A 72,089-nucleotide genomic window follows, 5' to 3' on the forward strand; every position below is an offset into this window, starting at 1 on the left:
ACAGTGGCAACAGGGGACTACTACACCTGCTGACAGTGGCAACAGGGGACTACTACACCTGCTGACAGTGGCAACAGGGGACTACTACACCTGCTGACAGTGGCAACAGGGGACTACTACACCTGCTGACAGTGGCAACAGGGGACTACTACACCTGCTGACAGTGGCAACAGGGGACTACTACACCTGCTGACAGTGGCAACAGGGGACTACTACACCTGCTGACAGTGGCAACAGGGGACTACTACACCTGCTGACAGTGGCAACAGGGGACTACTACACCTGCTGACAGTGGCAACAGGGGACTACTACACCTGCTGACAGTGGCAACAGGGGACTACTACACCTGCTGACAGTGGCAACAGGGGACTACTACACCTGCTGACAGTGGCAACAGGGGACTACTACACCTGCTGACAGTGGCAACAGGGGACTACTACACCTGCTGACAGTGGCAACAGGGGACTACTACACCTGCTGACAGTGGCAACAGGGACTACTACACCTGCTGACAGTGGCAACAGGGACTACTACACCTGCTGACAGTGGCAACAGGGGACTACTACACCTGCTGACAGTGGCAACAGGGGACTACTACACCAGGTGACAGTGGCAACAGGGGACTACTACACCTGCTGACAGTGGCAACAGGGGACTACTACACCAGGTGACAGTGGCAACAGGGGACTACTACACCTGCTGACAGTGGCAACAGGGGACTACTACACCAGGTGACAGTGGCAACAGGGGACTACTACACCTGCTGACAGTGGCAACAGGGGACTACTACACCAGGTGACAGTGGCAACAGGGGACTACTACACCTGGTGACAGTGGCAACAGGGGACTACTACACCTGCTGACAGTGGCAACAGGGGACTACTACACCTGCTGACAGTGGCAACAGGGGGACTACTACACCAGGTGACAGCGGCAACAGGGGACTACTACACCTGCTGACAGTGGCAACAGGGGACTACTACACCTGCTGACAGTGGCAACAGGGGACTACTACACCTGGTGACAGTGGCAACAGGGGGACTACTACACCAGGTAACAGCGGCATCAGGGGACTACTACACCTGCTGACAGTGGCAACAGGGGACTACTACACCAGGTGACAGCGGCAACAGGGGACTACTACACCAGGTGACAGCGGCAACAGGGGACTACTACACCTGGTGACAGCGGCAACAGGGGACTACTACACCAGGTGACAGTGGCAACAGGGGACTACTACACCTGGTGACAGTGGCAACAGGGGACTACTACACCTGGTGACAGTGGCAACAGGGGGCTACTACACCTGGTGACAGTGGCAACAGGGGGACTACTACACCAGGTGACAGCGGCAACAGGGGACTACTACACCTGCTGACAGTGGCAACAGGGGACTACTACACCAGGTGACAGTGGCAACAGGGGACTACTACACCTGGTGACAGTGGCAACAGGGGGCTACTACACCTGCTGACAGTGGCAACAGGGGACTACTACACCTGCTGACAGTGGCAACAGGGGACTACTACACCAGGTGACAGCGGCAACAGGGGACTACTACACCAGGTGACAGCGGCAACAGGGGACTACTACACCTGGTGACGGCGGCAACAGGGGACTACTACACCAGGTGACAGTGGCAACAGGGGACTACTACACCTGGTGACAGTGGCAACAGGGGGCTAGGTTTAGCAATAACAAAGGGCTGCACTTAACTGTAATAAGTGAAGACACAAAAACACAAACAAGGGCGCGCGCGCACGCACACACACACACACACACACACACACACACACACACACACACACACACACACACACACACACACACACACTTGGAGCCCGTACCTTGTAAAGCAAAAGACGAAGCTGGAAAAAGTTCAGAGGGATGCCACTAGGCTAGTCCCAGAACTAAGAGGCATGAGGTACGAGGAAAGGCTGCGTGAAATGCACCTCACGTCGCTGGAAGACAGAAGACCTCGGGGAGACATGATCACCACATACAAGATTCTCAGGGGAATTGACAGGGGTGGACAAGGATGAATTATTTAACACGGTTAAATTTAAATTTTGCCCCGAGGGACGAGTTTATTGGGCAGCGCCACTCATCTTGTGAGTGGACACACCGCCATAGCAGCATGTACAACACTCCCCAATAGAAAGAAAACCCACTGTTTAATACACACACAAGGGGACACAGGTGGAGACTGAGTACCCAAATGAGCCACAGAGAAGTTAGAAGGAACTTTTTCAGTGTCAGAGTAGTTAACAGATGGAATGCACTAGGCAGTGATGTGGTGGAGGCTGACTCCATACACAGTTTCAAATGTAGATATGATAGAGCCCAGTAGGCTCAGGAACCTGTACACCTGTTGATTGACGGGGTTGAGAGGAGGGACCAAAGAGCCAGAGCTCAACCCCCGCAAACACAACTAGGTGAGTACACAGCGCCGGGTCACTGAAACCCCTCCTCCTCCTTCCCTTCCATCCCCCCCTCCATAGAAGAAACCATCCTTCCCCTCCCCCCCTCCCCCTTAAAGGAAACCATCTTCTCTTCCTCCCCCTCTTAAAGGAAACCGTCCTCCTCCTCCTCCCTCTCCCTCTCCAGAGAGGAAACCCCACCTCCCTCTAGAGGGGAAAACAGTGACAAATACCCGTTCTCCGCCCCCTCACCCATCCCCCCTCACCCCTATCAACCCCTAGAGACCACCACCAAGTCCCCGACGCCTTGGAGACATCGTCCCCTCCCCCCCGCGCCCAGAACACTTTTCATGGAAATGGCGGTGGTCGACGACTGGTGATCAGATCATTCACTTGCCAGACTGACCAAAACAAACCTATCAGGAGCCTCGTATTTCCTCCCTCCCCCCGAAGATAAACACACACAAGCGCGCGCGAACGCGCCACGAATGTCGCGAAAAGAAACTATTCACGACATTCCTGAGACCGAGCTATGGGAAGAGACTTGACGGCCTGAAATGTGCCAAAACTGACACATTTCAGGAGTATGGCAGTTTTGTCACACGTCTGGAGAACACTGGCAGCAGGCGCCACATGTGACGTCCGAGACATTTATGAAACTGATTTATTTCCCCCTACGAGGAAAAACGGCGTGGATATAACTCTGTGAACCATGGCGAGGAAAAAATATACAAAGGTTCTCTGCTGCGAAGAGAACTGTCATTCATGTACCAGCAACCCGCCCTCTTAAAAATAACGCCACTTTTCGCTTGTATGCGCGCTATGGCCAAATTTGGACGTAATTTGAAATGAAATCGACTCACAAAAGTGACGTACTGTTCCGTTTTCTGTTTGAGTCGTCCGACCTACTCGGTAAGGTTAGAATAGATGACTTTCAATTAACGTTTTTCATAACGTTTTGAAACTTTATAAGAATTTCCTGCCCACCTAACCTATCAGAGGACCCTTAACTTACTGTTGTTGAAGAAAAAAATCCCAAATTTATTTTCATTTTCAAATTACGTCCACTTTCGGCCATACGGGCAAACGGCCAATAGCGACGTTATTTTTAAGAGGACAGGTTGTGCCATGACAATAACTGTCAGGTGTGTACACACATGACAGTAACTACCTACCACTAACGGCAGGGAAGTAAAGTCTAGCTCTCTCTGCCCCTCTCTCTCTTACTAGCCGCCTTGTACCTGTTTGCTATTTATTGGCATCTTCTCGAGTTCTCGTCTCCCCAACGGAGGGTAATCGCGCTTTTTCAGTTCCAGTGACAGTTCTCGGTGATGCTGAGCTCTCGGCAGTCGAGGGCTGGCTGGATGACGGAATAGTTATTATTATTAACATCTTTATTGACAAAATCAATTACAATTTTGCCTAATCTGAGGATTTTGTTTAAGTCTTATTAAAGTGAGGATAATGCTGGTATTCACTGTCACGCAGGACAGAGGGTCATACATAAGACAATAGGTCTAAACTGTAGGCTGAAGCACATATATATCATGGTTACAATCAATGTTTTAATGTGTGGATATGTGAAAACAACTTTCTACTGTGCACTGCCACACAAGGGCAGGGATGGGTTCATAAGTGATGCAGCTTAGAAGTAATATAAATAAAAATTGTTCTTCATTCTTTAAAATGGTCAAGCAAATTTTGGGTAAATTGTTAGGATGTCGTCCAGAACACCTGAGTCAATAAAATAGTTACACAGTTGGTGGTACAAGAGGCCAGGAGGTCTAAAGTCCTTTACGGTTTCACATTCAACAATATAGTGTTTTAGTGAATGCATTAAAGGTTTATCACAGAGTTTACAATCTGAGTATTCTGGTAGTGGCTCAGCCTCACTAACCTGCCAGATGTGTCTATAGCCAAGGCGAATTACCGCAATGACTACATCACATTGCCTGGTCCAGTTACTGTGCTGACCATACAAATACCTATTATGACAAAATTTGTCATAACTTTTAATACTGCAGCTTTCAGGTCTCTGGGCATTGCTTAGTTCTTCTAAATCTGAATTAATTTCTTGAATTTGTATGTTTCTAACCTCATTGGCCAATCGATCTACAAAGTCATGTTTTCCAACTCCAACATGGTATGGGATCCACACAAATTTTATACAAGAGTTATTATCATTGGCAAAAATTACATTCCATTTAATATTACAAGCTACTTCAGACATTACTTGTGATGGGTTATTTAAGGACTGCAGAGCACTTTTAGAGTCACAGAAAATAAGACGTAATAGTGGGCTGACGAAGGGGGTGAGTAGTGGGCTGACGAAGGGGGTGAGTAGTGGGCTGAGGGAGGGGGTGAGTAGTGGGCTGAGGGAGGGGGTGAGGAGTGGGCTGAGGGAGGGGTGAGGGGGCAGGGTGAGCTGGGAATGAGGGGGGGGGGATGGGGGGAGTTCACATAACACTGGGAAGCGTGCCTTGGGGACGAGGGGTCAACAGGTCACACAAGCAGTAGTCCCTTCCCCCAACACCAACAGGTACGCATGTTGAAAAACCAGACAGCACAAATTATCAGGAACAATAGCGCCATTGATTAATATTAGCGTAGATCAATATTACTCCCCCAGCAGCCCCCGCCCTTAAGCATGAGCAAACTTCTCCTAACGTCATCAATGACGACAACACCATCAATGATCTGGATATTTATGTTTGTAAGTTAGATTAGCATTTTAAAAGCACTATAATCAACCACAGATTGTTTTAATAAATCACTAAACAATATGTTTAACAGATCTCAATATAACCCTGTCCATGGAGGATGTGTATATGCTGTTAGCATTGTAAATGTATGGCCACGTCTGTGGTAGAAATCAAAGCAGCAAAGCACGACACAATTTAATTCTAAAAACTCACGGCTCGATGGCCATACAAGGAGAGACGTCACTGGCATCTGAGACATCATCATTGATGATTTAAGACGTCATCAATCAACAGTGACACAAATTAATTAGCCAGAGCTGACAACCAATCACTACACACCGAGAAGTGTATGAACTCCACACACTTCACGGTGTGTATATATATATACACACAATGAGTTTACTTCAGTCCTTGACAATGTTCAGCATTAAAGTATACTTTCTGGTTGGTCAGTATAAGCTACTGAAGTGACCAAAATATCCCTCCAGAGGTTGAGTGGCCTCAAGCCCAACCTTAAGCTGAGAACCTGGCAAGTTTGGCAGCTCAAGCAAGCAACACCCTCCCACCCCCTCCCACAGGAAACGAACACACTTCTGTTCACACTTCTGTGTGAACAGAAGTGTTCTCCCAAATCAGAACACAAGAAAGAACACATAAATTAACAGAGGAGGTGTAATACAAGTAATCCCCAGGAGACAACACCCAGTACAAGCACCAGGAGACAACACCCAGTACAAGCACCAGGAGACAACACCCAGTACAAGCCCCCAGGAGACAACACCCAGTACAAGCCCTGGGAGACAACACCCAGTACAGGCACCAGGAGACAACACCCAGTACAAGCACCAGGAGACAACACCCAGTACAAGCCCCCAGGAGACAACACCCAGTACAAGCCCTGGGAGACAACACCCAGTACAGGCACCAGGAGACAACACCCAGTACAAGCCCTGGGAGACAACACCCAGTACAGGCACCAGGAGACAACACCCAGTACAAGCCCTGGGAGACAACACCCAGTACAAGCACCAGGAGACAACACCCAGTACAAGCCCCAGGAGACAACACCCAGTACAAGCACCAGGAGACAACACCCAGTACAAGCACCAGGAGACAACACCCAGTACAAGCCCCAGGAGACAACACCCAGTACAAGCCCCAGGAGACAACACCCAGTACAAGCACCAGGAGACAACACCCAGTACAGGCACCAGGAGACAACACCCAGTACAGGCACCAGGAGACAACACCCAGTACAAGCACCAGGAGACAACACCCAGTACAGGCACCAGGAGACAACACCCAGTACAAGCCCCCAGGAGACAACACCCAGTACAAGCCCCCAGGAGACAACACCCAGTACAAGCCCCCAGGAGACAACACCCAGTACAAGCCCCCAGGAGACAACACCCAGTACAAGCCCCAGGAGACAACACCCAGTACAAGCCCCAGGAGACAACACCCAGTACAGGCACCAGGAGACAACACCCAGTACAGGTACCAGGAGACAACACCCAGTACAAGCCCCAGGAGACAACACCCAGTACAAGCACCAGGAGACAACACCCAGTACAAGCCCCAGGAGACAACACCCAGTACAGGCACCAGGAGACAACACCCAGTACAAGCACCGGGAGACAACACCCAGTACAAGCACCGGGAGACAACACCCAGTACAAGCACTAGGAGACAACACCCAGTACAAGCACCAGGAGACAACACCCAGTACAAGCACCGGGAGACAACACCCAGTACAAGCACCAGGAGACAACACCCAGTACAAGCACCTGGAGACAACACCCAGTACAAGCACCGGGAGACAACACCCAGTACAAGCACCGGGAGACAACACCCAGTACAAGCACCGGGAGACAACACCCAGTACAAGCACCAGGAGACAACACCCAGTACAAGCCCTAGGAGACAACACCCAGTACAAGCACCGGGAGACAACACCCAGTACAAGCACCGGGAGACAATACCCAGTACAAGCACCGGGAGACAACACCCAGTACAAGCCCTGGGAGACAACACCCAGTACAAGCCCTGGGAGACAACACCCAGTACAAGCACCGGGAGACAACACCCAGTACAAGCACCAGGAGACAACACCCAGTACAAGCACCGGGAGACAACACCCAGTACAGGCACCAGGAGACAACACCCAGTACAAGCCCCATTAGACAACACCCAGTACAGGCACCAGGAGACAACACCCAGTACAAGCACCGGGAGACAACACCCAGTACAGGCACCGGGAGACAACACCCAGTACAGGCACCGGGAGACAACACCCAGTACAGGCACCAGGAGACAACACCCAGTACAAGCCCCAGGAGACAACACCCAGTACAGGCACCAGGAGACAACACCCAGTACAAGCACCGGGAGACAACACCCAGTACAAGCCCCAGGAGACAACACCCAGTACAAGCACCAGGAGACAACACCCAGTACAGGCACCGGGAGACAACACCCAGTACAAGCCCTGGGAGACAACACCCAGTACAAGCACCAGGAGACAACACCCAGTACAAGCCCCAGGAGACAACACCCAGTACAGGCACCAGGAGACAACACCCAGTACAAGCACCAGGAGACAACACCCAGTACAGGCACCAGGAGACAACACCCAGTACAAGCACCAGGAGACAACACCCAGTACAGGCACCAGGAGACAACACCCAGTACAAGCACCAGGAGACAACACCCAGTACAAGCACCAGGAGACAACACCCAGTACAAGCACCAGGAGACAACACCCACCCATCAGAGGCCAAGAGCCATCAACCATTTACACAACCACTGACGAAACCTGTACATCTTTCCTCAATTATAGCAGCTTTGTTTACACTCTTATTAAACCGCCTACCCGCCAAACACACACCGAAACTCCGACGTTGGTACAACGTTCGAACAAGTTTTAACACCTAACCAGTTATAACAACCAATATAGCAAGTTGTAACAACGTTCTAATACGTCATAAACACGTTAAGCCAAGATGTAACAACTTTATTACAAGTTGTAACAAGCGGAAAATAGAGACAGTTTCGGTTTGTGTTTCCAGGGTATAAGCATCAGGAAGGTAGTTTATAACAGTAATAACCTTTAGGTTGTGACGTTTCCAAGCCCCCAAACAGTTTAATATTTAACTGAAAGGTAAATAGGAACATAAATTGTCGTTAGTTGACCTTAACGCTAAGGCAAACAGCTACAGTTAACAGCAGTTGGGAGGGTTCGCTAACTATACATGAGCAGACGCTGCTAACTTGCCTACACTGTTGCTAAAGTAAGCGGGTGACGCTAACGTGAACAAACGTGGATAACTTGAGCACAAAGTTGCTAAGGCAAACTGCTGACGCCAGCTGCCACATGTCTGCCACAGATACCAAGTACCTGCCTGCTGGCTGTGTTGCTGGCGGGAAGTACCGCTATATGTACATGCGTGTACCCGCCACCAGTACCACCAGTACCACCACCATCAGTACCACCACCATCAGTACCACCACCATCAGTACCACAAGTACCATCCCACCATCAGTACCACCACCATCAGTACCACAAGTACCATCCCACCATCAGTACCACCACCATCAGTACCACTACCACCAGTACCACAAGTACCATCCCACCACCAGTACCACCACCATCAGTACCACTACCATCAGTACCACAAGTACCATCCCACCACCAGTACCACCACCATCAGTACCACTACCACCAGTACCACAAGTACCATCCCACCACCAGTACCACCACCATCAGTACCACTACCATCAGTACCACAAGTACCATCCCACCACCAGTACCACCACCACCAAAAGTACCACCACCACCACCAGTATCACCACCACCACCACCAGTACCACCGCCACCAGTACTACCAGTACCACCACCACCAGTACCACCATCACTACCAGTACCACCACCACCAGTACAATGAAGCGCGTCAATGACTGGGCAAGTACAACTCAAACCGAACTTGCAGGCATATACCTTGCCACTGAATTTTTAAAAGACAAAGGCAGTGGACTTATATACTGTGACTCGCAGAGTGCACTCCTGGCACTGAACGCACATAGTAGTGACACCCAGAAAATAGTCAGTGATATTCGAATGAATGTTTTAGCTGCTAAAGAAAACAGATTTGAAATTAAATTCCTATGGATACCATCACATGTTGGCATCTCAAGGCATGACACTGTTGATATGCTAGCAAAGACAGCCTGTAGAAAACCAGTGGTAGAAATTGATATGGGTGTTTCATTAGCAGTGACAAAGAGAATACTTAAACAAATATCTAATGAAGATCTCACCGACCTAACAAATTCACAAAGACCTGAAAGTTGTAGCATTAAATATTATGATAGATATCGTGAGGAGACATTCACATATGGGACTAATAGAACAAGAACCCGGCAATGTGATGTTATAGTGGCCAGAATACGCCTGGGATATAGACGTATCTGGCAGCTTTCTCAAAACCCAAATGTCGAGTACACAATGTGTCAACTTTGTGAAAGAGAAAACATGCACTCTCTTGAACATTATATTGTAGAATGTCCCATATTGACTGACTTTCGCCCTCCTGGGCTAAGGTATGCTGAACTCTGTAATTACTATATGAATACTGGAACACTTGATGATATATTGGACTTGTACCCAAGATTGACCATGTAATGTATCAATTATACAATGTATGTGATGTAACTATATAACCTGAGCTTGTAAAAGCACCTTCATCACCTTCAGTGATTAAGTGCTTAATTGCACACTAGTTTCTCTATCAGCTATCTCACCCTGTCAGAGTAAAAGAGACAAATGTATGTGAATGCATGTGTGTGTGTGTGTATGTATATGTGTATAAAGTATATATGGAAGCTGATCAGAATTACATTTCACCTTTGTAAATGCACATTAATGACACTATGTAAAAGACACATCAAACACTTTATGTAGGACATACGTAAATCTGTGTATCTATGTATTTACGTATGTAGGTTAGCTTAGCATTTTAAAAGCACCGAATCACCTTCTGTGGTTGATTGTTCAATAAACCCTTGAACTATATGTTTAACACATCTCTAACCCTGTCCATGGAGGACAGAAGAAAATGTATATATGTTGGTTAGCATTGTAACTGTGTGGCCACGTCTGTGGTAGAAAATAATAACAAAAAAATCAATAAAAAAAATAAAAAAAGTACCACCACCAGTACCACCATCACCACCAGTACCACTACCACCAGTATCACCACCACCACCACTCTGCACCACCACCACCACCACCAATTGCCTCGTCACTGCCGTGAAAGCCCCAAATTAACTGATATAGTGAGGGCAAACAGGCATAGTTGGAGTAGGTGGAATTATATCACACACACACACACACACGGTGTGTGTACTAACCTAATTGTATTCACCTAATTGTGCTTGCGGGGGTTGAGCTTGTCTCTGTGGTCCCGCCTCTCAACTGTCAATCAACTGGTGTACAGATTCCTGAGCCTACTGGGCTCTATCATATCTACACTTGAAACTGTGTATGGAGTCAGCCTCCACCACATCACTGGCTGATGCATTCCATTTATTAACTACTCTGACACTGAAAAAGTTCTTTCTAACGTCTCTGTGGCTCATCTGGGTACTAAGTTTCCACCTGTGTCTCCTTGTTCGTGTCCCACCCGTGCTGAAGAGTTTGTCTTTGTCCACCCTGTCAATTCCCCTGAGAATTTTGTAGGTGGTTATCATGTCTCCCCTTACTCTTCTGTTTTCCAGGGACGTGAGGTTCAGCTCTTTTAGCCTTTCCTCGTAGCTCATTCCTCTCAGTTCCGGGACGAGCCTGGTGGCATACCGCTGAATCTTCTCTAACTTCGTCTTGTGTTTAACTAGGTATGGACTCCAGGCTGGAGCTGCATATTCCAAGATTGGTCTGACATAAATGGTATACAGGGTCCTGAACGATTCCTTACACAAGTTTCTAAAGGCAGTTCTTATGTTGGCCAAACTAGCATATGCCGCTGATGATATCCTTTTGATGTGGGTCTCTGGGGACAGGTTGGGTCTGATATCAACCCCCAGACAGCCTCCCTTAGGTAACCTCCCTTCGCCTAATTTCATTACATTACACTTTCCTGAGTTGAACTTTAGCAGCCATTTTCTAGACCATTCCTCCAGTTTGTCCAGGTCATCCTGTAGTCTCTATCTTCATCTGTCTTGATTCTTCTCATAATTTTTGCATCATCAGCAAACATTGAGAGGAATGAGTCTATACCCTCCGGAAGATCGTTTACATATATTAGAAACAGGATGGGTCCAAGTACTGAGCTCTGTGGGACTCCGCTGGTGACATCTCGCCACTCTGATGTCTCCCCCCTCACCGTTACTCGCTGTTTCCTGTTGCTTAAGTACTCCCTTATCCACTGGAGCACCTTCCCTTTTACTCCTGCCTGTTGCTCCAACTTTTTTGACAGCCTTTTATGGGGTACTGTGTCAAAGGCTTTCTGGCAGTCCAGGAAACTGCAGTCTGCCCACCCTTCTCTCTCCTGCCTAATTTTTGTTGCCCGGTCATAGAATTCTATTAAACCTGTGAGGCACGATTTACCATCCCTGAACCCATGTTGGTGGTGCGTTACAAAGCTGTCTGATGTGGGCCAACATAATTACTGCCTTTAGAACCTTGTGTAAGGAAGCATCCAGAACCTTGTATACCACTTAAGTCAGACTAATCCTGGAGTATACAGCTCCAGCCTGGCGTCCATACTTAGTTAAACACATGACAAAGTTGGAAAAGATTCAGAGGTTTGCCACCAGACTAGTCCCAGAACTGAGAGATACGAATTACGAGGAACGGCTGCGGGAGCTAAACCTCACGTCCCTGGAAGACAGAAGAGTAAGGAAAGACATGATCACCACCTACAAAGTTCTCAGCGGAACTGACAGGGTGGATAAAGACAAACTATTTAGCACGGATAGAACACGAACAAGGGGACACAGGTGAAACTTAGTACCCACATGAGCCACAGAGACTTTAGAAATAATTTTTTCAGTGTCAGAGTAGTTAATAAATGGAATGCCCTAGGAAGTGATGTGGTGGAGGCTGACTCCATACACAGTTTTAAATGTAGATATGATAAGAGCCCAGTAGGCTCAGGAATCTGTACACCAGTTGATTGACAGTTGAGAGGTGGGACCAAAGAGGCAGAGCTCAACCCCCGCAAGCACAACACGGCGAGTACGGTACACAGGGCCGGGTAAAAGGGTGGAAGTTCACCTGTTAACCACAGAGGGTCACTGACCTTCTGTTTCCTGCCTACCTTCTTGGAAGGGAGGGAGGGAGGGAGAATGGGAAGGTTGATAGAAGGGGGAAGAGGGAGGGAAGGAGAGCCGGAGGGAGAGGAGAGGGGGGCTGAATAAGTTGGAGAAAGGAAGACAGGGGGAATGGTTGGGAGTTTCACAGGTACACCTGAAGTGGGTGTAGATCTACACCCGGAGTGGATGGAGTTGGAGGAGGGATAAGAAAGGAGGATGAGAGGATAGGAAGTTACCAGAGACGGGTGGATAGAGTTATAAGGGACGAAATTGCCATGGGAAACGAGGTATATTAGCAGAAAGAAAGTGGGGTGGAATTCAATAGGGGTGGAGGTCCCCTCCAGTGGTAGAGGGGGAGGGGGGTGGAGGTCCCCCCAGTGGTAGAGGGGAGGGGGGTGGAGGTCCCCCCAGTGGTAGAGGGGGAGGGGTTGGAGGACCCCCCAGTGGTACAGGGGGAGGGAAGAAGAGTGGCATAGTGTATGCGGCTGCGGGGGGGGGGGGGGGGGTCAAATGGAGTGGATGGAATAGAGGGGGGAGTGGAAAAGGGATATGTGTGAAGGAAGAGTCGGCGAAGCCGAGATTGGAGGAAGCGGAGGAGGAGGGAAAAGGAGGAGACGGGGGGAAAAAAGGAAAGGTGGAAGGAAAACGGGGGGAGGGGGGAGATGAGAGGGGGGAGGGGGGGGAGATGAGAGGGGGGAGGGGGGAGATGAGAGGGGGGAGGGGGGGAGATGAGAGGGGGAGGGGAAGCAGGAAGGGGAAGGAGGGTAGAGGAGGAGGAAGGAACGGGGAGAAAAGGGAGGGTTAGAGAGAGAGAGAGAGAGAGAGAGAGAGAGAGAGAGAGAGAGAGAGAGAGAGAGAGAGAGAGAGAGAGAGAGAGAGAGAGCGAGCGCTGAAGGAACGGGTGCATTACACACCACACACACACATCATACACATTCATCAGCATACATTAACCCCCCCCCCCCCTCCACACTCCCCCCAATCAAATGACTTTGCACAATTCACATATACCCCCCCCCCTCCCACTCTCGTACACCCTTAACCCCTCTCCCGTTAAAATAAAAAAGGTCCTCCCTGCTAGCTATCAGTGAGCGGAAGAGGAAAAGAATGAACAGGTGGAAAAACTGGACGAAAATAGTAGGCACACCCAGGTGGGGGGGGGGAAGGAACGGGGGAAGGGAGGGGGTGATGGTGGAAGAGGGAGGCGTCAAGGAAAGGGGAGACAATGGGTGGGGAGATGCATTTGTGTGAATTAAACTTTTCCTCGGTGTTAAAAGAAAAAAAAAGAGACATGATCACCACATGCATGATACTCAGGGTAAAATAGAGAAAAAAAATGACACCATTTATAATCAAATAACACAAGAACAAGAATGGAACTTAGTACGCAAACAAGCGAACATGATATTACATGTTCATGAGAGAGAGAGACAGACAGACAGACAGAGAGAGACTACAAGACATTATCTTCATCACTTACTGATCCTTACATTCAAAAAGTAACGAAGAGGCACAGGCAGAAACCCTACACAAATACGACACAATCGAACCTGCACACCTGTCACTGAATACTGAAGCCCCCATTATACTGTACGATACAAGGCCAACTCCACTCGTCCCGGACTTTGTCACCCGTGTCCTAGAATTTAATGTCTGATTCAAATCCTGGAGTCGAGGGTCACACCCACACGCTGACTGGCTTCCAGCGTCACACCGTATTAATAATAACTACGAGTATACCTACATCATCTACACCTACATTAACGACATCAGTAGTTAGTGTAATAGTTAATTATAGTAGCATTATATAATAGTATATTATATAGAAAAGAGTATTTCAGGAAAAGACCAGGCTATTCCTACTGATGCATATAACAGGCTCATGATATAAATGGTCTCTACGAGTAGGCTTCAACTTAGATTCACTTGGTTCCTCGTATGATAGTTCCCTACGTGTTAGTTTCAAAGTATATTCTCTTGAAATAAATGCGTTTCTAGGTGCAGGCTTCAGATAAGCTGAGGTAGGATAACAGCTCTTGCTTGCAGTTTCACTAGGTTCGTCACTAGACGTCCCTAATGAATCCTAGTCTTAGTTTAAAAAAAAGGATGGGAGAGAGAGAGAGAGAGAGAGAGAGAGAGAGAGAGAGAGAGAGAGAGAGAGAGAGAGAGAGAGAGAGAGAGAGAGAGAGAGAGAGAGAGAGAGAGAGAGAGAGAGAGAGAGAGAGAGAGAGACACACACACACACACACACACACACACACACACACACACACACACACACACACACACACACACACACACACACACACACACTGGCCCATTGTTGTAATGCGGTGTGGGAAAGTGGCTAAAAGCGAGATATAGACGCGGGGGAGGAGTCACCTTACATAGTCGTCTTCGCACTCAACAGACGCAATAGTTAGTGCACTCATCATAGCGTGGGGTGGAGAGGGCGTAGGGGGGGGTCCAGCCCCCCCCCCCTGCCACACATTTAAAAGCTAGTTTACGGTTTGTGGGAGGAAGAGGGTCCAGGATTCATCATGCATTCACGCCACCACTTACGAAAGCCGTATATCTTTCCTCAAACATGAGGGCTTTGTTTACAGTCAACAACTTATGAGCTCCGAAACACTACGAGGTTGTTGTTGTTTGTTGGTTTTTAACTCAAATAACCTTGTGCTGTGAAGTTTCCAAGCTCGTAAACTCTTTAATAAATGTAAACAATGTCACAATTATTAAGCAAAGATGCACAGGTTTCGCAAGTGGCTGCGTAAATGCTTGATGAATCCTGGAGAAGGAAGGTCCGGATGAGACGGTAACCGGGCCCCCATGGGTGAGTGGGTCTAGAGCACACAGGAGAACCGGGCGAGGACACAGCTGGTGACGGCGGCCAAGCGGGCCAAGCGCCCTCTTCCTGGATTACCCGTGATCCCTACACCACCAAACTTTGCACCACCTTAACAACTGTTGGTGGTGAGGACCAGGTCAAAGTTCCCTCCTCTTTAACCACCCTCCCCCTCTTTAATCTGACCTGCAACCCAACCCCTCTTACCTCCCTCCCTCTTACCCTCCCTCCCTCTCGTCCTCTTACCCTCCCTCCCTCTCGTCCTCTTACCCTCCCTCCCTCTTACCTTACCCGAGGTAAGCTTCTTGGTAACTCTTCACGTCCCCTGCCCTCTATCCCTCCCTCTCGTATCACCTTCCATTTCTCTCTTCCCATTCCCTCTGTCTCATCCACCTCCACCTTCCTTCCTGCCTTCTCTCGGCCTAATAATATGGAGGTGAAGGAGGGCGTGGTCTCTCTATCCTCCCTCAATCTCCCTCCCCCCCCCCTACCTTCCTTCTGCCTCCATCCTCCAACCTCTCCCTTCCCCCTTCCTTCTCTCTCTCAATCCTCCACCCCTCTCCTTCCCTCTTCTTCCCTTCTGTAACTACCATAACATCACTCTCTCCTCCTCTCCTTCATAACATCATAACATACCAATGTTTGCAGGTGATGGGCTGTTGCCGAGGAGAATGGTGCATACAACATAACTAAAATAAGACCAGAGGGTTCAAACAAGCCACAAGCAAGGCCAAACAAGTGGCCACTGAATTTCAACCCTTGCAAATGCAATGTAATGAGGGTATGAAATGGAGGAAGAAGTTCAAAGGGAACAGTATTCTAAAGCCAGAAGGAATTGGGGGAGTAAGGTGAAAGGCGTGAAGACGGAGGGTGGAATAAAGAATTAGGAGAGAGAGAGAGAGAGAGAGAGAGAGAGAGAGAGAGAGAGATGACAACAGGAGGCACCTCCAGCCAGGGAATAAGAGTTCACAACTCTTCCTAAGAGCGTTGACACGCAGCTGGTAATGGCAGGACAAGTAGTGTTGCCCCCCCCCCCCCCTGTGTGTTGCTCCTGATAGCCGGCACGCTCCTTGCTACCTGTGCAACACGCTGGAGCAGGCAGGGAGGGAGGATGACGTATGTGGGCAGGTAGGGTGGGTAGGTAATTAGGTAGCTAGGTGGGTGGGTGGGTAATTAGGTGGGTAGGTGGACATGAGTAGGTTAATGGGCGTGCGTGTATGTAAATCCTACCGCCATTGTTCGTCCTTACTACAGCATTACTGGGGGTATATTGCTGTTTATCGCAGCATGTTGTTCTCTGTTGAAGCTTCATCGGTAAACATTTTATCCATGACCTTAACAATGGGCGGCCACTGTCGTCACCACCTATAATTACCTAACTTTAACGTTGAGTTTACATCACACGACTTGCTAATGGTCCGGGACGGACTGAAACGTCGTCGTTTCTGCGTGTTCTGACGTGTGGTCTGGTCCTCATGGCTTCAGCCACGTCTCGTCGTCTTTGTAGCTCATCCTCCGTTTACATCCACTCCAGAACAGGAGACGGGAAGGGCAAACAGCACGATGGGTCGTTAAAGCCACGTGTGAAACACACTTAGTCTATCTCATATTCTTTGGTCAAGCCTTGCACCGAATCACCTTCTGTGGTTGATTGTTCAATAAACCCCTGAACTATATGTTTAACACATCTCTAACCCTGTCCATGGAGGACAGAAGAAAATGTATATATGCTGGTTAGCATTGTAAATGTGTGGCCACGTCTGTGGTAGTAGAAAAAAAAAGCCTTGGACTTCATAAGGTCACGTTTATAACTCGGTTGATGCAACCACTACAAAATTAAAAACCCGCCTTAGGCTTAAACACAAAAACAGGTAAAAACCATATACAAAAAATCCTCGGATGCACATTTGAGATCCTAATTCCTGGAACCCACCACTGTGATGTTATTAAGCATATTTAAAATATTTTCTCCCCATCTGGTTACATCATCCGGGATGACAACACTACTTTATATGAAAACAATATCAGATAAGATCATTATCCAATCATGCGTACCTGATCCGACGGCCAACAGTCATGTAGTTTTGTCTCCATGATAGCAATAACATCAGATTAAAAGCTTTGATTGTAAAATCTACAAAAATCTAATAATTTAAATCTTCTCTACTAAATCACCCCCCCCCCACCCACACACCCACCCACCCACACACACCCACACACACACCTACCCACCCACACACACACACACACACACACACACGCACACACACGCACACACACCCCCTCCACACACACACATACATACACACACACACACACACACACACACACACCCACACACCCACACCACTCACCTGCATCCTGTAGGGACTCGTTCCCCGGGAGGACCCAGTCATAGCGAAGGTGGGTCCCGGGACTGTAGGCTTGGAAGGTCACCACCTCCCCGGCCGCCCTCACCAAGGTCTCCGGCTCCAGCCACACCTGACGGTAATCACAATCAACGTAAACAAAATATCAATCACAAGCAACGTAAACAAAACAACAATTTAAAATAACCCCAAGCAAAAAAAAGCTCCAAATAATTCAATTCAATAACTGCAATAAGAAAAGGCGACACATTATAAATGCTACGAACCAACCATGTAAACAAAAATGAAGATATCACAAACACTACGAACCAACCATGTAAACAAAAATGAAGATATCACAAACACTACGACCCAACCATGTAAACAAAAATGAAGATATCACAAACGAACCAACCATGGTGACAGAGAGACCGTTACACGCGGCTAAGATTACCAAACACATACAAGACTGAACCGTTACATTAACTGAATGAAAATTTGTTATTTGAATGAATAATATGGCTATAGACACACGCAGAGTTCTGCACGACAAAGCCCACATGAGCCTACTTTCGGCCACCTCACGCCTCCATCGCTCCAGTAGGCCTACCTACACAAATTGTAACACTGCACGAATGTTTTATTGAATTACTAAAATTATTCAAATTATCGTCTAATTATAACAAATTGAAAAACGCTTAACATTTTAAAATGAGTATACAACATTTTCTCTGTCAGGAAGGAGGTTATCTTGAGGTTATCTTGAGATGATTTCCGGTCCTCGACCAGGCCTCCACCCCCCAGGAAGCAGCCGGTGACAGCTGACTAACACCCAAGGTACCTATTTACTGCTAGGTAACAGGGGCATCAGGGTGAAAGAAACTCTGCCCATTGTTAAAACGGAAGACGGTTACGAATACTAGGATTATTTGGCGTTCCGTTTTAAGCCTATTTCTGATTCTCTTATAAACCTATTTCTCTTTCTCTTATAAGCCTATTTCTCTTTCTCTTATAAGCCTATTTCTCATTCTCGTATACAGTACTCATTCAAGCTAAAATCATATCTATAAAACAGATTGTCCGTCTATCCGAGGACGGAAGCTAGCCGCTGTGGTGAAGCCTCACCAAACTTTGCACCGCGATTACTATGGGGTACGTGTCAAACATGACCGTTTATATTAATTCCTTTCTCCTATTGGGTGTTTTACAATGTTACCAACACGAAATTTTTAAGCATAAAAAGAGTATTTGCCGCTGCTGTGTTGTTCCTGAAATTTTCCGAAATTGTATTGTAACAATAAACATTCTGATGATGGGCTTAACTCATATCAACCTCTGAAAGTTATTAAGACCAACACAACAGATTACTGACCAACCACCAAGTATACTCAAGCCCTGAAAAGTAGACTAGTGTAAATTGTGGGTGTGCATACACGCAGGGAGAAGCAGTATACAGCTTACGAGTCATAAATACTCATACTCTGCTCAAGTAAAACAGAAACAAGCAACACTTAGTGGGCCAGCCAGAGGCTTAGGGCCCGCCCAGTGGGCCAGCCAGAGGCTTAGGGCCCGCCCAGTGGGCCAGCCAGAGGCTTAGGGCCCGCCCAGTGGGCCAGCCAGAGGCTTAGGGCCCGCCCAGTGGGCCAGCCAGAGGCTAAGGGCCCGCCCAGTGGGCCAGCCAGAGGCTTAGGGCCCGCCCAGTGGGCCAGCCAGAGGCTTAGGGCCCGCCCAGTGGGCCAGCCAGAGGCTTAGGGCCCGCCCAGTGGGCCAGCCAGAGGCTTAGGGCCCGCCCAGTGGGCCAGCCAGAGGCTTAGGGCCCGCCCAGTGGGCCAGCCAGAGGCTTAGGGCCCGCCCAGTGGGCCAGCCAGAGGCTTAGGGCCCGCCCAGTGGGCCAGCCAGAGGCTTAGGGCCCGCCCAGTGGGCCAGCCAGAGGCTTAGGGCCCGCCCAGTGGGCCAGCCAGAGGCTTAGGGCCCGCCCAGTGGGCCAGCCAGAGGCTTAGGGCCCGCGCAGGAATATCCGTGCAAAAAAAAAAAAGTATACGCTATACACCGTGCCACAAAATATATGATTTTTTTCCTCCGCTGACAAATGTTTGACTGGTGTAAACCCGGTTATACACTGGTGTATACCCGGTTATACACTGGTGTATAACGCTCACCTCACTAAAATGCACTTAGCCTCGTTACATATTTATGTCCTTAATTATGAATGATCAAACCATTTTGCAGGCCACTAAGGCTCAACGGTCAGTTTGCGGAAGTTCAAATAAAACAAAGATATTTTTAAATGGGGAAACGAGATACACAAAAAGAGGAGGGGAGGTGAGGGAGAGAGAGGGGGGGGAAGGTGAGGGAGAGAGAGGAGGGGGGGGGGAAGGCGAGGTAGAGAGAGAGAGGGGGGGGGGGGAAGGTGAGGTAGAGAGAGGGGAAGATACGGTAGGAAGGAAGGAAGGAGACGAGGGGAGAGAAATACTTATGATAGAGAGAGAGAGAGAGAGAGAGAGAGAGAGAGAGAGAGAGAGAGAGAGAGAGAGAGAGAGAGAGAGAGAGAGAGAGGGGGGGGGGGGCTTCAGGACACATGATAATCCCATATACTAAGAAAGAGGCAGGGGGAAGGTATGTGCGCGCAAGTCACATAGGAAAAAACCAACTGAAAAACCACATGAGCCTCACAGAGCTCTCATAAACCACAGGCGAATGGGCCAAATGATCATTTACAAAAAAACAAGATGTCATACACAAAATGACAACGAAGCAAGTAATGAACTTTTCAGCAAAACTTTCAGGAAAGTTTCAAAATTGAGCCGGAAGTACGTCAGCAGAGTACAGGGAAATCTGTAACTTGTCAACAGGATTAAACACAGAGGTTGCAGCAGAGGAAACCAGGAAGCAATTAAGAGCAACTGGGTCAAACAAAAGCAACAAGGACCCCCGCCATGTAGCGTTCCCATGGATCCCTCAAGAGATCCCACAAGAGGCTGTGGAAATGTCCAGAAGATCGCTGGCAAAGACCTACCACACCTCAATAGATTAAGCAAGTAGACAAAACTTGTAGGAATGAAACAGCCAGTCTATGTTCCACAAGAGGACAGCAAGAGCCCCTGAAAAGTACCTGAGAGGGGGCCTCTGGAGGTTAGTGAATCATCTAAGAGTCTAGAAGATTTAGACTTCGATTTCAGACTCCAACTTGGCTTCAGGGGAAGCAAGACTGGGGGATATAGGAGAGCTGAGTGGTCGTCTATCCCGAGAGGACACAAGTGGGTGAGAGCATCTAGGCGAGCACAAGGCACCCATGCAGGGCCCGGCTCGTGCAACCTCCCCATTAAATCATCGTGCTTCACTGCAGCGCCCAGCAAGCTGAGCTTTCGACGCCGCCGGCCCTCAAAGCCAGTGTGCGCAAGAGGCCCCCCGTCTCCCCCGCCCGCTGCTCGTCCACCATTAAAACAAAAGATCAGAGGCCATGGAGGAGGAGGAGGGAGACGAGAGGCGGCGTGGGAGGACAATAAAGAGGGAGGCATGAGGAAGAGGAGGAGGAGGATCAAGGAGCAGCAACAAGAGTTAATGCAGCAGCAGCAGCAGAAGGAACACAAGAGGTTGACGCTGAGGAGGAAAAGGAGCAGGCGAAGCACCATCACAAGGAGGAGCAAGAGGAAAAGAAGGTTTTTCTTGTTAGTCCGTAATGGCCTGCCATTTGGTGGAGTAGTTGCTGGAGTTTTAACAGCCGCCGCTAACAAGCGTTACACGCCTCGCCCGGCTCACCATCCCTAAAGCAGGGAAAGAGTGGGAACGCAAGGAGAGAGGGAGGAAGAGTGGAAAGGGAGGAAGAAAAATTGAGGAAGAGTGGAAATGCAGGGAGGGTGAGGGCCCCCCAACACAGCCCAGAAGGCCCCCAACACAGCCCAGAAGGCCCTCAACACAGCCCAGAAGGCCCCCAACACAGCCCAGAAGGCCCTCAACACAGCCCAGAAGGCCCCCAACACAGCCCAGAAGGCCCTCAACACAGCCCAGAAGGACCCCCTCAACACAGCCCAGAAGGCCCCCAACACAGCCCAGAAGGCCCCCAACACAGCCCAGAAGGCCCCAAACACAGCCCAGAAGGCCCCCAACACAGCCCAAAAGGCCCTCAACACAGCCCAGAAGGCCCTCAACACAGCCCAGAAGGCCCTCAACACAGCCCAGAAGGCCCTCAACACAGCCCAGAAGGCCCCCAACACAGCCCAGAAGGCCCCCAACACAGCCCAGAAGGCCCCCAACACAGCCCAGAAGGCCCCCAACACAGCCCAGAAGGCCCTCAACACAGCCCAGAAGGCCCCCAACACAGCCCAGAAGGTCCCCAACACAGCCCAGAAGGCCCCCAACACAGCCCAGAAGGCCCTCAATACAGCCCAGAAGGCCCTCAACACAGCCCAGAAGGCCCCCAACACAGCCCAGAAGGCCCCCAACACAGCCCAGAAGGCCCTCAACACAGCCCAGAAGGCCCTCAACACAGCCCAGAAGGCCCCCAACACAGCCCAGAAGGCCCTCAACACAGCCCAGAAGGCCCTCAACACAGCCCAGAAGGCCCCCAACACAGCCCAGAAGGCCCTCAACACAGCCCAGAAGGCCCTCAACACAGCCCAGAAGGCCCTCAACACAGCCCAGAAGGCCCCCAACACAGCCCAGAAGGCCCCAACGCAGCCCAGAAGGCCCCCCCAACACACCACAACACCAACGGCAGGTGTTTTCGTAAGCACTACAAACGAATGGAACAAGTTAATAGCAAACATTAGATGATAAAATGACATCAATATCCTTCAAAGACACACATCATCAATCACATGCCGGGAGTAACAATCACTGCATCAACCAGTCCGGAAAGGCGAGGCTTAGAAGCTAAAGCTTCACCCATCTCATCACACCAAGGAGAGCACACCCTTATACGTTGAAAACCATATTCATATACTGAACATATTAATTCATCAATATCTTCTCATGAAAGTATACATAGCTTAGTATGTATAAGGTCTATTCATTACTCAGGTCAATCAAAAAAAATCAAACAAATTGCACTGATTGCAATACTGCCACTGGATTAATAGTAGTATTCTATTGGGGGTTATCTTGAGGTTATCTTGAAATGATTTCGGGGCTTAGTGTCCCCGCGGCCCGGTCCTCGACCAGGCCTCCACCCCCAGGTAGCAGCCCGTGACAGCTGACTAACACCCAGGTACCTATTTTACTGCTAGGTAACAGAGCCCAGACACACAGACACAGACCAGAATTATTAAGTTAATCATTTAACAACAAGTGACCTTGAAGTCTACTCTAGGCCACTAAAACAAGCACCTGGAGCTGAAGGATAGGGACACTATGGCGTTCAGAAACCCTTATACTGCTCTAGAAACCCTTATACTGCTCTAGAAACCCTTATACTGCTCTTGAAACCCTTATACTGCTCCAGACACCCTTATACTGTTTCAGATACCCTTATACTGCTCCAGAAACCCCCCTTATACTGCTCTAGAAACCCTTATACTGCTCTTGAAAACCTTATACTGCTCCAGAAACCCTTATACTGCTCCAGAAACCCTTATACTGCTCCAGAAACTCTCATACTGCTCTAGAAACCCTTATACTGCTCCAAAAACCCTTATACTACTCCAGACACCCTTATACTGCTTCAGATACCCTTATACTGCTCCAGAAACCCCCCTTATACTGCTCTAGAAACCCTTATACTGCTCTTGAAACACTTATACTGCTCCAAAAACCTTATACTGCTCCAGAAACAATTAAACTGCTCCTGAAACCCATATACTGCTCCAGAAACCGCCCCCCTTATACTGCTCCAGAAACCCTTATACTGCTCCAGAAACCCTTATACTGCTCCAGAAACCCTTATACTGCTCCAAAAATCCCCTTATACTGATCCAGAAACCCTTATACTGATCCAGAAACCCTTATAATGCTCTAGAAACCCTTATACTGCTCTAGAAACCCTTATACTGCCCCAGAAACCCCTTATACTGCTCCAAAAATCTCCTTATACTGCTCCAGAAACCCTTATACTGACCCAGAAACCCTTATACTGCTCCAGAAACCCTAATACTGCTCCAGAAACCCCCTTATCCTGCCCCAGAAACCCTAATACTGCTCCAGAAATCCCTTATACTGCTCCAGAATCGGCAACTTTTTTCTTAACTTGTACAAATCATTACAATAATGGCTGGACTAAAGTCTGTGTCAAACTTGCATCTTTGACATGAATTAACATTTAGTTTACAATTTTAATGATGATACATATGGGGAAGAACAGAGAGAGTGGAGTTTACCATTATCGCGGCACAATTGATGTCACAATATTCGGATGGTGAGAAAACAGTTTGAATGAGAATAGTAACTAGTTCCACCAATCGTTATCTGCCAATTTTTCCCAAATTTTCATTCGTTAACTATTTTTTTTTAAGATGCAACTCCCCCCCCCCCCCCCCCTCCTAGATGGACTACTTTTTTGTTGAATAGCTTTTGGCGCACTTTTGTTGTTACGAAGGTAACTTTTGGACTGCGCACTTTTGGGGTTAAGGGAACCCAGGAAATAATTAAGTCACTTTATCTCACCCCCACCCCCCCCTCAACCTTCCTAGAGACATCCCCCCCCCCCCTACACAAAAGTATTCAGGTGCTCACCTAGTTGTGCTTGCGGGGGTTGAGCTTCGGCTCCGAGGTGAGAGGGGTAAAGTGTTGCACTTTGAAGAATTGTTCAGTGAATTCAACTGACAAAATACACATTTCAAAGCATTATTTTCATCTGCAGTTGGTGGTGGTGGTGCGTGTCAAATGAAGATTAATTGCGTTACGAATTACAAGAATAAGAACATACATAAATGCAAGCATAAAAACAAAAAAATGATGCTTAAATGCAAGAATAATGTAAGCTTTAAAGCAAGCAAAAATACCACCACACACAGAAATCACAATTGCGTGATGCATCAAATGAACAAATGCCTCGATTAAGGCAGCTGGGATGCTCTCGGACGCAGGTTCGAATCCTAGTCACGGCCCTTGTGGATTTGTTCAAAATACCATCAAATATGTAGACCCAGAGGTGAAGCTCTCTTATCGGTCTACAGTGAGTTTACTTAGGTCCCGGACAATATTCAGGACTCAAGTATACTTGCTGGTTGGTCAGTGATTGTGGCGGCCTTAACAATCCGCCAGAGGCTGATATAAGCCTTAAGCCGTAATGGTGAGGCAGGTGAGGCCAGACGGCTGAGTGGACAGCGCTCGGGATTCGTAGTCCTAAGGTTCCGGGTTCGATCCCCGGCGAAGGCGGCAACAAATGCGAAGAGTTTTTTCACCCTGATGCCCCTTTTCACCTAGCAGTAAATAGGTACCTGGGCGTTAGACAGCTGCTACGGCCTGCTTCCTGGGGTGTGTGTAACAAAAACGCGGCCTGGTCGAGGACCGGGCCACGGGTACGCTAAGCCCCGGAATCATCTCAAGATAACCTCAAGATAGCAGAAGTGTGATAGCTCGCCTTACATGATAATCCACAGAACAAGGCCCCTTACGCCACGACTTGGAACACTTGTCATCAGCATAAACCAAAGATAGGATTCTCCAAGCATTTCCGTGTCCACTTAAGATATCTGTACCTCTTACCTCCATCATGGTGGCTCAGTTTGTATTTACTAAACAAGTTATGAGCTCCGAAGTGCTACGATGTCGTACATTGCAATAATAATCTTGGGTTGAGAAACACTTACGACCCAGCCTAACTAGTTCAGACTGGATACACTGAGGTAAGACCATAAGAACAAAGGTAACTGCAGAAGGCCTATTGGCCCATACGAGGCAGCCCCTATTTATAACCCCCCCATAACATACCTTAATGAGGTCATACCTTAATTGTCAATGTACCTGTATTACCATTTAAAATATGTTTGTTTGGGTTGTATTGTATCACACGTATTGTGTGTGTGCGCTCAGAATACATGTACATATAGATTATTGTTGTGGATCAGAGTTAAAAATAAGTGTTTTTCGCGTAAATTCGCAAATTGTAACTCTTGTGGTGAAATGACATTTGAATTGCCGTCTGGGGAGGTCTTGTCATGTTTTCAGGCCTGTGTGGAGAGGCCTGAAACTCTTGGAGAGGAGATTTCCGTCTCTGCCAGATTTCTCAGACATTCTAACTAACGTTTGAAGACGAGAAATTAACTTTGCCATTTGCCAGGCATTGCTGACTAACTTCAGTAGAGGGTTTCTGCACTGTTATATTTTCAGTCATTGTGGACTTTGACTTTTGTGAAGTCTTTCGACTTTGCCATTTGCCAGTCTAGTTGGGGATTAGTTTTTCTGAAGGCAAGGTGACAGTTCACCGAGTTGTGTTTAGTGATGTCCATGCTGAGACATGACCCCGTGTTTACTGATCTCCATGCTGAGACATGACCCCGTGTTTACTGATCTCCATGCTGAGACATGACCCCGTGTTTACTGATCTCCATGCTGAGACATGACCCCGTGTTTACTGCTGTCCATGCTGAGACATGACCCCGTGTTTACTGATCTCCATGCTGAGACATGACCCCGTGTTTACTGATCTCCATGCTGAGACATGACCCCGTGTTTACTGATCTCCATGCTGAGACATGACCCCGTGTTTACTGATCTCCATGCTGAGACATGACCCCGTGTTTACTGCTGTCCATGCTGAGACATGACCCCGGTGTTTACTGATGTCCATGCTGAGACATGACCCCGTGTTTACTGCTGTCCATGCTGAGACATGACCCCCGTGTTTACTGCTGTCCATGCTGAGACATGACCCCGTGTTTACTGCTGTCCACGCTGAGACATGACCCCCGTGTTTACTGATCTCCATGCTGAGACATGACCCCGTGTTTACTGATCTCCATGCTGAGACATGACCCCGTGTTTACTGCTGTCCATGCTGAGACATGACCCCGTGTTTACTGATCTCCATGCTGAGACATGACCCCGTGTTTACTGATCTCCATGCTGAGACATGACCCCGTGTTTACTGATCTCCATGCTGAGACATGACCCCGTGTTTACTGATCTCCATGCTGAGACATGACCCCGTGTTTACTGCTGTCCATGCTGAGACATGACCCCGGTGTTTACTGATGTCCATGCTGAGACATGACCCCGTGTTTACTGCTGTCCATGCTGAGACATGACCCCCGTGTTTACTGCTGTCCATGCTGAGACATGACCCCGTGTTTACTGCTGTCCATGCTGAGACATGACCCCCGTGTTTACTGCTGTCCATGCTGAGACATGACCCCGTGTTTACTGCTGTCCATGCTGAGACATGACCCCGTGTTTACTGCTGTCCATGCTGAGACATGACCCCGTGTTTACTGCTGTCCATGCTGAGACATGACCCCCGTGTTTACTGCTGTCCATGCTGAGACATGACCCCGTGTTTACTGCTGTCCATGCTGAGACATGACCCCGTGTTTACTGATCTCCATACTGAGACATGACCCCGTGTTTACTGATCTCCATACTGAGACATGACCCCGTGTTTACTGCTGTCCATGCTGAGACATGACCCCCGTGTTTACTGCTGTCCATGCTGAGACATGACCCCGTGTTTACTGATCTCCATACTGAGACATGACCCCGTGTTTACTGATCTCCATACTGAGACATGACCCCGTGTTTACTGATCTCCATGCTGAGACATGACCCCGTGTTTACTGATCTCCATGCTGAGACATGACCCCGTGTTTACTGCTGTCCATGCTGAGACATGACCCCGGTGTTTACTGATGTCCATGCTGAGACATGACCCCGTGTTTACTGCTGTCCATGCTGAGACATGACCCCCGTGTTTACTGCTGTCCATGCTGAGACATGACCCCGTGTTTACTGCTGTCCATGCTGAGACATGACCCCCGTGTTTACTGCTGTCCATGCTGAGACATGACCCCGTGTTTACTGCTGTCCATGCTGAGACATGACCCCGTGTTTACTGCTGTCCATGCTGAGACATGACCCCGTGTTTACTGCTGTCCATGCTGAGACATGACCCCCGTGTTTACTGCTGTCCATGCTGAGACATGACCCCGTGTTTACTGCTGTCCATGCTGAGACATGACCCCGTGTTTACTGCTGTCCATGCTGAGACATGACCCCGTGTTTACTGCTGTCCATACTGAGACATGACCCCCATACTCTGGTCATGTAACGTCACCACCCACCTTGACCACAACCTACCAGCCAGTCTTAAAAGTTGTCTAGTGTACCAATGTGTATTGTGGTGATCTTTACTTGTAGTGACATCTAGCTGCTATGACTTGTGCCCTGTGGTAAATAACTTTATTGTTATTTGCTTGTGAGTATGTGTATATATATATATATATATATATATATATATATATATATATATATATATATATATATATATATATATATATATACATACGGATGTTTGTTGTATATAAGCTGTGTCATGTAGGTAAGTTCGCTCCCAGTAAACTGGTGGATTTTCCCTAGACTTTCACTCAACCTTAAGACATTTGAACTTGTATAGTCGAGGCCAAGAGGTTCCGTGATTTATGAGGGAAAGTTCTACTCCACGAGCCTTGCAGGGGAGCATGACATAACATAGTGTCCCGCAGCTCATAAACAGATCAGTAAAAAGATACTGGGTCACCATGATAGAGGGCAAGATGATCATGCCCTTGATCATGGTGGACGCCTAGGGGCTTTCTGCAGCATGACCGTGCATTAAGCCTTTGCTAGCGTACCTCAGGGATCGAACCTTCCCCATGGATGCCTTTAACACATGCAGCTAGAAGAGCCGCAGTCGTTCTCCATTAGTACCGTGCTAGTGACAATTCTCTAACATGACACACAGAAGACACAATACGACTGTGTCGTAGCCTTTAAGGCTATGACACAGACCATGTCGTAGCTCAGTCGATTAAGGCAGCGTATGGGATGATCTCGGACGTAGGTTCGAATCTTCGTCACGGCCCTTGTGGATTTGTTCTCTAACATGATTAATGCCTGTAACGCGTCCCAGGGCGGATAATTTGCTTGTTATGGCGGAAGGGAAGGCACCGGCTACGACGCCATCATCTCAAGGGCCAGAAATGACTCAAGCATTTACATGTCCACTTACGAAACCTGTACATCTTTCCTCGGTCACTGTAGCTAAGCCTGTATTTATTAACCAGTTCACGAGCTCCGAAACGCAACGCGGTCATTTATAACAACAATAACCTCAGGTTGTGACGTTTCCAAGCTCGTGAACTGTTTAGTAAATGTCATAAAACCCAGGTGATTAAGGAAAGATGTACAGGCTTCGTAAATGGTTGCGTAAAGGCTGCATGAATCCTGGCTGTGGGTGCTCACAGAGCTTCAAGTTGTCTTGTTGACTACCTGTGTTATCTCACAAGCCGTCAGGTAGTGAAGACAGCAACAGGTACACGAGGCTTCCCTCCCACACAAGTTACAACCACCGCTCCTGTGCCAGGTAACTCCACTACGGGCTCGCCATAGCCCGTGCTACTTACAACTTTCTGGTCTCAGCAGCTGAATCTTAAACAACAACTTCCCTCTCACTATAACAACACACCACCTAACCTAACCTACCACTACTTTTATCTGTAACCATAACTCCCTTCATTGCTGGCCAGTAAACTAACTACAAAGTCAGCCTATGGCGTGTCCCAGAGAGGTCACCGTCAGAGATTATCCTCGGCTGGATAATGTGAACAATCTGGCCTTAACCACATCGTGTCCACCGACCATAGTTGTTGGAGGGGGGGGGGGGGATAGAGCAGAGTATATCCTGTGTTTTGCCTAACCAGAAATGTTCGGCCCCAAGCGTGTATAACCTGATATTAGCCACAGTCTCTATCCCTACATCTATCCAAGTGAATGTGTGTGTGTGTCCATGCTTAGAGTTGTTGTTGTTGTTATAGATTCAGCTACTCGGAACAAGTTCCAAGTAGCACGGGCTATGGTGAGCCCATAACTTACCTGGCACAGGAGCGGGGCAAGTAGCACGGGCTATGGTGAGCCCATAACTTACCTGGCACAGGAGCGGGCATGCTTAGAGGATAGACACTGGACGGGGGGGAGGGGGGGGCGGCTTTTCGTGAGCACATAATGAGACTGTCATCGGTAAATTGACGTCGGCTCCATTGACTTCTCCCCCCTCATTATATAATAGGGATCGGCTCCCATTACGTTTCGACGATTCCTATGACGTCTGATATGGGGGGGGGGGGTCTAGGTATGTTTTCTTCATCATACACGACGTAACCAAAAGGTTGTGACAACGTTGAATCAAAGTAACAACATTAACATAATGTTGTGGTTGTGTTTTTGCTGGGGTGCTGGGGGCACATATGGCATGTTCTGTGTGTGTGAGAGAGAGAGAGAGAGAGAGAGAGAGAGAGAGAGAGAGAGAGAGAGAGAGAGAGAGAGACCACAACACAGAGTCGTGTATATTATAACACTCTCTCTCTCTCTCTCTCTCTCTCTCAGAATATATTTCCTACCGCATTAAAAGAGAAATTGAGAATAAAAAAAGTACGCTGGTGAAAAATACGTTTCCTCTCCCCAATTCCAACCTGGCACATTAGGCCAAGGGGGAAGCTGTGGATTAACTGGAGATTGAATTAGAAAGAGGGAGGATGAGGGGGAAGAGGGGGAAGGTGAGGGGAAGAGGGGGGAAGGTGAGGGGGAGAGGGGGAAGGTGAGGGGGAGAGGGGGAAGGTGAGGGGGAGAGCGGGAAGGTGAGGGGGAGAGGGGGAAGGTGAGGGGGGAAAGAGCGTGAAAGTGAGAGGACTGAAGAAGGACACATTATGAGAGAAATAATATAGTGAAAAACAAGTGAAATGGGTAGAAGGTATCAGACAATGAAGATAGCGAAGAGTGAAGTAAAGGCAACAAACGGAAAAGAGGGAACATGACTGCGACATATTAGATACTTAACGAAAACACACAAAGAAAACAAATTAGGAAATATTTCTTTATCATAACACGTCGCCACCCGCTCCAGTGTAACGAGAAATATGATTGGTGTTCTGTGGTTTGTGGACTTGTACCCACTGGACTTGTACCCTCTGGACTTGTACCCACTGGAGGACTTGTACCCACTGGAGGACTTGTACCCACTGGAGGACTTGTACCCTCTGGAGGACTTGTACCCTCTGGAGGACTTGTACCCTCTGGAGGACTTGTACCCACTGGACTTGTACCCACTGGACTTGTGAGCCCCTTGAGGGACCTAAAGACCAGGAGGGTATAAATGACCTAAGCTACTCTTTCCTTCCAAGATATCTTATTGCCGCAATAAACGTACTTGGCTGAAGGCTCCGTGTTGTCCACTGGGGCCCCCAACCATCCACTGGGGCCTCCGACTGTCGACCCACGCCAAGCCCCCGCCCCGACCCACGTCAAGCTCCCGACTCGACCCACGCCAAGCCCCCGCCCCGACCCACACCAAGCCCCCGCCCCGACCCACGCCAAGCCCCCGACTTGACCCACACCAAGCCCCCGACTCGACCCACACCAAGCCCCCTGACTCGACCCACACCATGCCCCCGCCCCGACCCACGCCAAGCCCCCGCCCCGACCCACACCAAGCCCCCGACTCGACCCACACCAAGCCCCCGACCCGACCCACACCAAACCCCCAACTCGACCCAAAATGCAAAAAAAAAGAAGAAAACAAAAACTTGCAAAAAAAAAAACCATATTCCGGCCCACGAGGCCAACTATTCCAAATAAACCGGAGGGAGGTGAAGAGTACGTTCCTCTCGGCCGAATATCTGCCAATGTTTTTAACCCTCCCGTATCCGGCCGACTGACTGTACCGGCCAGCCGTGCATGCACGCACCCTGCTGGTGGCCGAGTGGTTCTTTTGCCTGCAGTTGGCAATCTGGTGTTGCTCCCCCAGTTCGAATCTTCGTGGGGGATGGAAAAGTGTGTGTGTGTGAGGTAGTCAATAAGATGCTGATTTGGTTTAATCTTAAAATGCATTACCATATCGACCCCTTTTTTAAAATATTAATGGGTTTCATAATTATAGAGCCGGACGAGGGAGATATAATCTGGATAATTGCTATAATCTGTCATCGCTCTCTATAAACAAAATTTGACAACAGTCAAGTGAAAGGTTGTCGAAATCAGGTAAATTAATACAAAAATCAGGTAAACTAATACAAAAATCAGGTAAACCCTTACGAAAATCAGGTAAACCATTACGAAAATCAGGTAAATCCTTACAAAAATCAGGTAAACGAATACAACAATAAGGTAAACTATTGCAAAACTCAGGTAAACCCTTACAAAATTCAGGTAAACCCTTACAAAATTCAGGTAAACCCTTACAAAAAATCAGGTAAACCATTACAAAAAGCAGGTAAACCCTTACAAAAATCAAGTAAACCGTTAAAAATCAGGTAAACCATTACGAAAATCATGTAAATCCTTACAAAACCAGGTAAACAATTACGAAAATCAGGTAAACCTTTACAAAAATCAGGTAAACCCTTACAAAAAAATCAGGTAAACCATTACAAAAAAAAATCAGGTAAACCCTTACAAATATCAGGTAAACCCTTACAAAAAACAGGTAACCCCTTACAAAATTCAGGTAAACCCTTACAAAAATCAGGTAACTCATTACAAAAATCAGGTAAACCCTTACAAAAAAGGTAATTAATTACATAAATCAGGTAAACCCTTACAAAAAAATCAGGTAAACCCTTTTTAAAAAAAAATCAGGTAAACCATTACGAAAAATCAGGTAAACCATTACAAAAAAATCAGGTAAACCCTTACAAAAAAAATCAGGTAAACCCTTACAAAAATAAGGTAAATCCTTACAAAAAAACAGGTAAACTCTTACAAAAATCAGGTAAACCCTTACAAAAAAATCAGCTAAACCCTTACAAAAATCAGATAAACCCTTACAAAAATTAGGTAAACCCTTACAAAAAACAGGTAAACCCTTAAAAATCAGCTAACCATTACAAAAAAAAATCAGGTAAACCATTACGAAAAATCAGGTAAACCATCACGAAATCCGGTAAACCCTTTAAAAAAATCAGGTAAACTCTTACAAAAATCAGGTAAACCCTTACAAAAAACAGGTAAACCCTTAAAAATCAGCTAACCATTACAAAAAAAAATCAGGTAAACCATTACGAAAAATCAGGTAAACCATCACGAAATCCGGTAAACCCTTACAAAAAAATCAGGTAAACCCTTACAAAAATCAGGTAAATCCTTACGAAAATAAATTCTTCTGCCCTCACGTGAAATCGGGTCGTTTTCACCAGTCATTTGACTACGGAGAGAGCAGTGGGCCATCAAATAAAGTCCATCCCGACTATAAGTCCAATGGAACAAAATCAGGCCGTGGCCAGACGGCGGCCCAGAAGGTAAACAAAGATGTATAACCCGCCATCTGGCGGCAGAACCAGCAAACGATTGCTCACTCATGCAACCCGGATGTGAAGATTGAATTCCGCTGATGTTTACACAACCCGGATGCCGTAAAAAAAAGAACATAGCCAGGATGCTACATATACGCCACATAGCCAGGATGCTACATATACGCCACATAGCCAGGATGCTACATATGCGCCACATAGCCAGGATGCTACATACGCCACATAGCCAGGATGCTACATATGCGCCACATAGCCAGGATGCTAGATATACGCCACATAGCCAGGATGCTACATATACGCCACATAGCCAGGATGCTAGATATACGCCACATAGCCAGGATGCTACATATACGCCACATAGCCAGGATGCTACATATACGCCACATAGCCAGGATGCTACATATACGCCACATAGCCAGGATGCTACATATACGCCACATAGCTAAGATGCTGCATATACGCCACATAGCCAGGATGCTGCATATACGCCACATAGCCAGGATGCTACATATGCGCCACATAGCCAGGATGCTACATATACGCTACATAGGATGATACATATACGCCACATAGCCAGGATGCTACATATACGCCACATAGCTAGGATGCTACATATACGCCACATAGGATGCTACATATACGCCACATAGCCAGGATGCTACATATGCGCCACATAGCCAGGATGCTACATATGCGCCACATAGCCAGGATGCTACATATGCGCCACATAGCCAGGATGCTACATATACGCCACATAGCCAGGATGCTGCATATACGCCACATAGCTAGGATGCTACATATGCGCCACATAGCCAGGATGCTACATATATGCCACATAGCCAGGATGCTAGATATGCGCCACATAGCCAGGATGCTACATATACGCCACATAGCCAGGATGCTGCATATACGCCACATAGCCAGGATGCTAGATATGCGCCACATAGACAGGATGCTACATATACGCCACATAGCCAGGATGCTACATATACGCCACATAGCTAGGATGCTACATATACGCCACATAGCCAGGATGCTACATATACGCCACATAGCCAGGATGCCACAAACAGCACATAGCCATGCTACCACATACACCACATAGCCAGGTTACCACATACGCCACATAACCAGGACACTATACAGCCCACATTGCCCAGATACTGCATAGTGCCCACATAGCCAAGACACTGACTGCATAGCGCCAACATAGCTCATGATATAAGAACCCACATAACCCGGAACCTACATAGACCACATAACCCAGAACCCACATAGCCCACATAACCCAGAACCCACATAACCCGGAACCCACATAACCCAAAACCCACATAGCCCACATAACCCGGAACCCACATAACCTACAACCCACATAGCCCACATAACCCATAACCCACATAGCCCTCCTCTTTAATTTCCCACATTAAGAAATAAAAAAAAGTCTAACCCCAGTGTTGCCAACACCGACATTCATATTTACAATTTCATTCGTACCCCCACCCCCCAAAAAAATGTTACTAGTGTGTTGGCAGGACCTCCGTCACCAGCGGTCGTTTCCATGTATTGGAGCTGCCTCCCTTGTTTTCCGAGCGTGACCCCTTGTGCTTTCCATTTATTCGGACAAAGGAGTTACACGCGGAGGAGGAGATGGGGGGGGGGGGTAGGGTGGGTGGGTTGGGGGGTGGAGGGTGGAGAGAAAGGCCGGCAAAGCGATTCCAATTTCATGCCGACGATTTGATGATCAGCATTTGACCAAACCAGGTCGGAGTTAATAGTTAGATTTAATGGGGGTTTTCTGTTTGAACCTGAGACTCGGTCTCTCTCTCTCTCTCTCTCTCTCTCTCTCTCTCTCTCTCTCTCTCTCTCTCTCTCTCTCTCTCACACACACACAGGGGCTGGCTAGCTCAGTGGAGAGCGCTCTAGACTCGTGGACCTAGGGACCAGGGTTCGATCCCAGCAGCCTAATTGTGCTTGCGGGGGTTGAGCTTTGGCTCTTTGGTCCCGCCTCTCAACTGTCAATCAACTGGTCAATTACTGGGTGTGTGTGGGGGGGGGGGGGAGTTGGTAGTAACAGTTGATTGACAGTTGAGAGGCGGGCCGAAAGAGCAGAGCTCAACCCCCGCAAGCACAACTACGTGAATACAACTAGATGAACACACACACACTCACACACACACACACACACACACACACACACTCACACACACACACACACACACACACACACACACACACACACACACACACACACACACACGCGCGGTTTATTAACGGCTGTGGCGGGGCCTAGGAACTGCAGCTCTACCCCATCACAAAAACCGGGGGAGTCAGTTATGCGTAATTATTCACTAATAAAAACGAACCACAAATTCCGCACGTTTCCGTGTTTCACCACATCATCAAGGAAATACAGACAGATGACATAACAGTTTGGGATTATATACCCATTGAGGGAGCCGGTCGGCCGAGCGGACAGCACGCTGGACTTGTGATCCTGTGGTCCTGGGTTCGATCCCAGGCGCCGGCGAGAAACAATGGGCAGAGTTTCTTTCACCCTATGCCCCTGTTACCTAGCAGTAAAATAGGTACCTGGGTGTTAGTCAGCTGTCACGGGCTGCTTCCTGGGGGTAGGTCGAGGACCGGGCCGCGGGGACACTAAAAAGCCCCGAAATCATCTCAAGATAACCTCAAGATAACCAACTATATAATCGATTATCACACCTATCACAATCGTCTTGAGAATGGTCCAGGACGGACCGAAACGTCGTCGTCCCTTCACCTTCTAGTGTGTGGTCTGGTCAACATACTTCAGCCACGTTATTGTGACTCATCGCCTGCATACCCAACTACAACAGTCTTGACAAAGACCCATAAGCTACGATATCGATTAATGGAGGAGACATCAAAGCGAGATAATTAAGTCGATATTAACTGCTTCAAACGCAAGTTAGACAAATATAAAATAGTTTTTCAAGGATTTCCATAGGAGCATTTCAGTTTGTTCAATAGGTTCATTTCCTATTGTTTCAATAGGAGCATTTCAATATTATGGGGGCCCATTTTTTTAGTTTCACTTTATTCTTGTGTTCTTATTTCACTAGACTAGCAACAGCTGCAAAATAATAGTCTACAAGCGGACTATGAACTAATCGGTAGAATCACAAACATTGCTTCTTGCCGGGTCAGCGTTCGATCACCAAATGATCGAAATGATAACAGAACCGTTCTTTCAATTTGTCCTCATATCGTGGCTCTCTGACCTTCATATCCCTTCCAACCGCTATACAGTCATACTGGCTCAGGGCTTCCTCCTCACACTCACCCATCAGCAAACTCTTCCAATCATTAATGACTAAAGCAGAAACCGGTTCGAAATCACAGTTCCGAAAAGTGATAACTGCAGCGTCTTTGTCAGCAGACGGAGGGGAGGAGAACAGCAGCCAGGGAGAGGGGGGGGAGAGATGGATTACAGAAGGTAGGTGGAATGGGAGATAGAAGGGTGGAGGTGATGGTACGAGGAGATGGAGGCAGTGTTAGTGGGTACACAAGTAGAGGAACAGAAAAATGAAACAAGGACTCGAGACGATATAGGAACGAGTCGAGAAGATAATGAAGGAGACGAGGAGGAAGATATTATAAGAAGAGGAAGAGGTAAGATACAGTTGAAGATATAAGAGAATAAAGAAAGAAGGGGGGGGGGGGGGAAGGAGTGAAGAAATAATGAAGTTCAAAATACGAGAGAGAAAGAGAGAGAGAGAGAGAGAGGGGGGGGGGGAGAGAAGGAGAGAGAGAGAGAGAGAGAGAGAGAGGGGGGGGAAGGAGAGAGAGAGAGAGAGAGAGAGAGAGAGAGAGAGAGAGAGAGAGAGAGAGAGAGAGAGAGAGAGAGAGAGAGAGAGAGAGAGAGAGAGAGAGAGAGAGAGGGGGGGGGGAGGGAAGGAGAGAGAGAGAGAGAGAGAGAGAGAGAGAGAGAGAGAGAGAGAGAGAGAGAGAGAGAGAGAGAGAGAGAGAGAGAGAGAGAGAGAGAGAGAGAGAGAGAGAGAGGGGGGGGGGGAGGGAAGGAGAGAGAGAGAGAGAGAGGGGGGGGGGAGGGAAGGAGAGAGAGAGAGAGAGAGAGAGAGAGAGAGAGAGAGAGAGAGAGAGAGAGAGAGAGAGAGAGAGAGAGAGAGAGAGAGAGACAGACAGACAGACAGACAGACAGACAGACAGACAGACAGACAGACAGACAGACAGACAGACAGACAGACAGACAGACAGACAGACAGACAGAGACTGTGATGAAGCAACAGAGGGGCCCCGAGGCCTCGTTACAACTCCAGAATATGTAAATCTTTCTGAAGAACGAGAACAACAAACTCCAATTCCCAATATTTCCCATTTTCAAATCCTGCAAATAATGAAAATACCAGCTGGCACTCTGACTGATGGCAGCAAGTCTGAAAGACTACGCGCCACACCACTTCTCCACGACCTCACCTCTTATTATACTCCTACATAGCCATGTGAAAATGCACCCGACTTGCAGAGGAAAAAAAAAACGACGCAAAACCTAAATTGCAACCTAAATTGAAGTTGAAGCTACACCGAGACTCGACCAAACAGAGACTAAGAGTGTAAACAGGCGATGAGTCACAATAACGTGGCTAAATTATGTTGACCACACCACTCAGTAGAAGGTGAAGGGACGACGACGACGTTTCGGTCCGTCCTGGACCATTCTCAAGTCTAAGAGTGTAACTTAAAAGCACCGCAACCTGGCTGAGGACACGGTAAAAGTGGATATCTTAGAATGAATGACAGAATCCAGGAGAGATGATATCCCAACCTTTCACTGCTATTCACTGTTCACCTTTTTGTCAATTGTTCACCGCTGCGTACCTAAGGTCGTGCAGCGCCCCCCATGACCTGGCGCTAATTTATAAACCCATATTTAATGCAGTCCAGGAAAAATGGAATGTAAACTGGCAGTTCTCTCCCAGTTTACACTCCACCCATTGCGCCAGCTAACCAATGAAACTACAGGACCAGATTATCATTCACTGTACCAGCCAGCCAATGAGAATGCAGGACCAGATTATCATTCACTGTACCAGCCAGCCAATGAGAATGCAGGACAGACTACTCTGTCCTTCCGAAGGAGGAAGGATCCATCCTCTTATCACACCCACCTGGGCTGTATGCTGTTGACTCTCCATATTACTCTTCACTTTCCCTCTGCCGCTGAAGATGCCGAGCTGTATTTAGCAAAACACACACATCAGGCCCACTAAAAAGAGGAAATATGACGATATTTGGAGTTTCAATTATCTAGCTCTCAAGTGAAGAACATCATAAGGCAAATAGGCGAAATTCGCACCAGAATCATTGATATTATATATATATATATATATGAATGAAAACTCACACCCCAGAAGTGACTCGAACCCATACTCCCAGAAGCAACGCAACTGGTAACTACAGGGCGCCTTAATCCGCTTGACCATCACGGCCGTCAAAAGGAAGTGATAGCCGAGGCTATTTGAGCCACTTCCCCGACGGCAACTCGGATGGTAATCTTGGGCATAGCATTTCACCAAATCACCTCATTCTTTGGGGCACACGTGAGGAACACAAATGCGAACAAGCCTGAATGGTCCCCAGGACTATATGCGAATGAAAACTCACACCCCAGAAGTGACTCGAACCCATACTCCCAGAAGCAACGCAACTGGTAACTACAGGGCGCCTTAATCCGCTTGACCATCACGGCCGTCAAAAGGAAGTGATAGCCGAGGCTATTTGAGCCACTTCCCCGACGGCAACTCGGATGGTAATCTTGGGCATAGCATTTCACCAAATCACCTCATTCTTTGGGGCACACGTGAGGAACACAAATGCGAACAAGCCTGAATGGTCCCCAGGACTATATGCGAATGAAAACTCACACCCCAGAAGTGACTCGAACCCATACTCCCAGAAGCAACGCAACTGGTAACTACAGGGCGCCTTAATCCGCTTGACCATCACGGCCGTCAAAAGGAAGTGATAGCCGAGGCTATTTGAGCCACTTCCCCGACGGCAACTCGGATGGTAATCTTGGGCATAGCATTTCACCAAATCACCTCATTCTTTGGGGCACACGTGAGGAACACAAATGCGAACAAGCCTGAATGGTCCCCAGGACTATATGCGAATGAAAACTCACACCCCAGAAGTGACTCGAACCCATACTCCCAGAAGCAACGCAACTGGTAACTACAGGGTGTGCCCCAAAGAATGAGGTGATTTGGTGAAATGCTATGCCCAAGATTACCATCCGAGTTGCCGTCGGGGAAGTGGCTCAAATAGCCTCGGCTATCACTTCCTTTTGACGGCCGTGATGGTCAAGCGGATTAAGGCGCCCTGTAGTTACCAGTTGCGTTGCTTCTGGGAGTATGGGTTCGAGTCACTTCTGGGGTGTGAGTTTTCATTCGCATATAGTCCTGGGGACCATTCAGGCTTGTTCGCATTTGTGTTCCTCACGTGTGCCCCAAAGAATGAGGTGATTTGGTGAAATGCTATGCCCAAGATTACCATCCGAGTTGCCGTCGGGGAAGTGGCTCAAATAGCCTCGGCTATCACTTCCTTTTGACGGCCGTGATGGTCAAGCGGATTAAGGCGCCCTGTAGTTACCAGTTGCGTTGCTTCTGGGAGTATGGGTTCGAGTCACTTCTGGGGTGTGAGTTTTCATTCGCATATAGTCCTGGGGACCATTCAGGCTTGTTCGCATTTGTGTTCCTCACGTGTGCCCCAAAGAATGAGGTGATTTGGTGAAATGCTATGCCCAAGATTACCATCCGAGTTGCCGTCGGGGAAGTGGCTCAAATAGCCTCGGCTATCACTTCCTTTTGACGGCCGTGATGGTCAAGCGGATTAAGGCGCCCTGTAGTTACCAGTTGCGTTGCTTCTGGGAGTATGGGTTCGAGTCACTTCTGGGGTGTGAGTTTTCATTCGCATATAGTCCTGGGGACCATTCAGGCTTGTTCGCATTTGTGTTCCTCACGTGTGCCCCAAAGAATGAGGTGATTTGGTGAAATGCTATGCCCAAGATTACCATCCGAGTTGCCGTCGGGGAAGTGGCTCAAATAGCCTCGGCTATCACTTCCTTTTGACGGCCGTGATGGTCAAGCGGATTAAGGCGCCCTGTAGTTACCAGTTGCGTTGCTTCTGGGAGTATGGGTTCGAGTCACTTCTGGGGTGTGAGTTTTCATTCGCATATAGTCCTGGGGACCATTCAGGCTTGTTCGCATTTGTGTTCCTCACGTGTGCCCCAAAGAATGAGGTGATTTGGTGAAATGCTATGCCCAAGATTACCATCCGAGTTGCCGTCGGGGAAGTGGCTCAAATAGCCTCGGCTATCACTTCCTTTTGACGGCCGTGATGGTCAAGCGGATTAAGGCGCCCTGTAGTTACCAGTTGCGTTGCTTCTGGGAGTATGGGTTCGAGTCACTTCTGGGGTGTGAGTTTTCATTCGCATATAGTCCTGGGGACCATTCAGGCTTGTTCGCATTTGTGTTCCTCACGTGTGCCCCAAAGAATGAGGTGATTTGGTAAAATGCTATGCCCAAGATTACTATCCGAGTTGCCGTCGGGGAAGTGGCTCAAATAGCCTCGGCTATCATTTCCTTTTGACGGCCGTGATGGTCAAGCGGATTAAGGCGCCCTGTAGTTACCAGTTGCGTTGCTTCTGGGAGTATGGGTTCGAGTCACTTCTGGGGTGTGAGTTTTCATTCGCATATAGTCCTGGGGACCATTCAGGCTTGTTCGCATTTGTGTTCCTCACGTGTGCCCCAAAGAATGAGGTGATTTGGTAAAATGCTATGCCCAAGATTACTATCCGAGTTGCCGTCGGGGAAGTGGCTCAAATAGCCTCGGCTATCATTTCCTTTTGACGGCCGTGATGGTCAAGCGGATTAAGGCGCCCTGTAGTTACCAGTTGCGTTGCTTCTGGGAGTATGGGTTCGAGTCACTTCTGGGGTGTGAGTTTTCATTCGCATATAGTCCTGGGGACCATTCAGGCTTGTTCGCATATATATATATATATATATATATATATATATATATATATATATATATATATATATATATACATACATACATACATATGTATATATACACGTACATACATACGCATACACTGAGCTAGCTCCATGCACAAAGTGGCCGCTATATAAACAAGTCGTCATGAAGGCAGCGCCACAACTAATTGCTGAAGTAGGTCACGTTTGTAACTAATTGGAAAATCAGAGCAATGTGCCCGGCCAGCCGACGTGATCGAAACACGCACTGCTGCGTCTGATACACACACACACACACACACACACACACACACACACACACACACACACACACACACACACACACACACACACACACATACTGGAGGTGGCGACTAGAAACTTCTTAACCCAGCATGTCAGTGAACCCACAAGGATGAGAGGAAACGACGAACCAGCGAGACTCGACCTGGTTTTCACCCTGAACGACTCTGACATAAGAGAAATCAGTTTTGAGGACCCAGTAGGAATGAGCGACCACAGTGTATTAGTGTTTGAGTACCTGATTGAAGAAGGGTTATTGAACTCGAGAAGGGATACCGAAACCAAAAGGTTAGCATACCGAAAGGGAAACTATGAGGAGATAAGAAAATGCCTAGCAGATATAGCATGGGAAACAGAGCTCAGGGAAAAGACGGCCCAAGATATGATGGAATACATCACGCAAAAATGCAAGGATGCAGCAAACAAGTTTGTCCCAGTCCAAAAGGAAAACAGTGAAATGAAGATGAGAAACCCATGGTTTAATCAGAGATGTAGGCTAGCTAAGCAGCAAAGTAAAAGGGCATGGAGAAACTATAGGAATAACAGGACACTGGAGAGCAGAGAAAGATACCAGAATGCCAGGAATGAATATGTTAGGATGAGAAGAGAGGCAGAAAGACAATACGAAAATGACATCGCAAGCAAGGCAAAGACTCAGCCTAAATTGCTGCATAGCCACATCAGGAGAAAAACAACAGTAAAGGAACAGGTTATGAAATTAAGGTTAGGGGCAGAAGGATTCAATACAAACGACAAGGAAGTGTGTGAGGAACTGAATAAGAAATTCCAGGAGGTCTTCACCTTAGAGCAAGGAGAAATCCCAGAGATAAGAGAGGGAATAGCTAACCAGGAACCACTGGAAGAGTTTGAGATTACCAGCGGGGAAGTAAGGAAGTGTTTACTAGAATTGGATGTGACAAAGGCTATAGGTCCAGATGGAATCTCCCCTTGGATACTAAAGGAAGGAGCAGAAGAACTGTGCCTCCCGCTCTCCATGGTGTATAACAAATCACTGGCGACAGGGGAACTGCCAGAAATTTGGAAAGCAGCTAACGTAGTCCCGATATACAAGAAAGGGGATAGACAGGAGGCACTGAATTACAGACCAGTGTCCCTAACCTGCATACCATGCAAGTTGATGGAGAAGATTGTGCGAAGAAAGCTAGTGGAACATCTGGAGCGAAAGAACTTTGTAACACAGCATCAACATGGATTCAGGGATGGCAGGTCCTGCCTCACAGGGTTACTTGAATTCTACGACCAGGCAACAAAAATAAGGCAAGAAAGAGAAGGGTGGGCAGACTGCATATTTTTGGATTGTCAGAAAGCCTTTGACACAGTGCCACACAAGAGGCTAGTGAAAAAACTGGAGATGCAGGCTGGAGTGAAAGGGAAGGTACTCCGTTGGATACAGGAATACCTAAGTAACAGGAGACAACGAGTCAGTGTGAGGGGTGAGGTCTCAGATTGGCGAGACGTTACGAGTGGAGTACCGCAGGGGTCAGTCCTTGGACCTATACTGTTTCTGATATATGTAAATGATCTTCCAGAGGGTATAGAATCGTTTCTCTCAATGTTTGCCGATGATGCAAAAATTATGAGGAGGATTGAAACTGAGGACGATAGTAGGAGGCTACAAGATGACCTAGACAGACTGAGTGAATGGTCCAACAAATGGCTGTTGAAGTTCAACCCGAGTAAATGCAAAGTAATGAAACTAGGTGGTGGAAATAGGAGGCCAAACACAGGATACAGAATAGGAGATGAAGTACTTAATGTAACGAACAGAGAGAAAGATCTAGGAGTTGATATCACACCAAACCTGTCTCCTGAAGCCCACATAAAAAGAATAACGTCTGCGGCATATGCGAGGCTGGCTAACATCAGAACAGCGTTCAGGAATCTGTGTAAGGAATCATTCAGAATCTTGTACACCACATATGTAAGACCAATCCTGGAGTATGCGGCCCCAGCATGGAGCCCGTACCTTGTCAAGCACAAGACGAAGCTGGAAAAAGTCCAAAGGTATGCCACTAGACTAGTCTCAGAACTAAGAGGCATGAGTTACAAGGAAAGGCTGCGGGAAATGCACCTTACGACACTGGAAGACAGAAGAGTAAGGGGAGACATGATCACAACCTACAAAATCCTCAGAGGAATCGACCGGGTAAACAAGGATAAACTATTCAACACTGGTGGGACGCGAACAAGGGGACACAGGTGGAAACTGAGTACTCACATGAGCCACAGAGACGTTAGAAGGAACTTTTTCAGTGTCAGAGTAGTTAACGGATGGAATGCATTAGGCAGTGATGTGGTGGAGGCTGACTCCATACACAGTTTTAAATGTAGATATGATAGAGCCCAGTAGGCTCAGGAATCTGTACACCAGTTGATTGACAGTTGAGAGGCGGGACCAAAGAGCCAAAGCTCAACCCCCGCAAGCACAAATAGGTGAGTACACACACACACACACACACACACACACACACACACACACACACACACACACACACACACACACACACACACACACACACACACACACAAACACACACACACATACATTAGGAAGTGATGTGGTGGAGGCTGACTCCATACACAGTTTCAAGTGTAGATATGATAGAGCCCAGTAGGCTCAGGAATCTGTACACCAGTTGATTGACGGTTGAGAGGCGGGACCAAAGAGCCAGAGCCTCAACCGCGGCAAACACAACTAGGTGAGTACACACAAACTGGAGCATGTTGGAGAGGTGACAGGGAGACTTCTGATGAAAAATGTTCTGACAGAAAGATGAGGGCGGTAATCAGAGGCAAGACTGGAGGAGAGATACTGAACCACAGGGTTCAGTTCTTGCACCAGTAACGATGCATACTGGTAGTCGCATCGTCTACATCAATGATCTACCAATAGAGAATTATATGAACATGTTTGCGGATGATGCTAAGATACTGGGGAAGATAGGAGACGCAGACGACTGTAATGCCCTTCAAATTGATCTAGATAAAATAAGTGCTTGGAGCGACATGTGGCAAATGGAATTAAATGTGAATAATTGTCATGTTATGGAATGTGGAATCGGGGAAAACTGACCACACACAACTTACAAATTATGTGGAAAGGAATTACAGAACTCAAATAAAGAACGAGACCTGGGGGTGGTTTTGAATAGAAAGCTGTCGTCAGAGGAACCTGGCTTATCCAGGATCTAATATGTGGCTTACATAAGCCACAATTAAAAACATTGTGAGAGGAGCGTATGCGTCGCTTTCCAACTTCAGATTTGCTTTTAATTACATGGATGGTAAAATACTAAAGAAACTGTTCATGACTTTTGTGAGACCAAGACTGGAAAATGCAGCAGTTGTGTGGTGAACATATCTCAAGAAACACACAAATAAACTGGAAAAGGTGCAAAGTTATGCTACAAAATGGCTTCCGGAACTGAAAAACAAGAGTTATGAGGAGAGACTAGAGGCGTTAAACATGCCAAAACTAGAAGATAGAAGAAAAAGAGGCTATATGATCACCACTAACAAAATAATAACAGAAGTCAACCAAATTGAATATGGAATCCTGGAACCAGCAACTTCAAGAACAAGAAAACACAGATTCAAGCACGGAAACAAAAGTGGCGAAAAAATATTTGAAATTTTACTTTTGCAAAGTGTGTAGACGGTTGGAACAAACTAAAGTGAGAAGGTGGTGGAGGCCAAATCCGTCAGTAGTTTCAAACGTTATACGCCAAAGAGTACTGGGAAGACGGGACACTACGAGCATAGCTCTCATCCTGTAACTACACTTAGGTAATTACACACACACGAGACCCTGAACCATGCCAGTAAGAGGCGGACTGCGTTAGGCGGGAAATCAGACACGAATACGCTACATCTGATAAATCCTGTCCACAGTATAGCAGCCTATGCCAGCAACTCACCCTGGAAACACAAACTGAAACTTGTCTCTATTTTCAACTTGTAATAAAGTTGTTACATCTTGGCTTAACGTGTTTATGACGTATTAGAACGTTGTTACAACTTGCTATATTGGTTGTTATAACTGGTTGGGAAGTGCTAAAACGTAGTTCGAACGTTGTACCAACGTCGTAGTTTCGGTGTGTGTTTGGCGGGCAGAAATCAGAACAACGACGGACAATTAACATTCCAATCCGTCTCTATGACATGGATCTACGAACGGAAACAACTTCTAAACATGAATCCTCTCCGTGTTGTGGTTTCCACCGTTGGTGTTTTACCACTTGGCCAGACTCTAGCGACACGACCGGTATTCAAGAGACAAAACACAATCGGACTACCTTAGCCGATATCCAACCGGCGCTCATTCGGCGGACCCCGAGTTTGATTCCTGGGCTGGTCGAGACATTTGGGGACGTTTCCTTACATCTGGTGTGTTTATTCACCTAGCAGTCAATTGCTACCTGGGAGTTAGGCAACTGTTGTGGGTAGCATTCTTGGAAGACAGTCGGTCATAGGGGTGGAGAGAGAGGGACCTCGATATGGCGAATCAAGCTTCCTGTTCCTGGCAATGGGAACCAAATACTAATCAATCCGTTTGAACCTCGAAAAAAAAGTCACCAGGCGCCTCGACGTCACCAGGTCCAGGCTCCACCTAGACGTGACCAGGTCCAGGCTCCACCTAGACGTGACCAGGTCCAGGCTCCACCTAGACGTGACCAGGTCCAGGCTCCACCTAGACGTGACCAGGTCCAGGCTCCACCTAGACGTGACCAGGTCCAGGCTCCACCTAGACGTGACCAGGTCCAGGCTCCACCTAGACGTGACCAGGTCCAGGCTCCACCTAGACGTGACCAGGTCCAGGCTCCACCTAGACGTGACCAAGTCCAGGCTCCACCTAGACGTGACCAGGTCCAGGCTCCACCTAGACGTGACCAGGTCCAGGCTCCACCTAGACGTGACCAGGTCCAGGCTCCACCTAGACGTGACCAGGTCCAGGCTCCACCTAGACGTGACCAGGTCCAGGCTCCACCTAGACGTGACCAGGTCCAGGCTCCACCTAGACGTGACCAGGTCCAGGCTCCACCTAGACGTGACCAGGTCCAGGCTCCACCTAGACGTGACCAGGTCCAGGCTCCACCTAGACGTGACCAGGTCCAGGCTCCACCTAGACGTGACCAAGTCCAGGCTCCACCTAGACGTGACCAGGTCCAGGCTCCACCTAGACGTGACCAGGTCCAGGCTCCACCTAGACGTGACCAGGTCCAGGCTCCACCTAGACGTGACCAGGTCCAGGCTCCACCTAGACGTGACCAGGTCCAGGCTCCACCTAGACGTGACCAGGTCCAGGCTCCACCTAGACGTGACCAGGTCCAGGCTCCACCTAGACGTGACCAGGTCCAGGCTCCACCTAGACGTGACCAGGTCCAGGCTCCACCTAGACGTGACCAGGTCCAGGCTCCACCTAGACGTGACCAGGTCCAGGCTCCACCTAGACGTGACCAGGTCCAGGCTCCACCTAGACGTGACCAGGTCCAGGCTCCACCTAGACGTGACCAGGTCCAGGCTCCACTGTAACAGGGACAGGGTAAGTGTCTGTACTTTGTCTACTACCCAGCCCTCAGTTAACTAATCTCAAAGACCCCAGAGCTCTACTATTAGCCTTCAGTCTACTTCTTATGACCTTAGACGGTTGATCGCCTTAGATCCCACAAACACGCTGTACTGGGCCCCTAACAAACTCGAGGATCTTCTCAGCTGCCACCACCTGAATCCGCTTACTTGATTAGTCCCCGAATTGACAGTGAAACAGGAAACCGTCAATTATATAAAATTCTCCAAAGATAGATCCCCAATTAATTAAAAAGGGAGGAATGAATTTACGTTAAATGCTGAAATAAATCGAAAAGAAAGGGATATATCCGATATTAAATATACTAGGCTTGCTTGCAATATGTATACCGACTCAGCCCAATAAACCCGACTCGTGGATTACTCGGCAAAGACAATCATATATTCTGATGAGGTGAACTCCAAACAGAAAACTTAAATCACAAGTTTATTAAATCAAGATTAATCAATTGAATATATACAGAAAACACTCCCTATCTTCAACACTCCCTAAACTGCATATATTCCTACTGAAATATTTCCTAAGAGGCAATGAATGATTCGACTGTACTAAACTCCTTAAGCATGTTACCCAGAAGCCTTAAGCATATTCTAGAACCCAGCCTGTTGTTCGTCCGGCTTCCTGGGGTCGTTGTTCGTCCGGCTTCCTGGGGTTGATGTTCGTGTCCCAGCTGCCCACTCCACACTAAACTCCCGCCAAACACACACCGAAACTACGACGTTGATACAACGTTTGAACAAGTTTTAACACCTAACCCGTTATAACAATCAATATAGGAAGTTGTAACAACGTTCTAATACGTCATGTTAAGACAAGATGTAACAACTTTATTACAAGTTGTAACAAGCGGAAAATAGAGACAGTTAGAGTTTGTGTTTCCAGGGCTTAGCCTGCTCTCTCAAGCCGCGACTGAAGCCAGCTAGAATTACTCCGCCTGCCTCTCTGACTGCTAGGATTAATTGAACAAACTAATCTTATTTCCTGGCCTCCCAGATGGTTGAATTCTTATTGAAACTGATGGTAATTCTATAGGCATCTTGGACCAGGCTATTTCTAATTACAGTATTGAATAGTGACCCGAATTTATAATTTATGATTTAACAATACGGAAGGTTTTTATCACCCTCAGGCCGCGTGACCTTGACCCAGAGTGAGTCATAGCTGGTGTTTACGGACTCGTCGCCCTTGTCAGGGTGACGAGTGGCAGTTCCAGCGCCATCTACGAGTCCGCACCCGAACTGCCCCGGGATTCGTACGTAATGTGGACAATGCCATCTGGTGGTGGCTATCTAGTACCTGTAAATGGCTAAAGATTCCTGCCTTGGTCAGCCAGAGGGTGACCAGAGGGGTCGTTGTGAGTGACCTCTGGTGAGGTGACGCCTCAGGACCAGCACCACCTAGTGTGTGCTACAGAGCACACTGTCAACTCCTCAGTGAGTTAGAGGTATTTCCTAGTTCGCCAGTACCGGCTAGGTCATTGATGACGTTTTTGTGTCCACAGAAGTGACGTCTGGAGGGCAGCGGTACTGGAGCAGGTCATCTTGGGCCGTCCAGAGTCTCCCTACAGGGTCCTGGAAACGACCAAGTCAGCCGCCGCCGATGAAGCAGTGTGGTAGCTGCAATATAGTGCTTTAGTGTTGAAAAGATCGGCGTACCTTTGGGTCTGGCTTAGGGGAGAGACTGAGGACAGGGAGGTGACTGTTGAGTAGTGCTGCTGCTGGTCGCTAGTGACTGCTGCCAGGGGATCGCTACCCCTGTATTGTGACCCCGCTCAGCGTGTGGCTGAGGTACTCTGCCAGCGTGTGGCTGAGGTACTGTGCCAGCGTGTGGCTGAGGTACTCTGCCAGCGTGTGGCTGAGGTACTCTGCCAGCGTGTGGCTGAGGTACTCTGCCAGCGTGTGGCTGAGGTACTCTGCCAGCGTGTGGCTGAGGTACTCTGCCAGCGTGTGGCTGAGGTACTCTGCCAGCGTGTGGCTGAGGTACTCTGCCAGCGTGTGGCTGAGGTACTCTGCCAGCGTGTGGCTGAGGTACTCTGCCAGCGTGTGGCTGAGGTACTCTGCCAGCGTGTGGCTGAGGTACTCTGCCAGCGTGAGGCTGAGGTACTCTGCCAGCGTGCGGCTGAGGTACTCTGCCAGCGTGCGGCTGAGGTACTCTGCCAGCGTGCGGCTGAGGTACTCTGCCAGCGTGCGGCTGAGGTACTCTGCCAGCGTGCGGCTGAGGTACTCTGCCAGCGTGCGGCTGAGGTACTCTGCCAGCGTGCGGCTGAGGTACTCTGCCAGCGTGCGGCTGAGGTACTCTGCCAGCGTGCGGCTGAGGTACTCTGCCAGCGTGCGGCTGAGGTACTCTGCCAGCGTGCGGCTGAGGTACTCTGCCAGCGTGCGGCTGAGGTACTCTGCCAGCGTGCGGCTGAGGTACTCTGCCAGCGTGCGGCTGAGGTACTCTGCCAGCGTGCGGCTGAGGTACTCTGCCAGCGTGCGGCTGAGGTACTCTGCCAGCGTGCGGCTGAGGTACTCTGCCAGCGTGCGGCTGAGGTACTCTGCCAGCGTGCGGCTGAGGTACTCTGCCAGCGTGCGGCTGAGGTACTCTGCCAGCGTGCGGCTGAGGTACTCTGCCAGCGTGCGGCTGAGGTACTCTGCCAGCGTGCGGCTGAGGTACTCTGCCAGCGTGCGGCTGAGGTACTCTGCCAGCGTGCGGCTGAGGTACTCTGCCAGCGTGCGGCTGAGGTACTCTGCCAGCGTGCGGCTGAGGTACTCTGCCAGCGTGCGGCTGAGGTACTCTGCCAGCGTGCGGCTGAGGTACTCTGCCAGCGTGCGGCTGAGGTACTCTGCCAGCGTGCGGCTGAGGTACTCTGCCAGCGTGCGGCTGAGGTACTCTGCCAGCGTGCGGCTGAGGTACTCTGCCAGCGTGCGGCTGAGGTACTCTGCCAGCGTGCGGCTGAGGTACTCTGCCAGCGTGCGGCTGAGGTACTCTGCCAGCGTGCGGCTGAGGTACTCTGCCAGCGTGCGGCTGAGGTACTCTGCCAGCGTGCGGCTGAGGTACTCTGCCAGCGTGCGGCTGAGGTACTCTGCCAGCGTGCGGCTGAGGTACTCTGCCAGCGTGCGGCTGAGGTACTCTGCCAGCGTGCGGCTGAGGTACTCTGCCAGCGTCCGGCTGAGGTACTCTGCCAGCGTGCGGCTGAGGTACTCTGCCAGCGTGCGGCTGAGGTACTCTGCCAGCGTGCGGCTGAGGTACTCTGCCAGCGTGCGGCTGAGGTACTCTGCCAGCGTGCGGCTGAGGTACTCTGCCAGCGTGTGGCTGAGGTACTCTGCCAGCCAGTAGCTGGAGAGTGGTCGTGGGGGTACAGGCACCTCATGACACTGTCAGTGGGCTGGCCCACGTACAGGCACCTCGTGACACTGACAGTGGGCTGGCCCACGGACAGGTGAACTACCCGGTGTTCTTTCCAGTAAGGCTGGAGACACTACTGGACAGTGAAGAAATACTGGGGATTGATCAACTCTGCACGGGAACACGTTTGATATCCTTGAGGTTATCTTGAGATGATTTCGGGGCTTTTTAGTGTCCCCGCGGCGCGGTCCTCGACCAGGACCCCACCCCCAGGAAACAGCCCGTGACAACTGACTAACTCCCAGGTACCTATTTTACTGCTAGGTAACAGGGGCATAGGGTGAAAAACTCTGCCCATTGTCTCTCGCCGGCGCCTGGGATCGAACCCAGGATCACAGGATCACAAGTCCAGCGTGCTGTCCGCTCGGCCGACCGGCTCCACACCTCGACGTCGTTAGGTCCAGGGTCCTTCCTGAGCGAAAGTTTTGTACATAGGTGTAGTAATAGCCTATCTGTTCTTTATATATTATTTATGGTGACGGTGTACATATATATACTTAACGGTGGTGGAAAGATATTTAATACATTGACGAAAGGAACAGTGTTGTTCATCCCTTCCTTTTTGTATGCACTACATAGCCACTTTCTTGAAAGCGTACTACTGACTTGGGGTCGGATACTATCATTTTGGGTCTACCATCAAAGAACCCGGTTACGATCCATGGTGGCCGTAAGAGCTGGCCTGACGAACTAGTCTCTCTGTCTAATTGGCATCACTGTCTCTTTAATAGCAAACGAGCCTTGATCTTTCCTCTACATGCATGTTAACCTAATTCCTTAAACCAGAATTGGTTCTTACTGCAATTACTGTATTTATAGTTATTCATCACTGTTGAATTAATACAGAGGAAACAGCCATTTTGTCTTCTAATCTCGCTAATCCCTTAATCTCTAGAGAGATGACCTTTCCGCTCCTAACTAGGTCAGACAACCCTCTCACTCCAAGCTTGTGTAAAACCATATGATCTGAGACCTATAACTTCTAAAACAAGCTTGGCTTATTACACCACCTCGACGTCGTCAGGTCCAGGCTCCACACCTCGACGTCGTCAGGTCCAGGCTCCACACCTCGACGTCACCAGGTCCAGACTCTCTGACAAATGATACACGCGCGTGTGTGTGTGTGTGTGTGTGTTGTATGTTTGTGTGTGTGAGAGAGACGCAGCATCATACCGGGAAACCCAACTCCACTTCCCTGACCGCACGCCAAACTCGGAGACTTTGATCCCGTCAGCGGAACGTATTCAGATGCAACTCCAGCAAGGTCCGACTGCCGACTTGATATGAAGGCTGCCCTCATCAAACGGACGAGCTCCTGTCGGAAGTGGCGGACCAACCGGGCTGTAATGGATATGTGGGCCTTGCGGGCCACTCCAAGCAACAGCCTTTTAAACCAAGTTATCACAAGACAAGCCCAGGTCGGGCTGGCCAGGCTTGGAAGGGGGGGGGAGGGGAAAGAATAACTCTCGACATCGAGTCCAGGTAAATTAGAGGTAAAAGAAACCTCTACTTCCAGATGAACATTGTAACTATAGCTATCCCGCAATCTCCTCCACCTAGCTAAAGATATCCACACCAAGCCGCTCATGCCCGTAAAAAAAGAACAAAAAATGTTCTTCCATTATAAATCAGCACTGGACCAGAACCTGGCCAGTTTGCCACAAAATATTTTATACGACAATGGCTTCAGGTAAAGGTGAGGTACGCACAAGGAAAATGAAATATAGGCCATGATGGATTGTTCACAGTTAGTGTGGGGGGGAGGTTTAATCTGTAGGCCTAAGTTTGTCAAGGTTGGGGGGTAATCTGCAGGTACCCTAACGAGGCCTAAGTTGGCGAAGTTAGGGTACCTGTACCCCCCAAGTTTGATATGGTTGGTGTACCTGAAGAATAAAGTTAGCCACACTGAGGTATGGGGTACATGTAGGCCTATGATAATCACGTCGGTGTGACTATAAACAAATAAACTTTAAACATTAATTTGAATAATGTGCGTATGTACTCGCCTATCTGTGCCTGCTTGGTCGAGCTATTAGCTCTTGGACTTTCTCATTGTCGGAGGCCTGATGTGCAGACTCCCAGACTTTTGTTCTCTATCATATTTACATATGTCTTCGTGATTTACACATTTACTTAACTTCCTCTCTCAATCACATGCACTTAAACATACACACACACACACACACACACATGTCGGCAGGCAGTGCGTGCTCGTGCGCTTGCACGCTCTCACACACACACACACACACACACACACACACACACACACACACACACACACACACACACACACACACACACGGTACGTAGTTAGTAGTTAACACACACGGTTAGTAGTCACAGTTGATTGATTGACAATTCAGAGGCGGGCCTAAAGAGCAGAGCTCAACCCCCGCTAGAACAACTAGGTGAATACACGCACGAACATGCGTATGCACGCACGCGCGCGCGCACACACACAGGATGGGGTCTGGTGGTTGAGCGGACAACGCTCAGGATTCGTAGTCCTAGAGACCGAGGACCGATCCCCTGGGTACCTGGGGATCGATTATAGGTACCTGGGAGTTAGACATCTGCTACGGGTGGCTTCCTGTGTATTCACCTAGTTGTATTCACCTAGTTGCGTTTGCGGGGGTTGAGCTGTGCTCTTCCGGCCCGCCTCTCAACTGTCAATCAACTGTTTACTAACTACTTTCTTTTTTTCACACCACACACACACCCCACAGGAAGCAGCCCGTGACAGCTGACTAACTCCCAGGTACCAATTTACTGCTAGGTAACAGGGGCATTCAGGGTAAAAGAAACGTTGCCCATTTGTTTCTGCCTGGTGCGGGAATCCAACCCGCGCCACAGAATTACGAGACCTGCGCACTATCCACCAGGCTACCAGGTGTGTGTGTGTGTGTGTATACTCACCTAGTAGTACTTCCGGGGGTTGAGCTCTGGTTCTTTGGTCCCGCCTCTCAACTGCAAATCAACTGATGTACAGATTCCTGAGCCTACTGGGCTCTGTCGCATCTACATTTGAAACTGTGTATGGAGTCTGCCTCCACCACATCACTTCCTAGTGCAATCCATTTTCTAACTACTCTGACACTGAAAAAGTTCTTTCTAACGTCTCTGTGGTTCATTTGGGTACTCAGTTTCTAATTGTGTCCCCTTGTGCGTGTCTCATCCGTGTTAAATAATCCATCCTTGTCTACCCTGTCAATTCTCCTGAGAATCTTGTATGTAGTGATCATGTCTCCTCGAGCTCTTCTGTCTTCCAGCGACGTGAGGTGCAGTTCACATAGTCTGTCCTCATAACTGTGTGTGTGTGTGTGTGTGTATTTGTGTGTGAAAAATCAGTTAATTGACAGTTGAGAGGCGGGCCCAAAGAGCCAGATCTCGACCTCCCCCTCATCCCAAACACAACTTGGTGAATACAACCAGGTGAATACAGAGTTACTGTGGGAGCTGAGAGGAGGGAGGGAGCTCTCAGAGTGGCAAGAAGTCATTAATGGAGTCCCACAGGGTTCAATCCTCTGGTTTATCCTGCTTCTCGCATATGTAAATGATCTTAGAAGACGTAATGGACTCAATTCCTCCCAATGTTTGCTGAAGACGCAAAAATTATGAGAATGATTTAGACAGGAAGATAACAGCTGGCTACAAGATGACCTAGATAATAATAATAATAATAATAATTTTTATTTAGGTAAAGGTACATACATAAAGAGATTTTACAATGTTTGTTGGCTTTATAGATAGAGCTAGTACATACAATGCCTAAAGCCACTATTACGCAAAGCGTTTCGGGCAGATGAAGATGAATAAAGAATGGTCCAACAAATGGCTACTAGAGTTTAACTCAAGTATAAGCAAACTGAGCTTATGGAAGAGTAGGTGAGACACAAAGTACTAAATGGGAGATGAAATCCTTCAAGAAACGGACAAATGATCTGAAGGGGTTGATATGGCACCGAACCTGTCTCCTGGAGCCCACATCAAAAGGATATCATCAGCGGCACATGCGAGGTTGGTTAACATAACAGCTGCCGTGTATACCACACACGTCAGCCCAATCCTGGAGTATGCAGCTTCACCCTCGAAAACATGTTTCGTCAAGCCTAAGACGAGTCCCAGAATTGCGAGGTTATGAGTTATGAGGAAAGACCGCACGAACTGAACCTCACGTCGATGGAAGACAGATGAGTTAGGGCAGAAAGGGGAGGGAATTATGAGGGGGAAAGCACCAAGCCAATCCGACTATACAGCACGTGGAAGGGGTCAGGATAACGATTTGGGATGGGACGGGAGGATGGAAAGGCGCCCAACCACTTGGACAGTCGAGGATTGAACACCGACCTGCATGAAGCGAAACCGTCGCTTTGCCGTTCAGCCCAAGCGGTTGGGCGACGAGTTAGGGGAGACATAATTACCACACACAAAATTCTCAGGGACATTGTACATTGTTACACACACCTGTTGCAGCCCGCAACAGGTGTGTAACTCCCAGGTACCTATTTACTACTTGGCAAACAGAAGCATTAGATGCAAGATACGCTGCGGAGGGAAGGAAGGAATTATCAAGGGAAAGCGCCAAGCCATTACGACTATATAGCACTGGGAAGGGGTGAGGATATGGATTTGGGATGGGACGGGAGGGAAGGAATGGTGCCCCAATCACTTGGACGGTCGGGGATTGAACGCCGACCTGCATGAAGCGAAACCGTCGCTCTACCGTCCAGTCCAAGTGGTTGGGTCGCTGCGGAGGGAGCGTTTCTGTCCCGGCTGGGGGACTGGACCACGAGGAAAATGATTGTTACATATTAAGCCACCCAAGAGGCGGCACGGGCATGAATAGCCCGTAAGTCCCCGAAGTAGCTGTTATTGTTGCTTAAGATTCAGCTACTGGGAACTAAGAGTTCCAAGTAGCACGGGCTATAGCGAGCCCATGATGGACCCAGGAGCGGGGCTGAAACTGGCCGCGGTAGCCTGTGCGTTGTGTTTTAAACCATCAAACACAAGGTAACCACCAAGAACAGAACACTACGAGCCAATAATAATCCAGCATAAGGGAGGGCAGGAAGAGGCAGGGAAAGGGGAGAGAGGGAGTGTTCTAAACTCATCAATATCAAGCCCTACTCACAGACCCATTAAGGGGTGGCCATTCTCTTCAGCTCCTAATGGTTATCCCTTGTAATTAAAACGCAGGTGATATGCTTTTCTCTCTAACCCCCCGCCCCCTTACATTAATATCCGCCGGCATTAGGCGGCGACACGAGCATTATTATTACTAAGCAAGTAGCCTCTACAAGGCAGGGGATTACCCTGGCATCAAATATGAATGTATGGATTTAAATGAGTATCAGATACACGAGCCCGGGATTACCCGGGCACCGTTGCGCTGAGCTAGGCTTTACCGGGGGATTACTCCAGTAATTAAGTTTCCTCCGGAGGGCCCCCCCCCCCCAGTAAACGACCGGCGCGGGGGGAGAGGGGGGGATAGCCCCCTCGTCAGAGGGGTATCTCCCTCAGTCACCCCGAAAGAGGCGCGGTGGGCACGTTCCTAATTTCCGCCTCTTAAACTTGTACTTCAGCCAGTTTAGCCAGCACCTGTAAGGTAATTGAGGTCTTTGTGCTCCTTATTTTTCTCTGAACAAGTTATTTAAGCCAAACAAGCAACTGAACTAGATGATGGTGTTCCGTGTGTTAGTCAACTCTCAACTATTTACCAGAGGATTCCGTATGGGCAATAAAGAGACGGGGGGGGGGGGGAAGAGGAGGGGGGGCGTGTTTAGAGGTATGGAACAGAGGAAAATGATGTTGTGGGAGAAAGGGGGAAGGATGGAGAAAAGAAAGAGGAAATCAAGGAAGAACGAAAGGAGGCATTGCGAGGGGGGGGGGGAAGAAGAATTGGAACGCAGGGGGGGGGGGGGGGGAGAACAGGAAGAGGAATTGAGGGGAAGAATAGGGAAGAGAAGGGGAAACAGGAAGAGGGATGGAGGGGTGAGAACAGGACGAGGGATGGAAGGGAGGGGAGGGAGAACAGCAAGGATGGATGTGGGAAGAACAGGGAGACGGATGGAAGAGGGAGAACAGGAAGAGGGATGGAGAAGGGGGGAACAGGAATAAGGAAGGAGGGAGAGAACAGGAAGAAGAGTGGAGGGGAGGGAGAGGAACAAGAAGAGGGATAGAGGGAAGGGAGATAGAGGAATAGAGAATTTGATGAGCAATAGTAGGAAGTATATTTGTAATGTTTATACCGATGTAGAGAGCAGTAGTCAGTCCACTAAGACTTTATTTTTGTTGTGATGTTTGTTTTGTGTTGACCGAGACATTCACACGTGGCCGGTGGCGGAGGGAGCCTGTCACCTGTGAATGTAAGCCACAGTCCAAGTGTCTGTGGCCAGCGGTTATGTATTCATGTTATACACCTCGGATTACATTACAAACTTCGCACATTATCCGCTTAGCATCTGCGAGTCAAGTCGAGGTAGTATAGATTTGTAGTATTTGATGCTATTATGACCCCCCCCCCCCCATACCAATCCTGTGGGTGTTAGCGGGTTACCCAGGTACCCCATTCCCATCCCGCGGTACGCTAGTGGAAAAGGGTTACCCAGGTACCCCATACCCATCCCGCGGTACGCTAGTCGAAGTCTTCTCCAGCAGGTGATAGCGGAATGGGCTAACACGTAAATATAACCATTGTGATGACGGTAGTGAAGAGGTTACCGAGACGCATAATAGGCTCGTGAGCTGAACTCAACAACTTGAGCCTGTGCGCAACAGTGATGCTGGACTGCTCTATTTACACCCGCCAAAGTTGGGATAGTTGGCCAATATTTCAGGTAGCACGTTATTTGGAATCGGGTAATAGCCTCATGGCACTTCTCGAAGATTTGTAATATAATTATTTCTAAGCTTTTGGATTTGCTACACATTCAAGCTTATAATGATCTAAGGTGTGAGAATAATTCAGCTAACAAACGTTTATGTATTTTCAGCCGAAGTCGAGCAGGTGGGTACAAGTTTCCACTGAAAGGAACACCACGGCAGAAACACAGTCTGCTGACGTAGCAACCCTCCTAATAGAACGTCGCTTTTTGACGTATACTCTACCTAAGGCCAAAAACTGTCGGAGTATAAAATGGTGGCGGCTCGCGAAATACAAATACCGTCTCTTTTTCTGTTTTGGGTCCTCTGGCAGGTTAGGATAAGGGCAAAGTAGTACGACAGTTTCTTGACGTTGGCAATCCTTAGGAATACGGTCTGGACGCAGGCCTGGAGATATGTCAATGGCTAATCGGTAGTCATAAAGCGTTGAAAATATAACATGTTAGATGTCATGTTGTTAGTTAGAAAATATAACATGAGTTAGACAAATTAGGAGGCCCCTGACCAGCAGGCGATAAGTTCACTTAGCGAGAGTATGATGCCACCTTGATTACTGACAAGGCTCTGAATAAGCCTTATTAAAGTACCATTACTCCACAGTATTGAATTTGTATACAATAATAATAATAATAATAATAATAATAAAAACCACGCGATTCAGTTATGCTGAATTCTCCTACTCATCCACGTAGGAAAAAACGAAACTAAAATCCCGAAAGCTTTCGTGTTTCAGCACATTAACAAGGAATACTGTATTCCGTGATAACACGTTGAAACACGAAAAATTGGTTAAATTTTTCCTAGGTGGATATTTACGCAGAGAATGTTTATGTAGCCTAATGTTCCAAACTGACCGTGGACTTCATATTTACGCGCCATAAACTACAACCTTCTTTCTCCCAAAGTTTGATTCATCATACATGTATAATACTGCAAGCCAGCAAACGATAATACTAACAATATTATAAGGCATTTTGTTGAAATGACCCAGATGGCGGGCCATCATTTGTAATATATCTATTAGACTAGCCTAGTCTCTTGTAACCTAACAACCTCATTACAGTCTACCCCTCCCACCCCCCGCCTCGCGAAAGGTATATTCAAGTGATCATTGCTGTAACATTAACAAGATAGAACGAAACACTAAAATTTCAGTCAACCTTCATAGGCTTTGCAACAACGAATTACCTGCTTGTCGCATGACGTCGAAATTCAAATTGCTCTACTCTGCTCCCCTAATACTGATGCAGAGAACTCATTCAATACCAATTACAACTCACTGCACACCTGAAAGCGCCTCCGACGATCATTACTTTCTGAAATTGGTTGAAGCCCGATTTTAGAGACAAGTATTTCGCTAGGCATTAAAACGCTATGTAGGAACAGGCAATTGGCGCCACCTCTCCCAGGGAGTTAGGTATATATATACTTGCGAGGGGGGGATTTGGGGGGGAAGTGGAAGAGGGATTAGCTCGTCTGTGGCTCTGCGGGTACCACGTCCAGCCAGCTCTACCATCGCGGAAGCTGCAACCACAAATCCCCGACTCCATATCGAACACCTCAGGGCCTGGAATTACGAGCATATCCTGGTGCTTACTGCTCCCCCGTGTGCAGTTTCTCCAGCCGTAAACCCTCTAACCGGAACTCGTTCCTGGATCATTCCGTTACCAACACTCGAATCAATTTTGAACATTGCAAATGATTGAAATTCGCGGCACTGATATACTACGAACATGCAACAATTAAGACAATAGAGAATAGCATAGATTCCTGGTCGCCCGGTGTTCTTTATTTGGAGAATTGAAGCGCCTTTGTAATGAGCACAAGTATATGACAACTGTAGCCAGTTAACGTGCACATAAAAACATGTGCACGACCTGCACATGTTTTTTTGTAATAATCTCTAAAGTGTTATTAGCTTTAATACATTAACAAAATATTTCATTCATTTGGACGATCGGGGCCCCTAACCCGGGACCACAAAAGCAGGAGTCCTACCAACCGTACTATGAGGACCCACAATATGGAAGGATCCCAGAGATATCTATAATTGGTATCAAACTAGAACCTCAAGCCTTCACTGGGCTTATGGTTCCAGTTTGTGCCACCTAGTATGGAGGCGATCCACGTCCCAGTCATATAAATTGTTAACCACAGTTAAGATATGCCAATGTGTAAAGGCAAAGCAATTTATATGTATTTTAACAGTAATGTGGGTAATAACATTACATACATTAATGTTATTAGCCAAGTTGTTGTTGTTTGCAATTTTATTAACAACATTTATTAACTCTAAATACACCTAGCAATCATCTTATTTAATCTGTCCATATCTATAATAGAGAACATATCTGTCTGGCCTGTCCAAGGTCTAAGGATAGATGCTTGGGCTAGCCTCAACCAACTTTGCAGGGTGAATGGTCTGGGATACAGGACGCACTTAGGCTGGTCGGGATCAGCCCTATTGGACGTATTAAGAAGGGTCAGTCCTATTAGTCCAATTAAGAAGGGCAGGTGGGGGGGGGGGGGGTTGAGGCTCATTTCTACCATACCCAACATAATCAGGGAAAGGTATCTGACCGAGTCCTACATTTTTCACTAGAAGTGATGAATGTGAATTCATCACAGACCGGAAAGGGGTGTATTTGGGGGAGAGGGAAGGAAAGGGATAAATGAGAGTCGGGGGAATTTGGAGAGTGGGAAGAAGGGGGGAGGAGGAATGTTGGGGGGGAAAGATGGAGAGAGGGGAGGGGATGATTGAGAAAGGATGAAGAGGGGAATCTTGAGGGATAGCAAGCTGAAGAGGGGGAAGATGGGAAAAGAGAAGGGCTTAGAGGAAACAGATAAGAAAGGGAGAAGGGGTGAGTGAGAGACCTGGCTCGCACCCCCAAGTACTATATATGAAAAAAATCCTATTTATATATCCTTGAATTTTCTTTATAATATATGTCAATCGCCTAATAACAATAACGCCTATAGGCTTGTTTTAGGGGGCCCATTAATAAATCAAACCCCAGTAAATATAGGCTACATCTGATTTGATTAATTACTGTAAACTTAACAAAAAAAAAAGGCTTGCTCCTTCTCTTCTTCACTCATTTCCCATCTCATAAAATTGCTTCATAAATTTAAACAAAATATTGTGACCAAAATACATAGTTTTCTTTAATTTAAAACAATTTGGTCAGAAAAACAAAATGCAAATTTCTTGAAATTGTCACTAAAGAGCAACAAGGTTAAAATTACACAGTATGTGGCATATTAATTTATAGGATACTTGCTTACAGATTTTCTTAGCAATTAAGGATATAGCCGAGATATTGATAAAAAATAGAATGACCAATAATGTAGTTCATCTATACCGTAGCAAGATCTTAAGTTCATAAGAACATAATAATAGATGAAACTGCAGAAGGCTTATAGGACCACGTGAGCCAACTTCAAGTTATACAAATCCCACATTCATATTTAATCTATGCCTGAAACAATCTATCAAATCCACTTTTATTGTGTAACTGTGTGTTGTTGAAAGAGCAACAGGTGCTGTCATTAACAAGAACAAAACGTGTATGAAGGGGCTTGACAGTTGGTGAAATAAAGTTACCTGGACAGGTTCATGGTTCAAGGTAGTGGAGTCTATTAAAGCTCTTGGGATTTGCTGGTGTAAAACATATGCAACAACATTGGTTACGAATTGGCAAGTACTCTGTGGAAATATAATAGTTGCAACGAATATTTTGTCAAATAGAAAATTAACCCAGTTTCAGAAGGATGTCAATTGCAAAATTTTGCCTAAAGTGTGGTATTTGTCTCCCAGCTTTCCAATTTGACAAGAAAAATGCTATGGAGATTGACAAAACTATTTTTAGATATGTATGGTATGATAGATACCAACCAATTAAACGGACTACTCTATGTAAAGGTAAGAAAAACGGTGGAATAGAAATACTGAATGTGTACCATAAGTCATAGGCAATTTTATGTGTTACCTTTAGAAGAGATAATGCTGAGGAATAGTGTAAATGCGCTAGGACATTACTTTTGTAAATTACGTGTTAGCTACTTGATACATATGCCAGAGTATACCTTGCCTTTATTTCACCGCACTTTAATTCATGTGCAATTGATGTGCTCAGGCGGATTTGTAATATTAAAGCTTTTTTAATGATGAACAGTAAAAAGTGTATGATGTTATACTCCCAAATATAGTTCCTAGAGTAGAGGAGGATATCTACTCTTTAGCTAGCAAGTAATATGGGCAAACCTTCATGTTAAAAATTAAATATATTGCCCCAAAAACAACATGAGCTATTGCATCGCTATATTCATGAGACCCTCCCTACTAATGATAGGTTGTTGATGTTGGGCATTAAGGACAACAATAGGTGTGACCAATGTACTGAAATTGAGAATAATATGCATATATTTTATTTCTGTAAGCAAAAAGTTGTTCTTGTAAACTGGATTAGAGACACTCTTAAAGCTTTATGTGGACCAAGTATTAGAGTGGAGTTAATGAGATTTTTAATGTTTCATATTGACATAAAATGTAAGAAAATTAAGAATACAATAATTATGCTACTTTCTGATTACATTTTTTGTGTGTGTGGATAGGCAGGCAGGAGGGTTACTCACTAGATTATATAAAATATATATAAATGTAATAATTTCCCCCCTGTAAATTAATGTAAATATAATCTCCAATATTGTAAATCATTTAAAGAAAAATAAGTATAACATTTAGGGGTTTAAAGTTCATGGTCTGTGATAATGAAACATTTGTTTACTGAGAATTATACTACTGTATATGTAATGTAGTATTGCCTTGTAAAATTTATGTATATATCATATATATTGTCGGAAAATCCGACACCATTTAATATATCATACAGACAGATAATAATTTCTGCTGTATTACCAACAAGTTACCCATAGAAAACGTAACTTGTAGTGGAATTACCGTCTAAAGAAAACGGGATATCATCACCACATACCATTATAAATTCACCAGCTATTCTGCTGGGAATTATTCTTAAATACATTAGTCTTTGGACTTTACCATCATAAAAACATCTTATATAAATTAACTTAATTATCAATATTAAAGTAGAGTAAATGTGACCCTTCTATCACTTTCTGAAATCTGGACAAAGTAGGCCAGGCGTCAGAGTGGGGAAGGAGGGCAGCCATTGTTATACGAGACCAGAGGCTCACACGGGAGCAAATTCGGCTCCTGTTAAATTTACTTGGACGTAGTGTTATGGAAACTAAAAGTGTACCATTATCAACACGCTGTCTACAAATTCAAGTTAAGTGTCTATCCGAAACCCATTATCTATCATTAGTGGCCATTAATGTCATTGGGTAGGGTTATCCGGTTAGATCACATGGAAGCCTCAAACTAAAGGTAATTAAGCCAGGTCTTCATGTTCCATGTACTGTTTTCTCTGATATACTTGTCATATATAGGTATCTGGCTTCACAGCTAGCGCACTTTTGACAGGTCAAGACGAGGATGCAAGATTATGTGCACCAGTTACTGGGTGATAGAAGCTACCTCAAAGAGGATAATTTGGTGTCTACACTCTAGTTATACCTGGTGGACTAACCTGCTGTACTATAAGAGAAGGAACCTCATCAATGTATGTAGCTATTACTGTAATTTGATTGGCTGCATATGTGTAATATAAACCCCCCCTAATGTGTAGAGGATCGATTTGTGAGATTATGAGATTATTGCAGAAATACAGTCCACTTATCATTATACAAATTGCTATCGAAGTATATAAATTAACGTAAATATAAATTCATATAAATTAAATAAATATAAATCTCACAGGTCGGTTCCCACATTATTTGGTCATCTTCGAACCGGATGACGGATTATTTGATCCTATGAACCCACATTTGGTCATCTTAGTACCGGATGAACCAGTTAACCAGTGGATTCATTGAATATACTAGTGCAGTGTGATTTAAACAAAGGCCAGCAGTCAAGACGGCAGCCTAGCCTCGAGGGAGCTCAGGAGCCTCCCTCAGCCCAGTTCAGCTTCGTCAGCGGTTTCATGCACACCCACAGATATTTGGTGGCGTGTTATTTCGTGAAATGACAGCGCTAATATAGAAGCCAGCCAATTAGTGACTGTCGCAAGATTGTTCACGGATTTCGTGGTGTTACATTTCGCGAGAGATTATCTACGAATTTTGTGGACTTTATTTCGCGAGGTCACTAATAATATTTAATACTTCTAGATAATAATAGAAGTTTCATAGAGGCTAATTAAGAGGCTATTATCAATAATTGTGTATATTATTTCTCCAAGATAGAGAATTATTTAATATATACTGCACTAGTGTTCTCAATATAATATTTACTAATTGCCAACCCACAACAGGGTAGGATATTACCATTGACTAGTTGAACTATTATTGCTCATCCTAGTCCCATTATTACCATAGTCAGTTGTACTATATTGAATAACCTAACACCATTAATGAAAGGTGCAAACCCTATTTTGGGTGTAATTTTTATCAACTCGAGTTGAGTTGTATATATAATAATTTACTTATGATCATTACACCTTTGAGTGATTAATTAGTGTCTCTACCATCCTAGGGTGATATAGAAGAGCTAACCTAAAGGTACTTCCAGTGACACTGGTTTATCACTCAAATCATTAGTGTGTATGATTGTATATATATAATGTGTATTAATTTTAAGTGCTAACCTCTAGTAGAGGTAGGATTATTGCCTAGTGAGTGCAGAATTTACCCTAGGCTACCATTAGTACTTACTCACAATTTATGAGCCAGTGGTGCCCAATTAACAAGTCACCATGACTAATCCACAGAAAGCAAAGCGTGCTTTAATATCAAGCAAACGCCAACTAACAAGAGATCTCAACCAATATGAACAGTTGTTATATGAGCCTGTAATTAATTATCGTCGGTTGAAAATACCACTGTTGCAGATTCAAACCCAATTGCATATATTGAAAGCAAATAGGAAATCTTACCAAAATCAGGTCCACGACGACGACGACATAGTAGTTGAAGATGTGGAACCATTCCTGTCTGACCTAGCACAATATGAAGAAGAAACTCAAGGCAGGTTGGAACATTTACACAGGATAATTGAATCAGAACAAATAGCAAGTACATCAAATAAAGTAGATAATGTTATGGATGATCTGGATCCTTTTGAGAATAAATGTAAAGCCAGATTAGATCCTTTAATCAACAAGGATAAAGCTTCACCCAGTAAAGCTTCACCCACTACAGCTTCACCCAATAATATACCACCAGAAATTAAGCAGTTTTCAGACAATTTATCCACAGTCTCTGTGGTTTCTGAAAACCCAATACCTGAAGCTACTAAGTTAACATGCCTCCAAACTAGAGGTGAAGCTGAACCAGTAGTAGAAAATGTAAATGAAAATAGCGACAGCACTAATTTCCCAGTCCAGCCTCCTAGGAATAATGCTGGCAATGAGAAAACTGTCATACATCTAGTACTACAATTGCTGGATTTACCTCAACCTGATCAGACTGCTGACTCATTACAATCCTTCAGCATGGAGTTTGAGTCACTACTAAGAACATTCAGACTTAAGGTTGATATAACTACTAGTGAATGGATGACCAAAGTAGTCCTTCAACGAAAATTGTCCAGCGATATACTAGATGAATTATATGCTCATCAACATAACACCATCCTGACAGTACAGGACATCACTGAAGGTTTACATTCCATCATAAACAAACGACGAGCAAATGAGGAAGTTAAAGCCTCTTGCAAGCCTTCAGAAATAGAAAATAATAGTCAATTAAAGGGTAAAACAACCACCCCAAATAAACATCAACCAATTACTCAAACATCAAGTTGCAGAAAATCTGACAATGCAGCAGCAACCTCCAAGCCTACTGTTACTAGTTCACCCAAACCGGTAACTTCCAAACGTGCAGTAGGCTGGGGGACTTGTATGTTCTGCAAAAAGAAACATTCAACATACTGTTGTGCTAATTATCCAACCAGAGACACTCGTATGGAGCGACTCCAGGAATTAGGGAGATGTGCAAGGTGTCTCAAGTCACACAACATAGACTATTGTGATACCCAATTCAACACCTGCAACAGGTGTAGAAGAGGTAGGCACCATGCAGCACTGTGCAAATATACGAAATTAACGTATTCAAGACCCAAGGTGGAAGATAGCATTCCCACCACTGTACAGTACTGCAAGGTGCAACAAACAAAGAGTGTCCATTCGGCAAAGTCTAAAGGTAATACGACTTTGCCTACTGCCCAAATTACCATCCTGAATAAGAGGGCCAAGGTCCATACCCGTGGGTTGTTTGACCAAGGATCCCAAAGAACATATATCACTAAAAAGCTGGCAGATGAACTACAATTAAGGCCTGTAGCCCAGATGTCATTCAACATCTCAGGGTTTGTAACAGATGCAGGACCTCAAGTCTACCAGGTGGTACAACCATCAGTACGCTTAGGCAGGTACGTCTGTCGAGTACAAGCCATTGTGGTGGACAAAATACCAGTAGACCTACAAGTTCAAGGTCTGAGAGCAACAGCCAAATTCCTGAGAAATAGAGGAATAAAATTGGCAGATAATATTAAGTCTGATCACCTCACCGACTTCGGTCTCCTTGTAGGGACAGACTATTGCCATCGATTCATCGGTAGCCCTACTAAATATCAGGGTATAACCATGTTAAACTCTGCAGGAGGTAAATTAATCTCAGGCCCAGTATCAAGCCTGAGGAGACCTATGCCTGCAGATAAACAATACCAGTAGAAATCTAAATTTGTCAGCTGATTATATTTCTCCAGTAGCATTATACTAAGGAGATTACAGCTGACTATAGTAACAGAGGTTGATGTTAGTATCATCATTTAAAGCTGGAGATGAGTTCATGAGGCCTCAGTGGCAAATCAGTGAACAGTAGCCTAAAACAGCTACAAGTCACTGCGACCAATGTCACTGAACCCACTGCAGTCTCAGAACCATACTTTACTTTAATGATGAGCTATTCAATCCTCTGAATCAATTAACTGAATTAAACCCCAATAAATCTGATGACTGATTTGATACATTTATTATTTAATCAAGATGTATTCCATGGGCCTCAGTGTTTATATATCAGTGACCAGTTACCTGAAGAAACTTCAAGTTATATCTAATGTCACTGATCTCACTGCAGTCCCTGAATCATACTTGACTGTAGTACTTGATCACATCCAGTCTTCTGGGTTAAATAATATGTAATAAGGCTTGAATATTAGCCTTTCAAGAGTTGACAGGGAAATGAAATCGCATTAGACTTCTAACCCCTGCAACTCTAGTACGGGACATCCGTCCTGTACGAACAGACACACAAATGTGTGATTACTAACTACTAACATCAAATTAATCTAATAATTCGAAGGAGGAGTATCGGTGTTCGTCTGTTCTAATAAGGACTTCGACCCGTGAGCAGCCCCCTGGGGAATTATGTCGGAAAATCCGACACCATTTAATATATCATACAGACAGATAATAATTTCTGCTGTATTACCAACAAGTTACCCATAGAAAACGTAACTTGTAGTGGAATTACCGTCTAAAGAAAACGGGATATCATCACCACATACCATTATAAATTCACCAGCTATTCTGCTGGGAATTATTCTTAAATACATTAGTCTTTGGACTTTACCATCATAAAAACATCTTATATAAATTAACTTAATTATCAATATTAAAGTAGAGTAAATGTGACCCTTCTATCACTTTCTGAAATCTGGACAAAGTAGGCCAGGCGTCAGAGTGGGGAAGGAGGGCAGCCATTGTTATACGAGACCAGAGGCTCACACGGGAGCAAATTCGGCTCCTGTTAAATTTACTTGGACGTAGTGTTATGGAAACTAAAAGTGTACCATTATCAACACGCTGTCTACAAATTCAAGTTAAGTGTCTATCCGAAACCCATTATCTATCATTAGTGGCCATTAATGTCATTGGGTAGGGTTATCCGGTTAGATCACATGGAAGCCTCAAACTAAAGGTAATTAAGCCAGGTCTTCATGTTCCATGTACTGTTTTCTCTGATATACTTGTCATATATAGGTATCTGGCTTCACAGCTAGCGCACTTTTGACAGGTCAAGACGAGGATGCAAGATTATGTGCACCAGTTACTGGGTGATAGAAGCTACCTCAAAGAGGATAATTTGGTGTCTACACTCTAGTTATACCTGGTGGACTAACCTGCTGTACTATAAGAGAAGGAACCTCATCAATGTATGTAGCTATTACTGTAATTTGATTGGCTGCATATGTGTAATATAAACCCCCCCTAATGTGTAGAGGATCGATTTGTGAGATTATGAGATTATTGCAGAAATACAGTCCACTTATCATTATACAAATTGCTATCGAAGTATATAAATTAACGTAAATATAAATTCATATAAATTAAATAAATATAAATCTCACAGGTCGGTTCCCACATATATTGTATTTTATTAAATAAAGATAAAAAAACTGTGTGTTGTATTGTGTAACTGTGTATTGTATTGTGTAACTGTGCACTGTACTCTGTAACTGTGTGTTCTACTCTGTAATTGTGTAAAAATGGAACATATAAACATATGTTTATAATCTAGTTTTTATCCAGGACATCATTTTAATAAATTTATTTTTCACTTTCATGTTGTGTAGGTATATACTGTACTGTACTTCAAACCTGTTCCTTCCTTACTCTTTGCTTTTATACAGATTGCAAATTCAACTTTATTAATGTTTTTATATTGATATGAAACATAAGAAGTGCAGAAATATTATACATGGGCTATGCATATTATTAAATATTCTGCATATGGATAAGAAGCAAAGTAAATTAGCGTGACCAAATTTATAAGTTTTTTAAGGGGAAAAAATATATGATAGCGGGATGACTGAATAACCAAATGAAGCTAAGGCTTTCTAAAAACAAACACCAAATGCCTTTTCAATCCCAAATTAAAGCCTATCTTAATCTCAACTCAAAACTGAAATCTATCTCACCCATAATTAAGTTTATATCATCCTAAATAACCAAATGAAGCCCATCTCAATCCAACTTAACCACAGTAATAATTCACCTACTCAGACCGGCCCACCTATTTGTTAACTATTAAGTGTTCTTTGTACTCCATTGTGGCTTACCTTGACATGGGGCTGAAGTCCAAGGAAGATCAGCACCTTCAATAATTTCATTTCTGTGGCCCGAGTTTATTGCCCGTCAATCTTATTGCATTAAAATATTCGTCTAAAAATGGGCAGCATTCCGTTTAAAGGGGACAGAGTTCACTATATGCTTATGGTAAGATCAATGACAATGAAAGGTCACTATATGTTCATGGGAAGATCAATGACAATGAATGGTCACTATATGTTCATGGGAAGATCAATGACAATGAATGGTCACTATGTTCATGGCAAGTTCTAAGGAAATGAATGATTACCATGTTCATGCCAAGTTCTAAGGTAATGAGAGTTCACTATATGCACATGTCATGTTCAAACACAGTTCACCATATGCTCATGCCAAGTTCTATGACAATGGGAGTTTACTATATGCTTATAGCCTGTTCAAACATACACAGTGAACCATATACTCATGCCAATTTCTAAGGTAATGAACGTTCACTATATGCACATGCCATGTTCAAAGTCACTGAAAGTTCACTATATATACACATGCCATGTTCAAAGTCACAGAAAGTCCACTATATATGCACATGCCAAGTTCAAAGTCACAGAAAGTTCACTATATATCCACATACCATGTTCAAAGGCCTTAAAAGCTCACTATATATATGCACTTGCCATGTTCAAAGTCACAGAAAGTTCACTATATATGCACATGCCATGTTCAAAGTCCCTGAAAGTCCACTATATATATGCACATACCATGTTCAAAGTCACAGAAAGTTCACTATATATGCACATGCCATGTTCAAAGTCACAGAAAGTTCACTATATATGCACATGCCATGTTCAAAATCACAGAAAGTTCACTATATATGCACATGCCATGTTCAAAGTCCCTGAAAGTCCACTATATGTCAACACTATTCCAATAATCGTAATCAAACGCCGAAACATTAGCATGACAGACTGATTTTTTTCCTTTCTCAAGATCACAAGCATTACCGAACATTATTTCAGGTCAATTGTCGGAAAAAAAAGAAGTTTCGCCATTAAAATAAAAGATGAGGAATGGGTTTGTTTACACTGCCGACGTCTTCGGGACCCGAGGTGTCCACGTGACGTTTAAAAATTCTTCCCTTCTGACTTTTTATTTCACCTCTTGTCAACCGTATCTGGTCCTTAAACGATGCCGGACGCGTTCACACGCCGTGTGACTACGCACGCGAGTATATGGGGCGGCGTTTTAGCACTGTACACTCATACACGCACACACTCTCTAAGGAAACACATTAATATCTTCAACCCGCGACGCTCGGAGACGCTCTTCTCGTCTTGCTTCTAAATATGCCGGCGTTTATAACTTTTATTTTTTTAGCAATTAAAAGTAAGATATTTCTCAATTTAAAATATTATTATATAATATGGGTTGTGTTTATAATCAAGGTCTTGGTCAGGTTTAGTGTTTTTGTTCTCCTAGGACATTATTTTTGTCTTTCCGGTAATTAGGTAAAGCATCTTGTGAAATACGCTCGTTAGTTAAGCTGAAAACGGAGCCTAATTTTGGCAATTTCTCGGCTAAATATTTGGTAATAACAGCTTTGTTTATAGTTTAATCTTAACTAGGTTCAGTGTTTTGATTCAGGTACGTAATTATTTAAATCTGTAGTGCTTGGGTAAATCATTTTGTGAAAAATTATTGTAGCTTCAAAGACAATAAGGTAGCCTAATTATGAAAAAATTGAAATAAAGGTATTTTTTAATTAAATATTACTATTTTTAAATAGTATCCTTCTATGTGTAGTTTAGTCATGATCAGGTTTAGTGATTTGATTCAGTGTTGTTATTATTATATGCATTTCCGGATAGTAGAAACATTTTTTGTGTTTATAACAGGAGAAAGCGCTATGTCAATGTTGTTATACAACGGCTGGACGGAATATGAGTAAAAACTAAAATCTGGGATACGAGGCCCGGGTGAAAGAACGGTGCTCAATCACTTATAGATCATCAGTAATCGAAGGCGGACCCTGTCATGGGCGAGGCTGCTGTTCCGGCGACCAGTAAACGAACAACAAAACAAACAGACCACTTTGCTTATAAAAACTTCGCAAATACAGTTAGTTGCAAGACATTTGGGAAAGCGTTCTCATGAATATATAACTTAAGATATTTTTCAGATTTAAGCCAAAATCATGAAATCCTTTTTATTATTTTCTTTTACTCGCCCGAGTTCTTGATGCCACTGAAAATAAAATAATATTTATAAATTTTCCAGAAATACGTTTGAAGTGCGAACAAGTTCAACTGGAATTTCGCCACACGATGTATGATTAAAGTTTAATAACCACTCCAGCAATGTAAATGCCGACAAAATGTTGCGAGCAAAACTGTTTTTAAATCGTTCCTTCTCACGACCTGCTCCGGCAAATTGAATCAAAGGACGTCGTCTTTGGAGGACACAGCCTCTGCGAACCTTCAAATTATTAACGCTGAGGATTGAGCAAGGCGGAAATGAGGTGTTTTCAAGTTGGTGCGTGAGAAGAAAACAGGATTTATACGAGAAAGGCTAAATCGTCTGAAGCGTAGCCATTTTTTTTTCAGCTGATAATCCTTTTCCAACCTCGCTTACTCGTCAGTTTCTATTTTTCTCTTTTTTCTCTCTCTCCTTTCTCTCGTGGCCTATTTTTTCTCCCAATTCGACTTTGTAAATATTGCTCATTATTGCAGTCATTTTATTCTGATGCTTTTATCTAATGCCTTTCTAATTCTCTTCGCTGATTTGCTAATATGCTAATATAGTCATATGGTTAATTTTTTTTTTTATCCTATCCCAAAATTCATATCAACAAATTGTAGCCTCTGCGCTTCCTATCTTGTTCTCTACCTTTTTTTTTATATTTGTTCTCTCCAACCCGTTATTTTCCTTTGATTTTCTCCCTCTCGTTTCCTAGCAGCTACGGTTATACATTAAGTCGGTTTAGTGGTCCTTAAGGGCAAAGAGGATCCAAGTAACCCCATCTCAATACTCCTCCGTGGACGCTATATAGACTCTCTCCAGGAGTCCGCAGAGGACCTTCGAGATCAAAGACGAGATAGAGTGATATAATAAAAGAGGACCAAGTGGCGACTGAAGTGGCAGATGCGACCATTTGCGTCCCAAGGTTCGTTAACTGTGTCATCATTAATTGCAGAGGCGAAGGGGTGGCTTTGTCAGCGAGTTGGATGGGCCGCCAACCACCACCTCCATCACCCTGGGCGCCGCGGCCTGGGCCACCCCTCCTACCTTCTTCACCTTCCGTCAGGCCCTGCCGCCCCCGCCGCGTCCCCCATCGATGCTACCACTGCCACCGACGTCAATGCCGACACTATCACCACTGCCATTAATGGTACAACCGCTGCCGGCGTCCACCACCGCCGTCAAAGCCGCCACCACAGACGTCAGTGCCACCACCACCATCATTGAAAATGCCGCCACCACAACCATCACTGCCACCGCCGCCGCCACCACCACTATTAACCACTGATAATGCCATAAATCTTGGTTGCACCATAAACACTCAGAGCGAGCGACTAATGTTAATGACAAATAATGTATTCAAAAGGAAATCAATGCACTCCAGATAGGCAGAGCACT

General features: G+C 46.4%; 2 protein-coding genes across 2 annotated transcripts; both read left to right on the top strand.

Moving 5' to 3' along the window:
- The first annotated feature begins 20,201 nt into the window (after window positions 1-20,201).
- On the top strand, window positions 20,202-31,381 carry LOC123747612 (proteoglycan 4-like). The gene is made up of 5 exons (XM_069340024.1): window positions 20,202-20,239; window positions 20,476-20,661; window positions 20,803-21,291; window positions 21,476-22,348; window positions 30,964-31,381. Exons 1-5 carry the CDS (start codon window positions 20,202-20,204, stop codon window positions 31,379-31,381), a joined length of 2,004 nt encoding a protein of 667 aa, XP_069196125.1.
- A 12,874-nt stretch (window positions 31,382-44,255) lies between these two features.
- On the top strand, window positions 44,256-46,940 carry LOC123747765 (uncharacterized). Its single transcript, XM_045729977.2, has 2 exons — window positions 44,256-44,435; window positions 45,987-46,940. Exons 1-2 carry the CDS (start codon window positions 44,256-44,258, stop codon window positions 46,938-46,940), a joined length of 1,134 nt encoding a protein of 377 aa, XP_045585933.2.
- The last annotated feature ends 25,149 nt before the right edge of the window (window positions 46,941-72,089 follow it).

This window comes from Procambarus clarkii, chromosome 43 (genome assembly GCF_040958095.1).
Source record: "Procambarus clarkii isolate CNS0578487 chromosome 43, FALCON_Pclarkii_2.0, whole genome shotgun sequence".
NCBI classification, from domain to species: Eukaryota; Metazoa; Arthropoda; class Malacostraca; order Decapoda; family Cambaridae; genus Procambarus; species Procambarus clarkii.

Bases quoted from the DNA above. Each gene is read 5' to 3' on its own strand.
- LOC123747612 (XM_069340024.1), top strand. From the start codon at position 20,202: ATGATAATCCCATATACTAAGAAAGAGGCAGGGGGAAG. The intron at 20,662-20,802 runs GTAGACAAAACT...CTTCGATTTCAG, and splicing joins CACCTCAATAGATTAAGCAA to ACTCCAACTTGGCTTCAGGG. The intron at 22,349-30,963 runs GTAAGCACTACA...ACTTGGCTGAAG, and splicing joins CACCAACGGCAGGTGTTTTC to GCTCCGTGTTGTCCACTGGG.
- LOC123747765 (XM_045729977.2), top strand. From the start codon at position 44,256: ATGCATACTGGTAGTCGCATCGTCTACATCAATGATCTACCAATAGAG. The intron at 44,436-45,986 runs GTGAATAATTGT...AAAAGTCACCAG, and splicing joins TGTGGCAAATGGAATTAAAT to GCGCCTCGACGTCACCAGGT.